The sequence below is a fragment of the Solanum dulcamara genome, chromosome 2, assembly GCF_947179165.1.
Source record: "Solanum dulcamara chromosome 2, daSolDulc1.2, whole genome shotgun sequence".
Taxonomy (NCBI): domain Eukaryota; kingdom Viridiplantae; phylum Streptophyta; class Magnoliopsida; order Solanales; family Solanaceae; genus Solanum; species Solanum dulcamara.
Window position 1 is genome coordinate 20,973,620 of NC_077238.1, and position 72,089 is coordinate 21,045,708.

The 72,089-nt window shown below is 35.8% G+C and overlaps 1 protein-coding gene across 1 annotated transcript; it reads left to right on the top strand.

Annotated features, from left to right (window-relative positions):
- Positions 1 to 7,505: 7,505 nt before the first annotated feature.
- LOC129880431 (E3 ubiquitin-protein ligase AIRP2-like) lies at positions 7,506 to 11,138 on the top strand. The gene is made up of 5 exons (XM_055954465.1): positions 7,506 to 7,731; positions 8,723 to 8,885; positions 9,022 to 9,088; positions 9,652 to 9,886; positions 10,175 to 11,138. The coding sequence occupies exons 1-5, from the start codon at positions 7,649 to 7,651 to the stop codon at positions 10,380 to 10,382; spliced, it is 756 nt and encodes a 251-aa protein (XP_055810440.1). The 5' UTR covers positions 7,506 to 7,648; the 3' UTR covers positions 10,383 to 11,138.
- The last annotated feature ends 60,951 nt before the right edge of the window (positions 11,139 to 72,089 follow it).

A 72,089-nucleotide genomic window follows, 5' to 3' on the forward strand; every position in this document is an offset into this window, starting at 1 on the left:
AAAAATCTAAGATTGATTGATAGACACTTTATCTGAAAGTATTTTTAAATATGTGGAACTAAAAGATTGAATGTAAAACTAATCATGACAATATATGTATTCTAAATGAAACATGAAATTTAAACATCACAAGTCCACGGGCATGATTTTTTTGTAATTTAAGGGTTCATAAAATATACCTATGTATATTTATTGAATTATATGAAGAAAACAATACATGTATTCATAGACTACCCATGAGGGGAACTGAAATATAATGAAATTCATGCTTTTCATAAGAACTCTAAATTCTATAAAAGTAAATAATTGAGGAATAGAGTTCACTTTGAGGCTCAATGGGTGAAAGGATACCCATTATTAAAATCCCACATACCTGAAAGGAAAAACCTTGGTAGAATTTCTGAATTTGAAGCTTGAAGATGAAGAACCTTAGTTTTCTTGCTTTGAAGAGGAAGGGTAGCTTGTTCTCTAGTTTTGCTAGTATCGATGTCTTTTTTTAGGGAATGAGGAATTAAGAGTAGGTTAGGGTTAATATTCCCCTTTGGAATAGCCAAAATGACATAGATTAGGAGGTTGAATGATGGATAAAGACAAAAAAAAATCCTGACTAAAGAGCCGTTGAAACTTTTCATGAGGCTAATTACGGTTCGTGGTTTGATCCATGGCCCGTGGATCCCATCCATGGAATTCAGGACATGATTTAAGTCTTTGAAGTTTATTTCACGAGTCCAATCTATGGTCCATGGTTCCATGATCAGTAGATTGAATTTGTGAAAATCAGGCCGAAAAATAAGGTGCAAATTTTCAATTTTCAAGCTCAAACTATGGACCGTAGTTTGATTCTCGACCAATCATTTGGACCGTAAAACTTAGGTCCTGAAATCTCTGTTGGGAGTTTCTCTTGTAAATTGCTCATAAATTTTTACTATGGATTCGGATTAACGAATGGTCGATGGCGTTGGAAGGAAGACTCATAGATTTTTAATTTGGTAGGTGGACCTAACTCTTCATGTTCTGACAGATATGGTTATTTAAAGTTGACCTTTGCATGCAATAATGATACTAATACTTTTTTCTATACATATACAACAATGATACATACTTTATACAATAATGATATAGTTATATGTTTTCATACAGTAGTGAATATTTTCTTATACATGCATTTTATACAGCAGTGATACGTTTCCATACATTTACCGACATAAAAAGTTTCATTGATAAGAATCTGTGGAAAAATTTAATCCTTAGTTGTAGGTTTAAGGGGTGTTGACATTGGCGACGGAAAACAAATTGAGGTTGGATTTTAGATTTGTGCATTTATTGATATTGGATCGTGAATCGTTGTTGTGGGTTTAACGGGTGTTGACATTGGCGGGGGAAAAAGAATTGAGGTTGGATTTTAGATTTGTGCATCGATTGATATTGGATTGTGAATCTTTGTTGTGGGTTTAAGGGGTGTTGACATTGGCTGTAATGACTTTGAGGGTCATTTTTGAAAAGTTTAGCAAAATTATCATTTTACCCCTATCGTTAGTACCCCCGAGTGTTATTGGTTGAATGTGTTAAAGTCTTACTAGTTGCTGAAGTGGGCAAGTTCTTGAGTTTTATAGAGTTAAGATGTTAAAAAGTGATTTTCAGTACCAATCAGAGCTACCTGTATCGGAATGGATTCCGTTAGTTCCATCAGCTCCAAAATATGAAAATTGGTTTAGGAGAGTCATCGAAAATAGATTTGGGGTTGACATGTGAATTTGAGGTCTTAAGTTGAAAGGTGAGGTTTTATATGAGTTGGTTTGACTTTGGACAACGTTTTGAGATTCGAGCGTCGGATGAGAATTCTATCAGTTCCATTGCATCTGAAATGCCGAGTTTGGTCTAGTTGAACCTTGACTTAGAGCTTTGGGTCCATAGTCATCGTTTTGAGCTTTTAGGCCAAAAGTTGAGTTTTAGGCCAATAAAGGATCTGGGAGGGTACTTTGATCAAAATAACTTCTTTTCTAAAATTTGGTGATTCCATTGAGTCCGAAATATCAAATTTAGTGTAGTAGCATATTCAATTTATTTTTATCGGACCCCGAATGATTTTTGAGAGTCCAACCGAGAGTATTTTGGACTGTGTTTCAGCTGCAAATTCTGTTTCTGGTGCAACTTAAGCTTCTCCTCGCGATCGTGACCTAAGGTTACGCTATCACAAAGTGTGAGTTCATTTTTCCTCGCGATCGCGATGAGTCATTTTCCAGTGCTTCGCGGTCGTGAGAGTTAGTGGCTCGCAATTGCAATGCACAATTCTTGCCTGAACAGTGTTCAACTTTAGGAGAAAACTCCATTTTCACCATTTTTGAGTTTCTTGAGCTTCTTGGGGCGATTTTGAGAAGAGGTTTTCGAGTAAAATCGTGGAGTAAGTGATTTTTAACCTAAGACCTTTTTTTTTTTATTAATTATTTGATGATTTTAACTCCTAAATATTAGTTTCAAACTCCAAACTTCTTATTTCTTTCCTAATCCGAATTTAAGGAATTTGATGATTTTAAACTCATTTTGTACTCTATTTTTATGAGTTTTCAATCACGAGTTTCTTATTATTAGTAGAACGTGATTTTGCAATAAAATTTCAAATTTGACCATTTTCAAAATTAATCAATTTTTGGATTGTTTTATCCCTCAGTTCCGAAACCTATTAATATGGGTGTCATTGGACTCCTTGTGACGCGTATGTTTCATTCTTGATAGTAAGTTGTCATTTCGGGTGTTGATCATCTGGTGGAGGTGTTCGAGTGCGGTTTCGACTATCAAGGTAGGTTTGGATATTCTTCTTGAAGCTGAGTTGGGCTGATTAGTCAAATTCTATGTTGTAGATTTTGGAATGGGGTAGTAGTGTAGTTTGGTACTGATAATTTATATTATGATATCCGTGTGGGGGCTTATATGTGTTCTGTAGCCCGTGTGGAGGACTTATTGATATTTTATTTGTGATTGAGACTGTGTAATCCATGACTTAACTGAGTTAGAGATGTGAAGAGATTATTTGACTTGTAATGCCCGCTTGAGGGGTTGAGTTGGGGTTTTGAGCATGCCTGTGTATTGAAATATTATTGAAAAAATAATGAACACTTAATTTGAGGTATTTCCTTCCCATTATTATCTATTGAGGGTGAATATCATGTTTAGGTTAAGTTTTGATAACTTTGAACCTTGTATTACATGTTGAGTTATAAATTACCTCCATGCCTTATATGATGTGTAACACCCCCCCAAAATTTTTCCCTAAGATTCGGACCTTTCTTGTATACGTGTAGGATCGAACTCATTTATTGTGAAGTATATGCTTGGGTTAAGATGAGTTCCTGAGAAATTAAAGAAGGTTGGAGGTGATGTGGGGTCACAAGGGGCCCTAGGACCAAATTAAATCCAAAAGATTCGCCGTGGCTAAGTCTTGGGATGAGTTCATATAAGGGATCGACTTTTAACGACCCTATCTTTTGAAAGACAATAATCTGGGTAGACCATGACCTATCAAATTAAAGGTTGTCGAGTCTTCTTTCCAATGCCACCAAGAATGTAAATTTTGAAGTTCGGAGTCGAAAGATATGACGATCCTAAGACGAACTAGCACGGCAGGAATTTTATTTTAGGCCTGGGTTGCAACTGCTGGGGAAATGGCCTTGGCACTATAAGGGCGCGACGCGCCACTATCGCGCCAAAAACATGCCTCAGTAGTTTGGTCCTTGGCGCGGCGTGCCACTAAAAGTTGTACAGGGTTTTTCAAGCCAAATTTCCAGAACCCAGAAATTTTGGCCTTAGCGCTGTAAGGGTGTGACGCACCACTATCGCGCCAGAAACATGCCTCAGTAGTTTGGTCCCTAGCGCGGAGCGCCACTACGAGGTGTGCAGGTTTTAGGCGTAATCGGCCTGGCGCTGCAATGGCGTGACGCGCCACTATCGCGCCAAGAGCATTTTTGCCTATTTTTCAGAACTTTTGAGAAGGGGCAATTTAGGAATTGTCCCAAATTATATATGTATCATCCTTGGGCATTTTGGGATCATAATTTGCAGCCTCTCTTTCTCTCTAAAAAGCCCTAGGAGTTTCTCTCTCTCTCTCTTCTTCTTCTTCTCCATTTCCAATAAGAAGTGTTCCAAGAGTTTCAAGATCCGAGTTTCCATTGAAGACCCATCATCAAAGTTTTTTTCAAGTCTTCACTAAGGTATGTAAGGCTATTTAAAACATGGGATGAGTCCACCCATGTGCCCTACTTTTGCTTTGGGGTTAGAGGTCCATGCGAATGGAGTTTCTTGGTATGGTTTGTGTTTGAATGAGTTTTGTCTCCTATTAATTTGATCCTATTTGTGTTGATGTTGTTGAGCTAAGAGTTCCTAAAATCTTCATGTTAGTGTGAGTTGAGGGAGATGACTTGTTAATATGTTGTGTTGATATCTTTAACCATGTGATTATGTTGCATAAGTCAATTTTCTTAAATGTGTTATTCTACTTGAATTGTTGGGCTAAAGCCATAGAGTTGTGATGAGTCTTGAGGAGATGTCATAAATGCTTATCTAAATGAGGCTTGATTGAGTTGATTGGAGGATAGAATTGACGAGTGGACGAGGTCCTAAATGAGACTTGCCATTATGACTTAATTGAGTTGAAATGAGAATAAAGTTGATGAATTGGCAAGGTTCTACATGAAACTAGCCGTGAGGGCTTGTTTGAGATGATTGGAGGGAGTTTTATGAGCATGGAGTCATGGGAGGAGTATCGAGCACCGAAGCGGGTGAGAGTACAGTCCATGCTCAAACTCCAGAAACTACGCCGCCAATGTAGATGGGGATGGAACCGTTAAAGTCGGATGCTTCCCGTGGGATCGAACCGTTAAAGTCGGATGTTTCCCATTTTATTGTCCTAAAATGATAGGACTTGACTAATCGATGGTATCCATGATTAGGGAGGCATTCATGCCCTGGCAAGGTATGGACGTACGTGGCAACAACGTCTGATTGTTGTACTATCACTGGCTCATAGGTGATGGTTGTCGGATAAGAGAAACTCCTATTTAGGTCTTAATAGTGCTCCGAGTCAGTTGAGTTGAATGGCGTATGAGTTAGTCCCGTCTAAACCATTTCTTGTTAGACTTAGGACACTTGAGTGAATTCTCATTTATTTATGAGTTGAGATCCCGAGTTGATATTGATGTTTTCTTGATGTTTGTTTCATCCGACTATTTTACATACTTGTACATTTCATGTACTGACGCCATTTGGCCTGCATCGTTTCATGATGCAGAGACAGTTACTAGAGATCATCAACCGGCGCTCCGTTGAAGATCCACATACACTCCCAGCTAGTTGGTGAGTCCTCCTAGTTTCCGGAGGATGTTGAGCTTTCTTGTATAGTTTTGTTGTCGTTTCCTTTATTTTGATTGTTGGTAGCCATGGGCTTGTCATTGGCACCTCCTAGACTTTGATAGAGGCTTCATAGACTAGAGTGTGGGAAGGTTAGATTGTTATCTTGCATAATTATACTATGCTTGTCGTGTTGAGTTGATACTGTTTGGCCTTCGGCCCCATGATATGGATAGTATGCCTTTGATTGAGTCCTCCTCTTAGGGAATGTGATTGAATAATAGTGTGACTGAATCAGGTGATTCGCTTGAAGGCCAGAAATGACTTTCGAGTGCCGGTCACGTCTAGGGTACCCTCCCGGGGCGTGACATGATGTGAATGCATTCATCCTCATTCATATTATCATTGATCATTGAGAAGTTGAGATCTGTGAAAATTCTTTTTGAGAAAGAAAATGTGACATCTTTAAACCCTTGTATCTTGAGTCCCTGGCCGAGGTAGTTTTGCGCACGGTAGTGAATACATTGTGATTCCTTGACCACAAGTAGGTGGCGAGTGGAAGAGATATTAGTATGATGAGTCCTTGGCCACAAGTTAGGAGGTGAGGTAGTTGATACATTGAGATTGTGACAAGGTATATGATCTGCGAGATCCCATGGGTCCTGCTTGGTAGCACAACTCGGCAGGTGTATATGACAGGCTGTGCGATAGCCTTAATCTCACCGTACCATCACATCATTGCATCATCATAATTCATTGCATTGCATTGATACTTGTGATATTTGTTCTATCTGTTAATTGTGATATTGAACTTTATTTATGTGTTTACTTTATTTGTGGTGTTCTATATAAATTGACGGCAGCGTAGCCGGAGTGAGATTTTTCTGCATGCAGGTAGAAGTGTTCCTTAGTTTATTTCACAGTTTTTGATTAATTTCTTGTATTCATTCGATTAAACTTATTGAGTACATGTGAATTGTACTCACCCCTACTTCTGTGTCTCCTTTTTATGCAGATCTTAGTCAGGGTATCCCACGTGGCAGTTGATTCTACTCTCTTGAGGATATCTTATCATTCAGATTAGTGGTGAGGTCTTAGGATTTAGACTGTCATTATTTCTAGCTTTTATTTCTAGTATTTATTATAATTCGAAGACTTGTGATGTATATCAGATTCGATCATTTCATTAGATGTTCTTTACACTTATGACACCAGGTTTTGGGGATATTTTAGTTGTTGTCCTTTATTTTGTGTTTATTTGTGATAAGACTTTCCTTTGGGAGTCTCATGTGATTTTACTTTTCGGCTTACACATCGGGATAAAGTTTGATTTGTGTGCCATCATGACCTCGATTTTTGGATCGTGATAATGACGGCGGAAAAACATTGAGGTTGTATTTTAGATTTGTGCATCAATTGAAATTGGATCAAGACTATAGTTTATACTTGAAAGAACCTGTATTTGCATTTTGGAATCTTGGAAACTTAAGTGCATAACTTAAACCTCCATGAGTAGCTATTAACAAGCTTGGAGCTTCAAGTTTGAAAAATTGAGATGCTGCAAATAAGCTTCGTTTTGAGTAGATAATATACCAGAAGATGTGTGAAAATTAAACAAAACAAACTTTTTTCTAGCAAATTCATCCATTCTCTTGTATTAAAAGTCCTTTTTCTGTGTATCTAATATTGATTTCACATCTTAATCCTACAATGCACATTCAACTATACACATATTTAAAGAAAAATATTATTATGTGTCATAATTGATACTATTTCTGTTTTTTTATTTATTTTTAATCTCATAGGTTGGCAAATCCAAATCTTACATTTTTTTTTGATCTACATACTCTGGGTCAACTTTTTTTGCAAGACAAAAAGAAGTCTCAAACTCATATAAAATAAAACAAAATAAATATATTTTATAAGTTCAATTGTCTACTTTCTTTTGGATATGCAATTTAGTACATGCCTAAGTCATTTAGTTGAGAAATTTAAGAATCCATTGTGTCGGAAAAAAAATTAAAACTAAAAAAAGGTTATGTAGGAAGTTGATAATTTGAAAAAGAAAAGAAGAGTAATTAGGAAAACCACATAAGAGATGACACATATTGAAGATATCCTTTTCTTTACTTTGAGGCTTGAAGAAGGCAAGTTAAAACCATTAAGCTATCCTAACCAACCACTCCTTATTTTCTTCTCCTTATTAGTAGCTAGTTGGAAAGCATCATCCTAAAAGACCCTCTTTTTATTTCTTGTGATTCTCTTTAGCCTTCAAGAAAAAACTGAAGTGAAAAAAAGTTGAGAATAAATGTGGCAGAATCATAGCCAGAATTCTTCTTTTAGAGAATCCATCAAAGCCCTTGAAGCTGATGTTCAACATGCCAATACTATGTAACTCTTTCTTCCTTTCTTTCTTTTCTCTCTGCTTTTGTTATTTCTAATCACTTTTTCTATTGTACATCTTATGAGTTGGTTGCACATCATTATTCTCCTTATTGGGCAGTTTCTTTCATCAATAACATAAATTTTGTAATTTTGATGTTGAAATTTGTGCAAATTTATTTAATAGTAAAGTAGCTCAAGCCTAAAATATTTCCTTTTAACAACAATTTCCTATTTCCATTTGCCTGATGTTTAAATTTGGATTTGGATATTGTTCTGTATCGATGGTTAACTGGCTCAGATTTATGGCCACAATTGCCATAATCTTGAAATGTTAAGTAATTAACTCATGTGTACTCTCTCCAATAGCTTAAACCTTTAGATAAATGGCCACACCCATTAAGATTGTATCGTATTAGACAAAGGTCCTAATTGTACCAACATTCATTGTGGTGCACTATTGGAACTGCTCCACCCTTAATCAGACGTCTCGAAATTGATATGAAAAAAATCCTATTGAGAGCGCCATCCCCTAAAATGGGTCATACAGTGTGCAATCGGAATTTTATTCGGAGCTTCAATGCGGACATCGGATACCAGGTGGGGAACCAAAAAAAATGTCCTAATTGTAAGTCTTGCCGCAACTAAAGAAAATGAGCAAGAAAAATATTTTCACGTGTTTGACCTATGAAAAATAAGTCAGGCCAACATGTGAGGAGAGGCACGTTGAGATATAATATGATTAAATAATCAAAAGTATGCTCTCTCTAATAGTTTAAAGCTTTTAGAATATATGGTGCACACTTACAATAATTATTAAAGAAGAAATAAAAGGAAGCATATGATATTATGTAAGCTTATAAAGAATTTGCTCTTGAGGTGGTCTGTTTCCTTCCAATAAGTGCTTGTTTTGTTATGTATTTGTTCTTGTTAGATATACAATAATTGTTTGAAGAATAGCTAGTTTACAATTATTTTGTTCATGGGGTTTGTTTTACAGGGCAGCGGCAATTCCCCGGGATCTCGATGGGGATTGTGTTCAGATGAAAGTTTCCTATGGTTTTCTTGCCCCCTTCTTGCTATTTCTAATAGAATGGATGGACTATAGTTGTTTAGATACTCTGGCTAGTTGCTTAGGGCTCCTTCACATTCTTGTTTACAAGGTGAGTTTTCACTTTTTTTCTTCTTTTGCAAAGTAAAGGCTAATATTACCTAGAGTTGAGTTCTTGGTTGTCTTTGTCCATTTGTTTCACACTTTCACAGCTGAAGTTTTAGAATCTAAACTAGCCATCTTTGTAGGTTTATATTGATGGAATGCCAACAATGTCCCCACAAGAAAGGAAAGCCACTATTAGAGAATTCTACGGTTTGTATTCTTTCCTTGTTTGTTCTTCTTTGGTTTAGAGTACAAAAATGGGGAGGAGACAGAAAAGCAAAAGAAAGTTCTCAAATAGGAAGTAAATTTGATGCATGAAAGTGAAATTTTGCTGCAATTTAAGTTGAAGGCAAATACGACTTGGATTAAAAACAAGGAAGAGGCAAGAAATTGAATTTGGTAGTTGGAACTTGGTTAATCAATTTCATGAGACTACTCCCTCAGTCCTAATTTATTTGAAACTCTTTCTTTTTTAGTTTGTCCTGTAAAGAATGACACCTTCTACTGTGTAGTAACAATTTAATTTTAAATTTCTCATTCTAACCTTAATGAGATGATTTACAACAACACAAATATTTATGGTTTGTTTTAGACCAAAAATTTCGAAAGTCTTTGGTTCATTCTTCAACTGTGCTCACTCTAACACCATCACATAACTTGTGATGGAGGGAGTACTACTTTTCTTCTTTTCCCATTGTAACTAACGATTAAATGATATCAAAGGGTGTGCCAGGATTTCATCAATGCTCAACAGTTGTTGTAAAATCTTGCAGCCATTATATATCCTTCACTAAAGCAGCTGGAGGGCAATCTAGTGGAATTAGTGAAGGATAATAATAAAGTAAGTCAACTCTCTAACACTTCAAATGGAGGAGTGGAAGAGAAAAGACAGTCATGTAAAAGTATACAGGAGAAAGAAGAAGAATGTGGTATATGCATGGAGATTGGCTCCAAGGTGGTTTTGCCTAATTGTAGCCATTCCATGTGTGTTGGCTGTTTTCACGACTGGTACGAAAGAGACCCCCCTTTGCATATTTAGTTTCATAAATGTTAACAAAATTGTCCTGTTTTGGCATCAAATATTACTTGAGTATTTCAAATACTAAACTTCATTATTTGTAAATACTGATTTGACTATCAATATTTGCAAATACTAAATATCAGTATTTGAAATGCTGGTTTTAGGAGTCTTTGAAGTGAAACAGTACGTGATTTCCGCTCACAAATCTTTTCAACCAAATAGCTGTTGCATAATTTGAAATGAAGACATTAAAATCCATAAGTATTATCTGTCAGGTACATCCGGTCTCAATCATGCCCTTTTTGCCGAGGTAGTCTAACGAGAGTAAACTCCAGAGACTTGTGGGTTCTAACTAGTGACTGTGATGTGGTTGATAGCACCATAATTGCGCAGGAGAACTTAAGGCGCTTCTACCTTTATATTGATAAGTTGCCACTTGCCGTCCCTGAGACCAATGTAACGCTTTACGATTTTATGATATAGACTTGGAAGTGGAAGCACTGTATCATGCATACTGACCAACTTCAGCTGAATAAAGGGTCTAACTCGTATTGTACATAGTTAACGAAACTACTAGCTATCCATACTGCAAACTCAAAGCTACAAAGCCGAGGTTTTTGTGGAATATGACTAGTCTTTGCACATGTTTGCTTGGTGCAATTATGTGATGAGTTTATTAAGTGGAGAGGTAAATTATGTATAGAATCATGAAAGTAGAAAGCATAGAGATAGGCCTGACATTCGACTCAGCTTTTTTTGGAACCTGAGTGTTGAAATGAGAAGGCAAAAGACTAAAATGTCTTTTGGCAAGTGCTGCTTGTTATGCTTGTACAGTATTTTACCTTAAAATAAAGGATGTATGATGGACCAAAGCCATATGCTTTTGCCATTTATTATATCCCAATGTTCATGAGGAGAAGAACCAAATTGTCTAGTTGCAGAAGCAAAAGGTAAAGCGGAAAACTTGTGGTTTTAACTTCTTTTGTTTAGTCAGAAAGGTAAGGGTAAAGTGTGCATACTGCAGACTCCACTTGTGGATTATACTGTTATGTTGTTGTTGTTGTATACATAACAGATTTGTTACTGTATTCCTATTTGTATGTGTGCGTGTGAACATGTGTATATACATAAATATATACACATAGTATATATATAAATGCTCTTTTTTCCTTTTTATTTCATAATAAGGTGAGCATGTATTCAACTCTAAAATCAGAGGTACAGTAATTTTTTCAAGAATCAACACAGCCCAGAAATTAAGGTTGTCCTAACCAAAAAATTACTAGTGAATAATGTGCTGTAAGGAATTCCTCCCTCAATCATTTGATAGAATCTTCCTTCCAGCTATGGCTATACCTATGAAGATATTCATAGCAATATAATCGGGTGCCTGGTGAGTTTTTTTTCAATCAGTAACCTATACATGAACTATCACTACAACAAAAATAACTTTTTGCGGTAATAGATATTCACATTAACAAAAAGTTTTATAAAGTTTTTAACAACATTAATTAATTATTATAGGTTTTAGCGGCATTTACAAAGAGCGTTAAATATTAATGTCACTAGTAATTGCCTCAAAAAAAATAATATTTAGTGACAATTAAACTATTATCGTTAATTAATTACCTTTAAAAACATATGTAGTAGCAATTAAGCTATTGGAATTAATTAATTACCGCTAAAGATCATTTTTTGTAGTGTATTTATTTGTTTTAGGGGGTGTTCGTGGTGCAGTTTGATTCATGTTTAGCTTAAAAGAAAATCAAACCAACTAAGTCGATTTCCTTAATATTAAAACCAAACAAACCAATATAACATATATTTTTCCAAAGTTCAGTTTTGTTGGTTTTACCAGTTTGGTTCAATTTTATGGTTTATTTTTTATTTTACCAAATAATCGAAATAAATGATTGAACTTTACATACATCTTATCAATTTATAAGCATTTTGAATGAAATTGAGTAAAACATACAGAAATTTGATGATGATGATGATTTATTAAGTCGGATTTATTTTCTGATTTGAGTCGATTTATTAGTTTGGTCCGATTTTTTGGTTTCGTTTAAACACTCCTAATTGATATTTAATTATAGCAATATAATTGGGTGGCCAGAGGAATTTTTTTAATAAGTAATTATAGCTCCCAGAAAAATATCATTTTGTAAAATTTGTCTACCTTTAGTTTCAAGGTAAGTTAAAAGAACGAAGAGTTCTGCCCACAGGGTTTCAGTTAATTAGAGGTAAGAATGCAATGCATGATTGGTAGATTAAGCACACATTACTAGTATATAAATTCTCAATATTCAAGTGGAGAAGGAGATGCAAGAGTCCACGCTCATTAAGATATTATCTATTAAATTTGTATTATGTGTGCGTGTTTGGTAGGGAGGAAAATATTTTTTTAATTTTTTTTATATTTTGGTGGTCAAAATGTTTTTCTCAAAATGACGTTTCTATTGAAAGTAGGGAAAACAAGTTACATAAGTGACATTTCAAATTTATTTTCTCCTCTCTACCTACCCAATCCCCCAACTCCCACCCCTTGACTATCCTATCCCATACTACCCCGAACCCCCACTTCCCATCTCATCCCGTCTTCATAGTATATTGCTAGATAACATATAAAGCTTTTGGGATAATATTTTTATGTTTACTTATCAAATAATACAACAACAACAACCCAGTGAAATCCCACATCGTGGGGTCTGGGGAGGGTAGAGTGTACGCAGACCTGACTCCTACCAATGTAGGACGGCTGTTTCCGAAAGACCCTCGGCTCGATAAAAGCATAGAAAAAGGTCAGACAAGAATATCAAATAATAGAAAATAAAATTTAAAACCTGCTTATTTTCCAAGACATGATTTATTCGATCTAAAAAAAAAATAGGAATAATCTTTAAAATTCTTTTTATCTATTAGTAAAGTTGGTCAAAAGAATTAATCATATATTATTGCCCTATATTATATTAAGCTTAATGAAAGTATTTTTCAAATGTTACCAACGGTTGTTTTTGTTTAAATATGGCAGTGGGTTAATTGCCTTTTATGACATTTATCAAACATTGAGTGTGCATTATTTGCACAGATTTAAAGAAAAATATGGCAATTACTAAGTTAATAGCCTTTATGACATTTATTACACATTGAATTTGCAATATGTGCACGGATGTGAAGCTCTCAATTTGTTCTCTCTCTCTCTCTCTGTAGTAAAATTTTGTTTTACAACTTATACTACCTCTGTTCAATTTTACTTTTTCACTATACTAAAAATAAATATTTAATAATATTTGTTCAATTTATGAAATTAACAGATAATTTTAGAAAAAATTATCTATTTGTGCATCCTTATTTGTCATAATTTCTATTATTTCCTACCATTTTAAAATATTTCAAAAATCCCTATTTTCCCTCCAAAATCCCACTCATCCGAATACATTACTTCCTATTTTCATTCCTCTAATCTCTCCTATTTTAACTCCCTCAATCAATAGTTTCTTTATTCATTACAATTTTGAATTTCAAATTTATTCTCAATCGATTTCAACTTTCTCAATAGGTAGTTTTTCATCTTCTCCATTTGAAAATTCATCCATTTGTGTTCTCTTTTTTCTTTTTCTTTTTTTGATTTTGCATATTCAAAGTCCTGATACATATGGATGATGCTCCTTCTTTTAGCATTGGGAGTACCCAATTAAACTTACTTAATATTGATCGTGTTGATGGTTCTGACTACGAAGATTGGCTGAAAACAGATCAAGCGATTGCACGATCCATTATCATTAACGAATCAGAAAGTTGAGAAGGCGAAGCCGAACAAGGATGTACCTTCATCTTTTAAAGTGACTGTGGAAAAAACCCCCTCAAAAAAGGGGTAGAAATGTTGATTTTTTTTTTGCTTTCAGCAGATCATATTGTTTTTTTTTTCCTGATTTTTGTTGTCCATCTTTTTATGATACATATAGATTCAGATTTTTAATGTATCTAGTTATTTTTTTCTTAAATTAATGTATAATGCCTTCGTAAATATTACATTTGACTTGGGTTTTTGAGATGAATAGTTTTATCATGATACATTACTATTTATGTATCTTGTTTAAATTATAAGTACTGTATTTCTACTAGATATATTAAATAAGTAATTATTGCCTATAAGAAGTTAGATTTGAGATAGATACATTACCGTGTGGTAGTCGCTATGTATCAAATACATTTATTATAAATTTGAATTTACGTATCATGCCCAAAAAATAGTGCATGATACATTACTATCTACGTGTATTATTTTGTTTGAGAAATACTGTATTTTATAAAAGATATATTACAAATGTAATTGGTGTCAATCACATTTCTTTGTGTGTGATACACAACACAGTTGTGAGTTGATATGTATATGATACATGTAATAAAGTTTGAAAAGTGTTGAATTTTGATATGTATATTATGTATCATGTACATATCAATTAATTTGATACACAATGTTTTAGCTATAGAACATTAGAGTTTATGTATCAAGTGTATTTAGTGGATAATGTGCACGGACACCTAATTTTTTAATTTGAATAAATCTTAACAAAATTAAAGATTGTAGATACATAACAATAATTGATACATGGTAGATTATATATTTTTAATAATTATGTATTAGATAAATAATTAAAGGCATGAGCACACAAGTTTAGATATGAAAATAGACCAGAACTCATGTATCAGAAAAAGATTAACAACAAAAAATAACAAAAAAAAAATCAATCAGTTGCTCTATCAATGTTGTATCATATACATAACTATGAATATGATACCAACTGATATTGTTATAAAAATATTAGTGTTTATGTATCAACAATTATATTTGCTGATGTCTACAGATACATAACCTTCAAGTTGGATAAGTTTGAGTGTATGTATTGATTAGTAAAATATAATGAAATTTTTAATAATTACGTATCAAATACATAACTATGAACATGATACATGTTAATTTGTGTTTCAATAAATTAAGGTTATGTATTAAAACTAATATTTGAACACGATACATTGTGCATGATAAAAATGCAATGTATCATAGTGTTGAAACGAATGCATTATACATTAATTTTTAAAAAAACAATTAGATACATTAAAAATTTAAACCTATATCTATCACAAAAAGATGAACAACAAAATGTTTTTTAAAAAAATAATCAACAATCTAATCTGATGAAAGCAAAAAAAATGATGACGAAATCAGTCTCCACTTTCTTCTTGTTCTGTATCAACTCCTGTAGGTTATTTTTCACTTTCAACAATGGCGTCATCCATTGATCTCGATCCAAAATTCTTATCGGAGGCACCAACGATAAAATTTTTTACAGATAAATTTTTGTTATCATAAGATATAATTAAGTTTCTAGGTTAATTCAAAATATTATTTCTAGATACATAACCATAACTTATCCATTTTTCGTAGAATTGAAAAATGGGTATCGAGGAAAACAATGTAGAATTGAAAAATTTAGCCGATTTCATCATTTTTGAGCTCTGAAAAAGTTGAAAATCAAGATCTTAATCGGATTCAACAATATGGAAAAAGAAAAGGTATATTTTCATATTATCAAAAATTTGTAGATGAAAAGTTATAATTTTTTTAAAAAAATTAATAACTGATGACTAGAAAGAAAAAAATGGACGAAGAAGAAGATGAAGAAGAAAATTTGAAATTTTAGTTGTTTGAAGTTCCTAAAATTTTGGGCGAGATTGATATCAATTTTTTTTCCGTGATTTGTGGAATTGACATTTAATTTTACCTTTAATTTTTTTTAAAAACATAATAACCAAGTTGTCTAATGTATCAGAATTAATGTATCCGGATGACTCCTATGTATCCGAATGACACAAATTTGAAGGAATTTTTGTAAATTGAAAAAAAGTAGGGATAGAATGTAATTTTCTCCTTATACTATGGGATTTATGTAAGTTTTAAAGACTTAGTTTCTAATTTATCCTTATCATTAATTAGTAGTCATTTCTCTATCATATTTTTTAAAATATTGTATTTATTATATTCAAATGGTGATATTATAAAATTACCCTTCTATTTGTAGTTTCTTAAAAATTGTGCAAAGTCAATAGTGAATAAGTATTGTTGGACGAAGGGAGTAAGTGTGAAAAAGGACAAAAACTAGTATATCTTTCCTTCTTATTTTTTTGTAGGCTAGGTTTTCTTTAAGATAAATATTTTTTTACTACTCGCTCTGTTTCCTTTTACTTGTTAAATTTTGACTTGACACCACTATTAAGAAAACATTCATTAGTATATGAGTTTACTATTTTACCCCTATTAATTGATAGAGACTTAAATATATTTACTCACTACATTTTTCAAACACATTAACTCCATGTTAATAAATTGAGGGTATAATAAGAAGACAAATAATTCTCCGTCTTTGATTTGTCAAAAATGACAACTTTGATTTGTTAAAAATGACAAGTAAAAAGGGAAATCAAATTAGAAAATATTTGACAAGTAAATAGGAACAGATGGAGTATTAGTTTTTGGCTTCTAGTTTTAATACTAGAGTTTATTGAATTCTGAGAGATACACTTTATTCGGTAAAATATCATTAAGGACAACACTTTAAGTTACGAGATTTTTTGTGATTTCCAACTATTTTCCAACATATGTTAGCAGATTTTCTAAAAATTTTCAATTATTACAATAAAAAAAAGGGAAAGAGGTAGAGTACTAGCCAAATAGTATAGAATCGATTTTTTTTAGTTTTTGTCTCACACAATTGACCATACTTGAGTGAGATTTCATTTTTTACAACTATATATATAAACCCCATAATATATGAATGCAAAAGTTTTGAGATGTCGTTTGCTAGTTGATCAGGACTAAAGAGAAATATTATACATGTATTAGATCATTAATACTAAGTTTGGTAGTTGGTTGGACTTAGGACTATGTATAAAATCAATAGGGTGTTTGATTTTTAATTTGTAAACTTTAATAATTATAATTTATGAGGAAATCTATTTATAATATTGTGTAGGATAGAAAATAAAATAATTAATAATACTTGCAAAACTAATACCTACATATAATAAATATATAATTTTTAAAAATAACTAATCGATATATTATTGATATTTGTATAACTCTAATTAGCTACCAAACGACATGTATAGAACTCCTAAGCTTGTGTTGGCCACCAGCCCACCACTTTTTTCATTTTTGTTATTGCTGAGGATTGAGAAAAAACTCAAAGAAAAAGATGAAAGAAATAGAGAAAGGCCATTGACAAATTCCACATAAAAACTCAGTGAAAGGCCAAAACTTGAGAAGCCCACAACATTTAATGGTCTGTCACATAGTGCACACTTGGCAGCACTTGTCTGCTAGTCAAGTATGCACTTCCCTTGCCAATACCAGCCAAAAATGAAAAAAAAAATTCTCCCGTTATGTTATCTTTTATAAAAAGGGTGTAGATTATTTATTGGGTTGCTAGGAAAGGTAAACAAAATGTGCTACAAGTTTGTTCTCTACAAGTAAGTTCAACCCTCGAATAACTATTGCTACAAATTTTATTTTTGTGTTATATATATATATATATATATATATATATATATATATATATATATATATATATATATATATATATATATGTGTGTGTGTAAGACAGTTGGAAAAGAATTGAATATCCTTCTTAGAAACTGCCAACCGTCGAACCAATAATGATCAATTAATATTATTTTTACTCTTTTTTCTTCAAAACAAACTAATTAACTTTGACTTGCATGAATTGTCACGCCCCGGGAGGGTACCCTAGATGTGGCCGACACTCGAAAGCCATTTCTGGCCTTCAAGCAAACCACCTGGTCCAGTCACACTTTCATTCATTCACATTCTATCAGCGGAAGACTCAATACTAAGGATACTATTCATAATTTAGGGCCAAAGGCCAAACAAATACCAAATCAATAACTAGTTAGAATAAAACTAGGCAAAACGAACAATTCAACACTTTCACACTCTAGTCTATGAAGCCTCTATCAACAATCCAAGAGGTGACAATGAAAAGTCCATGGCTACCAACAATCAAAATAAAGGAAACAAAACAAAGCTATAAAGATAATCTCGATATCCTCCGGAAACTGGGAGGACTCACCAACTAGCTGGAAGTGAATAGATCTTTAATAGTGCGTCGGTTGATGATCTCTAGTACCTGTCTCTGCATCATGAAATGATGCAGGCCAAATGACGTCAGCACATGAAATGTACGAGTATGTAAAATGGCCGAATGAAACAAACATCAAGGAAGAATCAAATCAACTCGAAATCTCAACTCAGGAGAAAGAACAACTCAATCAAGTGTCCTAAGTCTAAAAAAGGATATGGTTTAGACGGGACCAATCACATACAATTCAACACAATCCGACTCAGAGTACTATCAAGACCTACATGGGAGTTTCTCTTATCCGACAACCATCACTTATGAGACAGTGACAGTACAATAAACCGACGTTGTTGCCACGTCCGTTCATACCTTGCTAGGGTATGAACGAATCAACCAATCATGGATCCATATCCAACCAAGTGCTATCATGTCAGGACAATAATTTGGGAAGCATCCGACTTTAACGGTTTAATCCCCTCCTATGTTTGGCGACGTAGTTATTGAATTTGAGTTATTACTTACTCTTACCCAATTCGGTGCTCGATACTCCTCCCAAGACTCAATGCTCATAAAACTCCATCTAATCAACTCAATCAAATCATATCGACAAGTCTCATTTGGATTCTTGTCAAATCATCAATTCTATCACAATCAAACCTCTTCCAATCATACTATTCGATCAATCTCAATCGTATTTTTCAAGTGTAATTTAAAAATACATTTATAACATCATACAATCCTATCCAATCATTTCTCTATTCATTTAGCAAATCTTTCCAGGACTCATCAAGACTCTAAGGTTCTAAATCAACAATTTAGGGTAATCAACATATTTAAGAAAATTAACATATTTAAAGTAATCAACATAGTTAAGAAAATCAACAAAATATGTTTAACCACTCATATCAATCAACTCATACCAACATGTAGAACACCACTTTCTTAACTCCACAACATCAACATAATAAACAAATTAGGTTAATACATGAAAAAGACCCATTTGGACATAAGCCTATCAAGAAACTCCATTCTTATGAACATTTAATCTCAAAGAAGGTGTAGGGCACATGGGTGGACTCAACCCATGCTTTGAGTAGCCTTACATACGTTGGTGAAGATGTTTAAGGAACCTCGATGTTAGGTCTTCAATGGAAGGCTTGAATCCTTAAAATTTTTAAAGGCAATTCTTGTTGGAGATGGATTGAGGAAGAGAGGATGAGGATTAGGGATTTTTGGAGAGGCAATAGACTGAAAAAAATGGTCCAAAACATGACCAAGTCAGTGTATATATAATTAGAGAAAATGTCCAATTTGCCCTTCCTCAAAAATCTGGAAAAATGGGCTAAAATCCTCCTGGCGCTATAGTGGCACGCCGCGCCACTTCAGCGCCAAGTCAAAATAGGCTCAGAACCCTGTACATCTAATAGTGGAGCATCGCACCAAGGGCCAAACTACCGAGGCTTGTTCCTGGCGCTATAGTGGCGCGTCGCGCCCTTGCAGTGCCAAGCCTAAATTTTTTGGGTTCTGGAAAATGGGCTTAAAAACTCTGCACATCTAATAGTGGCGCATCGCACCAAGGACCAAACTACTGAGGCTTGTTCCTAGAGCTATAGTGTCGCGTCGCGCCACTGCGGCGCCAAGCCCAGTTTTTTCCCAGTTATGGTCCAGGCCTGAAATTTCCTACAACACTAGTCCGTCGTAAGATAGTCATAACTTTTGACTCCAAACTCCAAAAAATGCAATCTTAGTGGAGTTGGAAAGAAGACTCAAAGATCTTTAATTTAATAGGTCATGGGCCACCCAGTTCGTTATATTCAAAAAGATAAGGTCATTAGAAGTCGACCCTTATACAAACTCATTCGGAAACTTAGCCAAGACGAGTTCTTTGGACTTGGCTTGGTTCTAGGGGTCCCTCATGACCCCAAATCACATCCAACACTCTCCAATTCCTTAGGAATTGGTCCTAACTCATGCATGCACTTTACAATTGTCTAGTACGATCCTATACGTACGCGAAGAATGGTCCGAATCTTAGTGAAAATTTTTGGGGGTGTTACATGAATTTTATTAAATAATTAATTAGTTGACATTTCCATCCGTTTAGTACTATCTTGATTTTTTCAAAAGATTTGGTTGATCGATCTAACGCAAACTTGGGAATTGATTCAAGAGTCCTCTTATATGAGATAAGCATTAAACTATCATAGTGTCACGATCCAAATCCGGGTTTGATGACACTCATCTTAACCCACTGAGACAAGTCAACTCAAATTCCATATAAAGAGGAAATTAAGTGGAAACAGTAGAAATAGATAGATAAATACAAAAATGTGGAAGACGTAATCATCTATAACACCCCAAATGATTAGTTATCACATGTACAAGCCTCTGTTACAGTAGAAATGAAATAAATATAAGTCTAAAATATGTACAATTGTCTCTCAAATGGAACAAAGATGAAAAATAAGCGAGCGAGATTGCCGGCGTCAATAACTACCTCTCAAGTAACTCTAAAAGCCGTGGATGAAGAAAGGAGAAATCTGGATCACTGTCTGAGCTAAGACCTACAACAAGGGTGAGTACCAAACAACACAGTACTCACTAAGTAATACTATAAACACATTTAAAGCTAAATAAAACAAATACTTCTGACATACCATCCGAACCTCCATAACTACAACCTGTACGTAAAACAACCCAATCTAACAGTCTCTATATGCAAATATAGCTCATGTAACACGTAAGTCAAATATGTTATACAACTCAAATATATAGTATTAATGTCGTACGTATTTCAATCTCAACTGCTCACATAGTAAGGGCAAGTACTCAGATAGTCAAGTCAATGTAATACAATGCAATGCGATGAATGCCCAATGTGATGATAAAATAACAACCACAGCGCATGACACGTCCCACGTATGCAAAAATATAAAAACCTCAATGTATGAAAGTCCCTAGATACAATAATATAATAACCATGGTGCATGACACGTCCCTCGATGCAATAATGTAGCAACCACGATGCGTGACACGTACCTTAAATTCTTTTTATTTTCCTCTTTCATTATCACTTAACCGGAACCATTTCACATCGGCGTAAACATCCATTTTGACCTCAATGATATGTTTCAACCCAAATGCATATGAGAATATTCATGCAATCAATGGAAATGAAATGAAGTCCAATACAATATGCAATTCGTATCGCAAGTATCATAATTAATGTTCACGACTAGTTGATAAATTCAAATAGCTCGATTCATTGGATTAATTCCCTTTTTATAACTCTGAATAATCAATCTTAAGTATTTTCATGGTTCATGATCAATCCAATACCAAATTCAATCAAATCACATAGCACGTAACAAGAATACACATTTTACAAAGCCTACGAAGGTTTAAAGTTTCAGTTGCCTCTATATCGCCCTCGACTACTCTAGAACTTGAACTTTTACCTTCTGTTGACTCTCCGAATCTAATCAAATATGAATTCTCAATTAAATTATGGAACTAATGATACCCAGTTCATAGTTTTTGAAATCCGAGCTGAAACCGACCCAAAAACCCAATTCCGAAAATGAAGTCCAAATCTGAAATTTTTTATATGAAAATGTTCCTTAAAGTATTAGGAATCTATTGTCAAAAACTATTTTTAAAATGGGGTTGAAACTAATTCACAAACTCTAATTTTGTATAAATCTTGGTTCAAGTAAAATCCCCCAAAATTGAAGTCCCAAAACCATGAATTCAAGGTTCAAATCACGAAATAATAGTTGGGTATTAAAGGATTTAAGTCAAAAATACTTACCCAATGAATTTCCAAGAATATTCTTGTTCAAATCGCCTTTCTCTGAGCTCCCAATGTCCAAACAATGTGAAAATGGCTTATTTCCCGTCTTTGGGAATTAACTACTATTCGGGGATTTATAACCCTTCATGATCGCAACTCATTAAGCATGCAGAAGTGATGAAGAAAGGTCACATGAGAGTCGTCTGGAACATGCTTCCGGAGCATGGATACATGAAACACCAGATGCACAACTGAAAAACTAGGTGGCAAGTCGCCCCAAAATCTCAAATGTGCTAATGAATTGAGGGCTAAGCTTGCCCTTCTTCCCGAACCATATTACCCCTACATGGGCAACACTCGAAGGCTAACGTGATCACCCTCCATGAACTCCAATGGATGAACTGTCCAGTCTACATAGCTCTTTTGCCTACTCTTGGCTGTCAAAAGCCTACCCTGAATCATGCGAACATGCTCCATGGAATCTCTAAGCAAGTCCGTTTCTAAAGAGTCTATCTTAGTTGAATCAAACTATCTAATAGGAGATCGGTCTCTCCTAACATATAATGCCTCGAATATGGCCATCTAAATGCTGGAGTGATAATTGTTGTAGTAAGCAAACTCCGCTAAGGGCAAATATTGTCTGTCACGAACTGGGATCGCTTGCTAGCTAGGTCAGATTGGAGTAAGATTTTTTGAGAACATATTCCCCATCCCACCTAGCACCAAAATCAATAACACAGGCTCGTAACTTATCCTTCAACACCTAAATTATCTGCTCGGACTGACCATCAGTCTGTGGATGAAAAGCTGTACTCATATCAAGCCTAGTACCCAAACCATGCTGTAATGCCTACCAAAAGTGTAAAGTAAGATATGAACCCTGATCTGAAATGATGGATACCGAGACACCATGAAACTGAACGATCTAACTGATATACAACTCAGCTAGTTTCTCCACTATGTACTTCACCCGAACTAGAATGAAAAGAAAAGACTTGGTCAGTCTTTCACAACCACCCATGTAGAATCATAACCACCACGCTGGGAGGTAAACCCACAATAAAGTCCATGGTGATCCACTCCTACTTTCAAGTAGAAATGGGTATCCTCTGACTCGTATCCCTAGGCCGCTGGTGCTCACACTTGATCTGTTGATAGGTCAAACACTTGGATACAAACTTAGCTATATCCTTATTCATCCTACACCACTAATAGTGTTGGCTAAGATCATGGTACATCTTTGCTGCACCCGGGTGAATAGAATATCTGGAACTATGAGCCTCTTCTAGAATCAACTTGATCAAATCACCCATCTTAGGCACACAAATCCTACCTTCAATCATCAAGACACCATCTGAATCAAGTTTAGCCTTCTTGGCTTCACCCCTCAACACCTTGTCTCGAATAAGACACAACTTCACATTATCAAACTGACTTTCCTTAATCTGCTCAACTAATAAAGAACGAGCCTCAATAAAATCAATAAATCCCCCACTCTCCTTAGAAACCTACAGCTAGATGAGGTTGTTGGCTAACCTATGAACATCCCTAGCCAGGGGCTTCATGTCAATACTAATTGCTACGAGATTCCCCATACTAGGAGCCTTCCTACTCAAAGCATCGGCCACCACATTAGCGTTCCCCAAGTGATTTAAGATAGTAATGTCGTAGTTCTTCAGTAGCTCAACTAGTTGCGCTGTCTCAAGTTCAGGTCTCTCTGGCTGAAGATGTACTGCAGACTCTGATGATCGGTGAATACCTCACAGTGCACACTATACAAATAATGACACCATGGATTCAACAGAAACACCACTACCACTAATTCCAAGTTATGGGTCAGGTAGTTCTTCTCATGAGGCTTCAACTATCTAGAAGCATAGGAAACCACCTTCCCTTTCTGCATTAAGACTCCACCTAAACCTACACCGAAAGTATCATAATATATGGTGAAGTCCATACCCTCTTCAGGTAAGGTAAAAATAAGAGTTGAAGTCAATAAGGTCTTGAGCTTTTGAAAGCTCGCCTCAAACTCATCGGACCAATGGAAATCTACTACCTTTCGAGTTAGCCTAGTTAATAAAGCCACAATGGTAGAGAATCCCTGCACAAAGAGACTGTAATACCCAATCAAACCCACAAAACTCTAAATCTCGATAGGTGAAATAGGCCTGGTTTAACCTCTAAATGCCTCAATCTTGGCCGGATCCACCCTAATATCCTCCTTGGACACCATGTGTCCTAAGAATGCCAAAGAATCAAGCCAAAACTCACATTTGGAGAACTTTATGTATAACTTTTGTTCTCTCAAATTCTGAAGCATCGATCTCAAATGACAAGCATGATCCTCCTCTTTCTTGGAGTACACCAAGATGTCATCAATGAAAAAAATCATAAAAGAGTCTAAATATGGATGAAACACCTCATTCATCAACTCCATGAACTCTGCAGTGGTGTTAGTAAGCCCAAAAGACATAACCAGAAACTCATAATGACCATAATGGGTTCGAAAAGCTATCTTAGGAATATCCAATGGCCTAATCCTCAACTGATGGTAGCCAGATCTCAAGTCAACATTAGAGAATAAAGCTCCCTGAAGCTGATCAAATAAGTCATCAATGCGAGAAAGAGGATATTTGTTCTTGACTGTCACCTTGTTAAACTGTTTATAATCGATGCACATCCTCTTAGATCCATCCTTCTTCACTAACAAAATCGGTGCACCCCAAGGTAAAAAAACTAGGGTAAATAAATCCCTTACTTAACAAATCCCGCAATTAGTCCTTCAACTTCTTCAACTCTGCCGAAGCCATACGATAAGGTGCAATAGAAATAGGCTTAATGCCCGAATCCAAGTCAATGGAAAAGTCAATATACCTATCCAGAGGAACTCCCAGAAGATCCGTAGGGAACACATTGACAAACTCCTTAACCTCGGGGATAGACTCCATAGGAGGTGACTCGATGCTAGTATCTCAAATAAAGGACAAATATGACATATACCCCCTGTCAATCAATGTTTGAGCACGTAGATAGGATATGACCTTACTAGGATAAGAACTACTAGTTCCTCTTTACTCGATCCTCGATACACCAGGTATCGCTAGAGTCACAGTTTTGGCACAACAATTGAGAATATCACGATAAGGAGAAAGACAATCCATACCCAATATCACATCAAAGTCTATTATCCTATAATAATCATGTGTACCCAAGCATCATACTAGAATAAAGAAATAAGACAGGATTAATACACTCGATCCACCAATAAGGGCTCACCTATGGGTGTAAAAACATGAACAGGCACGGGTATGCAATTACAAGTCAAATCAAATCTAAATGCAAAATAGGTAGACACATAGAAGAAAGTAGACCCAGGATAAAAATAACACGGATACAGGTCGATGGCAAACTAGGACGATACCTATGATAACTACATTGAAAGACTTGGCCTCAAGCCTCCATTAAAAAACATAACAATGTGCTCCCTTGCCACCTCTGCCCTGTATAACACCTCGGCCTCCTCCTTGTGGAACTATAGCACTTCCAACACCTAGATTGAAAGTACGACCACCCTTACTAGGCTGATATCTGCCTCGACCTCTAGTCGCTGGGGCTGGTCCTTTTATTGGAGCTGATGGACTAGGGTGGGGTCCACCTCAGCCCTGAGTAGGAGACCTCCACATGAGATGATCGGGATTCCCACAGATGTAGCAATGACTCTAAGTCAAAGCCTAATATGACGAACCCAAAAAAGTACCATAAATACCTCTGTTAGAACTATAGGACACTCAAACTACGTGGAAACCCTTGACTGCTGGCTTAGAAGCATGGACAGGTCTCTGTCGCTAAAACAAGCCACCAGCTTTGTGCGACCCTCTACCTCCTAACGAGGTGCCTGAGAACTGACCACTAGAGTGGCCCTCTTGGGGGTCCCCAAACTCCTCTCTAACAATCAATTATGCCTCTTTGGAGATGCTCACAAACGACTAGAAGGAAGCCCCCTCACGGGCTGATATGAACACATATGATCAAACAAAAAAAGTCAACCCCTTCATAAATCTGCGGACCCTCTTTGCTTCATCTGGATCAACACCGTAGTATGCCTCGATTACTAACAGAACCATGAATCATACTCAGCAACATACATACCACCCTAATTCAAACTCTAAAATCTTAACCATCTCTCCTTGCGTATGATCCACGAGATAAAGTGATCCTCGAATGCCCTAGCAAAAGCATCCCACTCCACTGAAGGTGATCTAACTATTCTGGAATGCATGAACATCCTCCACCACTCTCTATTTGACTCACGAAGCTGAAGTCCAACAAATCAAATGCCCCGTGCATTAACCATACTCACTGCCTCCAACATATTATGACACAGTATTAAGAACTCGTAAGATTTCTCTCTCCTACCACCCTAAAATTGGGGTGGTTTCATTTTTTGAAATTTCTCATAAAACTGCTAATCTGTAATAGTAATGAATATATTTGGAGTAACTTCCACACCAGCAGTTGGTATGGGAACCAAGAGTGGCTGACCCACCTGATCTTGGACAATTGGGACCTGATGCTGCTATGGGGTTTGTGCCCCATCTCTAGTTTGTGAACCCTGTGGCATGCCTGCAGCACCTTGAGTAAAACTCTCCAACATACCTACCATCCTCAATAAGGTCTCTTGAAGCAATGGTGCTGCGAGTCCTGGAGGAACTTGGTCCTCAGTAACCTCAATATGTGGCTCTGGGAGGACTCTCTAGCACGACATCGGGAGGTACCACTCCTCGGGTACGATATTTACCAACTCAACAGCTGCCTCAAAGACTACTTTCTCTTTACACATAATTATAGCTCGAGTCCTTGACATCGTCCAAAATAACACGCTACACTCAACACTAGCGATAAAACCTCAGCATAATAAGAAAGAATGAATAAAGGAAGTTTCATAACAGTATTCATAGTGTCGCGACCCAACCTAGGCCCTAGTCGTAACACATCGATTGGAATGCGAGGGACCCCAACCATAAGCCATCTTAGCATTCATTGTATATATAAGGTAAAGAACAATATAAAGATAAGCGAAGGTAATCATAAATGGGGTAAGAGACTAAGAAAAAGACAAATCTATAAACGTCCAAACCATACTACACCAATACACCATCTAAATGTGCCTTTAGTTTAACCTTCGATGGGGGCTTAGAATAAGATCCTATCTGAACCTAGCAATAAAAAAAATGTTTAGGCAAAAGAAATATGAAATAAAGTCTTATCCTCGATAGAATGAGGACTCACCAATTCTTAGAACTCTAAAGCAAACTCTAGCCACGATCAGGGTAATCACAAGGCTCATTCATCTTTATATTATGAGACAATATAGGCAAAAAATGCGTTAGTACATTTGAATATACTAAGTATGTGAGATATGCATGAAGAATGAAATAAGGCATAAACAATATGAATATAGGATGCATGACCAATGTAAGGAAAAACATGAAATAAGACTTGAAAATCATTTGAAATCATATGAAGAACTTGTGATCAATGCATCATAAACATCATAGTAAAACTTAGTTTATATCATATAACTTGTGAGATAGGAACTTTAACCTTATAAGAGATCATGGACATGTGGAAGATATTAGTAGTCATAGTAAGAAATACCTTAAACGTCGAGAGAAGGACCTTGTAACTTAGTGAGAGCGATCGTTAATTGACATAAACCATATGAGCTATAATATGGAGTCCCAATGTTTACCCATATATCATAAGAAAGGGGGAGACTACTTACCAAGGTAGACTCCTATATGCCTAAGTGGATCCACTAAGCTACATGAAGCATCGAGCCTCAACTACGGGCGACCCTCTAAGGAATCAAACCTCTTCTATGGGTAGTCCTCTAAGGAATCAAGCCTCTTTTACGGGTGATCCTTTATCCTATGATGGCACGTAGTTATGGGATAATGAGATCTTTCTACGGGTCTCTTGCCTTTGCTACAGGAGGGAATGCCTATCCCAAGGTTCACTCGGTGCTAGGTAAACTCTAAATAGAATAGACAATCCATAAAACACAAACTCAATCATCATGTGGGAGGGGCCATATCTACTAACCGTCCACTCTTTATAAGAACATAATCATAGAATAGGTCCTTAACTTTATCTCATTTCATCATCACATATCTTTATTCATAAAACATCTTTAGAGCCTTAACTCACCCTATCATTAACTTGCTTGAACATTATAGAATTATCATTCACAAAACTTCTTTGCTAAATCACCTTTAAACTCATTTTTAGACCTTGTCAAACATTCATAAAGATTTCGTTGAATATACCTTAAAACTCAAGATCATAGCTTATACTTGCAACTTGGGGTAAAATATGCATACATGATAGATGGACTTATCACTCCATAATAACTTTTTTGATCTTAAATTTGATCATCATTATAACTTTCATCATAAAAATCATAATATCAACTTTAAATCATGAAACTTCACTTGAAGATCATTGAACTCGTAATCAATTCATGAAAATCATCTTTAAATTCATAATCTAAACTTGGAAATAGCTTCATGCACGGGCATTCATAATTCGACTTAAAATCATGCAATTCATTGGAAAACATGCATATAATGATCAGTGATAACATTTAAAAATATAATTAAATCATGCCAATGCAATTCATCAAAACTAGGGTTCATAATCAATTGAAATTGAAAGAAACTTTGAGAAAACCTTAGAACTTCATAGGTGAAAGGAACCCATGATTCAATCCAAACATACCTTGGTTGAATCCACTAATAAATTGAAGGAAACCTTGTTGAGTTTGAGACCCTACCTTGAGTGTGGGAGAAGATCTTTGAGAGGAGCCCTTGGGAGAGAAGTCTTGTGATTTTTGAAAGTTAATAAAAGAATGAGAGTTTAGGAATACTTAGGGTAGTCAATAGTTGAGAACCTAGTCCCAAAAATGTCCAAATACATTAAGGAACTTATAGGGAATAAACCAAATAATCCTTTATAAAAATCTATACGTAGGACCTTATGAAGAAGCTATACAGGTCTCGAAAACAATATGGTAATATTTACGGGTTGTAACTATTTCTATGGCTCGTAACTTGTTTCCACGGGTCGTAACTCAAGGTCATAATATTTCTTACGGGTCGTAACTTGATAGTTTTTAGTAAAACGGTCATAATATTTTTATCCGAACTCCAAATGAGACAAAATTGGTTGCGTTGGAAAGAAGATTCAAAGAAATTTAATTGGACAGGTAATGGTCCACCTCATTCCATATATTCTAGGAGATATAATTGTTTGAAGGTGAACCAAGTAAAATCTTTCACCAAAACTAAATCGATAAGAAAGCTTTCAACTCGACTTTGTGCTGGAGGATTCTTGTGACCTTAAAACATCTCTAAATATATTCCCAAACTTAGTAATTGATCTTAAAATATATTCACAATTAAGAATCACACCTTTACGACACTATGAATGGCTTCTTCTACTCGTCATTTGGTCTATGGGTCGTTAACATGTGTTGTCAAAGTAGTGCTCCAAAATCAAAGGCTATTGTAATGAAACTTGGTCCTTACAACTCTTCCTTATGAGTCGTACAAATGACTCGTCAATTTCCCCCTTTACTTAGTCAAAATTTAGAATTCAGGACCCAATTCTACAAGTCCATTCTACGACTCATAACTCATCCTACGACTCATCCTGTTGAGTTTTTTCGAAAGTACTGAGGCTTGTTAATTTTACAAAATCAAAGATCAAATCTACAATTCAATCTACGAGTCGTCACCATTTCTAAAAGTTGTCAACTTGACTCGTAAACTCCAATCCAAACTTAGTCGATTTTCCAACCCCAATATCATTCCTACGAGCCACTTCTATGATCCGTAGGAGTCCGTACGACTCGTAGGCCAAGTCGTAAACTCTAGGACAGACCCTTTTCTTGGAATTTTCTTTCATTTCGACTTTTCTACTTTTGGGGTCTTACAATATCTCCCCCTTTGGAACATTCATCTTCGAATGAGATTCGACTGGCATAGAAAGGACGCAAAAAGAGGACTAGCAACTCAACATGAAATACACCAACAAATTAAAATGCACAAACCTTGGGAACTTCAAATTCATCATAAAACATGACCTTCAAAAGCAGCTTCATAAACATGCACACATACGAAAAGACATGAGATTAACTACAACTTGGGAATTTGTCAGGATAGACATTGGAAGCTAACACTTCAACTAGCATGGAAACTCAAACACTCGAGTTATCAAATTAATCATGGCATAATGAATACAAAACTAATCCATACCAAGCATTATCATAATCAAAGGAAACATGTAACATATGGAATAAAGCAGCCCGAGCCATCTCCCTTCCTCTTCTAGTAGCTACCGAGCAATCTCTCATCATATTCCCTATATAACCATACTTGTAGAAACCTTTTTTACCAGCCATGCATTCTCTTTGGTGAGTCTTATCAAATATTTCACAAAGGGGCAAAAGACATCTTTTATTGTTAGCCCTAGACGCCGGGGCATCAACAAAAGATTGACCATTATTGGTTCGTACCCTCTTGGAGTCCCTAAATTGCTTCCTTAACTTCTCATCTTCTATTTGTTCTGCATATATCATTAGTCGGGATATGTCCATCTCCCTTACAAGCATCGCCATCTTACACTCTTTGGACACCAAGTTCGTAACTCTAGAAATAAACTTGATCATCCTAGCCCTAGGGTCGGCAACCATAAATGGGGCATACTTGGACAATTGGGTGAACTTAAGGGCATACTCCCTCACACTCATATTCCCTTGCTTGAGGTTGATGAACTCTTGTATCTTGGCCTCCATCAACTCCAATGGGAAAAAGAGATCAAGGAACACCCCTTTGAACTCATCCCAAGTAACAGGCTCCGCCTTTCTAGGCCTCACACTTTTCAATTGATCAAACCAAATTTGTGCAATACCCGTCAATTGGTACGTAGCCAACTCCGCCCTTTCAAGAAGGCTAATCCCCATGATCTCAATAATATTATGGATACCTTTAATAAACTCTTGGGTATCCTCATCAACTTTAAAACCCCAAAGCTCTAGAGGATTTATCCTTATGAAATCACGAACTCTTATTACCGCCATACTAATATTCGATTAATGAGAGCAACCACCTGATGGTTTACTTGAGCCGTAACTTCTTGAGCAAGTACTTAGAAGGTAGCTAGAAACTTGACATTAGAAACTTGATCATTCATAGGGTTATTCAGAGTTTGTTGCTTTTCTTCAACCACGTTCCTTTTAATGGGGTATCTTGGTGGAGGCATAATCTAAAAATTGCAAAGAACAAGCGTCTGAGAGAAAAGACTTAACCACTCTACCACACGACATAGATCATGAAAGAAGTGAGACCTTTCCTAAAATGTTTCATAGCCTCCTATCCATGGATGTGGTGCACTACACACTGATGAGTAAGACTCTACTTACCACGGCATGTTAGATACCTAATGAAACTTAAATCTTATGCTCTGATACCAAGTTTGTCACGACTCGACCTAGGACCTAGTCATAATATGATGATTGGGATGCGAGGTACCCCAACCATAAGACATCTTAGCATTTATTGCATACATAAGATAAAGAACAATATAAAGATAAGTGGAAGTAATCATAAGTGAGGTAAGAGACTTAGGAAAGCCCATCTCTATAAACATCCAAACCAGACTACACCAATACATCGTCTAAACATGCCTTTAGTTTAACCTTCGACGGGGGCTTAGGATAAGCTTCTAGATGACCCTAGAATTAAAAGAAATATCTAGGCAAAAGAAACATGAAATAAAGCTTGTCCTAGGTAGAATGAGTACACACCAACTCTTAAAACTCTAAAGCAAACTCTAGCCACGATCGGGGAATCGCGAGTGTCGTCCGTCCCTATATTATGTGACAATGTAGAAAAAATATGCGTTAGTACATTTGAATGTACTAAGTATGTGAGATATGTTTGAATAATTAAATAAGTCATAAACAATATGAATATAGTACGCAAGACCAATGTAAGGAAAAACATGAAATAAGACTTGAAAATCATTTGAAATCATATGAAGAACTTGTGGTCAATGCATCATAAACATCATAGTAAAGCTTACTTCATATCATATAACTTTTGAGATAGGAACTTTAACCTTATAAGAGATCATGGACATGTAAAAGATATTAGTATTTATAGTAATAAATACCTTAAATGTCGAGAGAAGGACCTTGTAACTTAGTGAGAGCGATCGTTAATTGACATAAACCATGTGAGCTATAACATGGAGTCCCAATGTTTACCCATACATCAGAGGAAAGGGGGAGACTACTTGCCATGGAAGAATCCTATATGCTTAAGTGGATCCACTAAGGTACATGAAGCATCGAGCCTCAACTACGGGCGACCCTTTAAGGAATCAACCCTCTTCTACGGGTGATCCTCTAAGGAATCAAGCCTCTTTTATGGGTGATCCTTTATCCTACAGTGGCAAGTAGTTATGGGACAATGGTATCTTTCTACGGGTCTCTTGCCTTTGCTACATGAGGGAATGCCTATCCCAAGGTCCACTCGGTGCTAGGTAAACTCTCACTAGAATAGACAATCCATAAAACACAAACTCAATCATCATGTGGGAGGGGCCATATCTACTAACCATCCACTCTTTATAAGAACATAATCATAGAATAGGTCCTTAACTTTATCTCATTTCATCATCACATATCTTTATTCATAAAATATCTTCAGAGCCTTAACTCACCCTATCATTAACTTGCTTGAACATTATAGAATTATCATTCACAAAACTTCTTTGCTAAAGCACCTTTAAACTCATTTTTAGACCTTGTCAAACATTCATAAAGATTTCGTTGAATATACCTTAAAACTCAAGATCATAGCTTATACTTGCAACTTGGGGTAAAATATGCATACATGATAGATGGACTTATCACACCATAATAACTTCTTTGATCTTAAATTTGATCATCATTATAACTTTCATCATAAAAATCATAATATCAACTTTAAATCATGAAACTACACTTGAAGATCATTGAACTCGTAATCAATTCATGAAAATCATCTTTAAATTCATAATCTAAACTTGGAAATAGCTTCATGCATGGGCATTCATAATTCGACTTAAAATCATGCAATTCATTGGAAAACATGCATATAATGATGATAATATTTAAAAATGGAATTAAATCATGCCAATACAATTCATCAAAACTAGGGTTCATAATCAATTGAAATTGAAAGAAACTTTGAGAAAACCTTGGAACTTCATGGGTGAAAGGAATCCATGATTCAATCCAAACATACCTTGATTGAATCAACTAATAAATTGAAGAGAAACCTTGTTGAGTTTGAGACCCTAACTTGAGTGTGGGAGAAGACCTTTGAGAGGATCCTTTGGGAGAGAAGACTTGTGATTTTTGAAAGTTAATAAAGGAATGAGAGTTTAGCAATACTTAGGGTAGTCAATAGTTGAGAACCTAGTTTGAAAAATGTCCAAATACATTAAGGAACTTATAGGGAAAAGACCAAACAACCCCTTATAAAAATCTATTAATTGGACCCTATGAAGCATCCGTACGGGTCATCGAAAACAATACGGGTCGTAGACCCCTTTCGTCCTGTCAAACCTTGAAAAAAAGGCTGAAAAAATGAGCCTCTGATTTTTATTACGACCAATATTTATGGGTTGTAACTATTTCTATAGCTCATCACTTGTTTCCACAGTTCATAACTCTAGGTCGTAATATTTCCTACGGGTCGTAACTTGATAGTTTTTAGTAAAACGGTCATAACATTTTCATCGGAACTCCAAATGAGACAAAATTGGTTGCATTGGAAAGAGTATTCAAAGATATTTAATTGGATAGGTAATGGGCCACCTCATTCCTTATATTCTATGATATATGATTATTTAAAATTTACCCAAGTAAAATCTTTCACCAAAACCCAATCGATAAGAAAGCTTTTGAACTCGACTTTGTGCTAAAGGATTCTTGTGACCTTAAAACATCTCCAAATATATTTCCACACTTAATAATTGATCTTAAAATCTATGCACAATTAATAATCACCCCTTTACGACACTACGGATGGCTTCTACGACTCATCATTTGGTCTATGGGTCGTTAACATGAGTCATTAAAGTAGTGCTCCAAAATCAAAGGCTATTGTAATTAAACTTGGTCCTTACAGCTATTCCTTATGAGTCATCGAATCTACTATGAGTGTACAAATGACTCATCAATTTCTCCCCTTCACTTAGTCAAAATTTAGAATCCAGGATCCAATTCTACGAGTCCATTCTACAACTCGTCTTGTTGATTCATTTCAAAAGTACTGAGGCTTATCAATTTTACAAAATCAAAGATCAATTCTATGTTCGCTCTACGAGTCATCACCATTCCTAAGAGTCATCAACTTGACTCGTAAACTCTAATCCAAACTTAGTCGATTTTCCAACCCCAATATCATTCCTACGAGCCACTTCTATGACCCATAGGAGTCCCTACGACTCATAGGCCAAGTCATAAACCCTGGGATAATCCATTTTATTGGAATTTTCTTCTGTTTCGATTTTTCTAATTTCAAGGTCATACAATATCTCCCACTTGGGAGCATTCTTCCTCGAATGAGATTCGACTGGCATAAAAAGGACACAGAAAGAGGACTACCAACCCAACATGAAATACACTAACAAATAAAAATGGAAAACCTTGGGAACTTCAAATTTATCATAAAACATGACCTTTAAAATCAAATTCATGAACATGCACACATCTGAAAAGACATGAGATTAACTTGAACTCGAGAATTTGTAAGGATAGACATGTGAAACTAACACTTTAACTAGTATGAAAACTCAAACACTCGGGTTATAAAATTAATCATGGCATAATGAATACAAAACTAATCCATACCTAGCATTATCATAATAAAAGAAAACTCATAACATGCCGAATGAAGCAGCCGGTGCCATCTCCTTTCCTCTTCTAGTAGCCACCGGGCAATCCCTTATCTTATGCCCTGTATCACCATACTTGTATCAACTTTTCTTACCTGACATGCATTCTCCTTGGTGAGTCCTACCACACATTTCATAAGGAGGAAAAGGACGTCCTTTCTTGTTAGCCCTAGACGCCGGGGCATTAACAAAAACATTGACCACTATTGGTTCTGCCTTCTTAGAGTCCCTAGATTTCTCCCTTAACTTCTCATCTTCTATTTTTTCCGCATATGTCATTAGTCGAGAGATATCCATCTCCCTTACTAGAATCGCCGTCTTACACTCTTTGGACACCAAGTTTGAAACTCCAGAAATAAACTTGCTCATCCTAGTCCTAGGGTTAGCAACCATAAATGGGGCATACTTGGAAAATTGGGTGAACTTGAGGGCATACTACATCACACTCATATTTCTTTGATTGAGGTTGATGAACTCTTGTATTTTGGCCTCCCTCAACTCCAATGGGAAAAAGCAATCAAGGAACACCCCTTTGAACTCATCCCAATTCACGGGCTCTGCTTCTCTAGGCCTTCACTTTTTGATTGATCAAACCAAATTTGTGCAACACCCCTAAATTGGTACATAGCCAACTCCTCCCTTTCAACCAGGATAATCCCTGTGATCTCAAAAATCTTATGGATACCCTCAACAAACTCTTGGGGATCCTCAGCAACTTTAGAACCCCAAAACTCAGGAGCATTCATCTTCATGAAATCACAAACTCTTGTTGCCGCCATACTAACATTCGGATTAACGGGAGCAACCACCTGACAATTTACTTGACCCGTAATGGCTTGAATAAGTACTTGAAAGGCAGATCGGAACTCGTCATTGGAAACTTGATCATTCATAGGGTCATTTGGAGCTTGTTGCTCCTCTTCAACCATGTTTCTTCTGAAGAGGTATCTTTATGGAGGTATATTCTGAAAATTGCAAAGACTAAGCATTAGAGGGAAAAGACTTAACCACTCTACAATATGACATAGATCATGAAAGAAGTGGGACCTTTCCTAAAATGTTTAATAGCCTCCTATCCATGGATATACTGTACTCCATACCGATGAATAAGACTCTACTTAATGTGGCATGTTAGAAACCCTAGGACACTTGAACCTTGTGCTCTAATACCAAGTATGTGATGAACCGACTTAGGGCCTAGTCATAACACAATGATTGGGATGTGAGGGGCCCCAACCATAAGCTATCTTAGCATTCATTTCATGGATAAGATAAAGAATAGTATAAAGATAAACAGAAGTAATTATATGTGGGGTAAGGGACTTAGGAAAGCCCAACTCTATAAACATCCAAACCGGATTACACCAATACACCGTCTAAATATGTCTTTAGTTTAACCTTCAATGGGGGATTAGGATAAGGTCTTAGCTGACCCTAGCAATAAAAGAAATATCTAGGCAAAAGAAACATGAAATAAAGCTTGAACTCGGAAGAATGAGGACTCACCAACTCTTAGAACTCTAAGCAAACTCTAGCCATGATTGGGGTAATCGCGAGTGTCGTCCGTCCCTATAATATAAGATAATGTAGGCAAAATATTCGTTAGTATATGAGATATGCATGAATAATGAAATAAGGCATAAAAAATATGAATATAGGATGAATGACTAATGTAAGGAAAAGCATGAAATAAGGCTTGAAAATTATTTGAAATCATATGAAGAACTTGTGGTCAATGCATCATAAACATTATAGTAAAAATTACTTCATGTCATATAACTTGTGAGGTAGGACCTTTAACCTTATAAGAGATCATGGACATGTGAAAGATATTAATAGTCATAGTAAGAAATACCTTAAACGTCTAGAGAAGGACCTTGCAACTTAGTGAGAGCGATCGTTAACTAACATAAACCTTGTGAGATATAACATAGAGTCCCAATATTTACCCATACATCAGAGGAAAGAGGGAGATTAATTTCCAAGATAAACTCCTATATGCCTAAGTGGATCCACTAAGCTACATGAAGCATCGAGCCTCAACTATGGATGACTCTCTAAGGAATCAAGCCTCTTCTATGGGTGATCCTCTAAGGAATCAAGCCTCTTTTACGGGTGATCTTTTATCCCACAGTGGCATGTAGTTATGGGATAATGGGATCTTTCTATGGGTATCATTCACAAAACTTCTTTGCTAAAGCACCTTTAAACTCATTTTTAGACTTTGTCAAACATTCATAAAACTTTTGTTAAATATAACTTGGAACTCAATATCATAGCTTATACTTGCAACTTGGGGTAAAACATGCATACATGATAGATGGACTTATCACACCATAATAACTTTTTTGATCTTGAATTTGATCATCATTATAACTTTCACCATAAAAATCATAATATCAACTTTAAATCATAAAACCTTCACTTGAAGATCATTGAACTCGTAATCAATTCATGAAAATCATCTTTAAATTCATAATCTAAACTTGAAAATAGCTTCATGCATGGGCATTCATAATTCGAAATAAAATCATGCAATTCACATAAAAACATGCATTTAATTATCATTGATAACATCTAAAAATGGAATTAAATCAGGCTATTGCAATTCATTAAAACTAGGGTTCTTAATCAATTGAAATTGAAAGAAACTTTGAGAAAACCTTGGAACTTCATGGGTGACAGGAACCCATAATTCAATCCAAACATACCTTGATTGAATCTACTAAGAAATTAAAGAGAAACCTTGTTGAGTTTGAGACCCTAGCTTGAGTGTGGGAGAAGACCTTTGAGAGGAGCCCTTTTGAGAGAAGACTTGTGATTTTTGAAAGTTAATAAAAGAATGAGAGTTTAGGAATATTTGGGGTAGTCAATAGTTGAGAACCTATTCCGAAAAATGTCCAAATACATTTAGGAACTTATAGGGAAAAGACCAAAAAACCCCTTATAAAAATCTATTTGTAGGACCCTATGAAGAAGCCATACGGGTCATCAAAAACAATATGGGTCGTAGACCCCTTTCGTCCTGTCAAACCTTGAAAAAAGGTTGAAAAAATAAGCCTCTAATTTTTTTTACGACCAATATTCATGGGTTATAACTATTTCTATGGCTCGTCACTTGTTTCCACGGGTCATAACTCTAGTTCGTAATATTTCCTACGGGTCATAACTTGATAGTTTTTAGTAAAATGGTCATAACATTTTCGTTGGAACTCCAAATGAGACAAAATTGATTGCGTTGGAAAGAGTATTCAAAGACATTTAATTGAATAGTAAATGGGCCACCTCATTTCTTATATTCTAGGATATATGATTATTTAAAATTTACCCAAGTAAAATCTTTCACCAAAACCCAATCGGTAAGGATGCTTTTGAACTCGACTTTGTGCTAGAGGATTCTTGTGACCTTAAAACGTCTCCAAATCTATTCCCACACTTAATAATTGATCTTAAAATCTATGCAAAATTAAGTATCACCCCTTTACGACATTATGGATGGCTTCTATGACTCGTCATTTAGTCTATGGGTCGTTAACATGAGTTGTAAAAGTAGTGTTCAAAAATTAAAGGCTATTATAATGAAACTTGGTCCTTACAAGTCGTCCTTACAAGTCATCGACTCTCCTAAGAGTCTTACAAATGACTCATCAATATCCCCCTTCACTTAGTCAAAATTTAGAATTCAGAATCCAATTCTACGAGTCCATTCTACGACTCGTAACTCATCCTACAACTCATCCTATTGAGTCATTTTGAAAGTACTGAGGCGTTTCAATTTTATAAAATGAAAGATCAACTCTACGACTCACTCTATGAGTCGTCACCATTCCTACGAGTCGTCAACTTGACTGATAAACTCCATTCCAAACTTATTCAATTTTCCATCCCCAATATCATTCCTATGAGCCACTTCTATGACCTGTAGGAGTACCTACGACTTGTAGGCCAAGTCGTAAACTCTGGAATAGTCCCTTTTCTTGGAATTTTCTTTTATTTTGACTTTTCTACTTTTGGGGTCTTATACATAACCTCTCAAAGATAAGCAAAAATATCTCCATACTAATTCTCGAGACTCTACTTAGCCTTGGCTTGTACACGTGAGACCTATGAACCTGAGGCTCTGATACCATTTTGTCACCATACGAATTCGAGTGTGATCACACTTATTTTAATATATTGAGACAATTCAGCCCAAAATCTAAATAAAGCAAAAATGAAGCTAAAACAATAGAAATAGATAGATAAATAGAAAAATATAAAAGACTTAATCATCTATAACACCCCAAAGGATTGGTTGTCACATGTACAAGTCTCTATTATAGTAGAGATGAAATAAATATAAGTCTCTAAAATGCAATCGTCTCTCAAATGGAATAAACCATGAAAAGGAGTAAGAGAGATTGCTAGCAACAGCTACCTCTCAAGTAACTCCAAAAGCCGCGGATGAAGAAAGGAGAAATCTGGATCTCTATCCGGGCTCAGAACCTACACAGGTGTAGATATCATGGGTGAGTACCAAACAACATGGTACTCAGCAAGTAATACAATAAATACATATAAAGCTAAATACAACAAGTACTCCTGACACACCATCCGAACCTCCATAACTATAACTTGCACGCAGAATAGCCCAATCTAACAATCTCTTATGCAGATATAACTCATGTAACACATGAGTGAAGTATGTTTCCATAACTCAAATAGATAGTATCAATATCGCATGTATTTCAGTCTCAACTGCTCACATAGTAAGGCCAAGTACTTAGAAAGTCAAGTCAATGCAATATAATGCAATGCGATGAATGTCCAATGTGATGTTAAAATAACAACCACGGCGCATGGCACATCCACGTATGCAAAAATACAACCAAGGTGTATGGAATGTCCCTCGATGCAATAATATAACAACCATGGTGCGTGGCACATACCTCAATGCAATAATGTAGCAACCACGATGTGTGACACATTCCTCGAATCTCTTTATTTTCCTCTTTCATTATCACTTAGCTGGAAGAATTTCACGTCAGCGTAAACATCAACTTGGACCCCAATGATAAGTTTCAACCCAAATGCATATGAGATTTTCATGCAATTGATGGGAATGAAATGAAGGCCAATACCATATGTAATTCATATCACAATTATCACAATGTAATCTTTACGATGAGTCGATAAGGTAAAATAGTTCAAATAGCTCAATTCATTGGATTAATTCCCTTTTTATAACTCCGAATAATCAATCTTAAGTATTTTTATGATTCATGATCAACCCAATACCAAATTCAATCAAATCACATAGCATATAACAAAAATACGCATTCTACAAAGGTTACCAAAGTTTAGGGTTTTACTTGCCTCAATATCACTCTCAACTACCCAAAACTTGAACATTTCCTATCTATCGATGCTCTGAATCATAAGAATCTAATCAAATATGAATTTCCAATAAAATTACAGAACTAACGATACCAAATTTATAATTTTGAAATACGGGCCGAAACTGACCCAAAAACTCAATTCTGAAAACGAACGCTAAACTTGGAAATTTTTACTGTAAAAATTTTGGTTCAAGTAAAAAACCCCAGATTTCAAGTCCCAAAACTATGAATTAAAGGTTAAAAGCATGAACTAATCGTTGGGTATTGAAGGAGTTAAGTCAAAACACTTACCCAATGAATTCTCAAGAAAATTCTCGTTCAAATTGCCTTCCCCTGAGCTCCCAAAGTCCAAAAATGATAAAAATGGCCTATTTACCATCTTTGGGAATTAATGACTATTTAGAGGTTTTTAACCCTTCGCAATCATGACTCATTAAGCCCGCTGACGTGATAAAGGTAGGTCCGCGAATGCGGTAAGGAGGGTCTGTGAATGCGGTAAGGAGGGTCCGTGAACCCGAAGCACAATAGGGCACCAAATATCAACAATTTCAAACAAGTCTCAAAGTCATAGAATCGACCCTCGGAATTCATTCAGAATCCCATGCACACAAAATTTATATGCTACCCTACTAATTTCGACATTCCGGACTTAATGGAACCATCGACATTCAAATTTGAGGTCTTCTTAATCAAAAATTTGATAAGTCGCAACCAAACTAACTTCAAACCTCAAAACACTAAAACAAACTCGGGACCTCCAAAAATTCAACCAAGAGCACCCTTAGACCTAAATTCATTCTCGAATCCAATGGAGTTGCTGGAATTCAATTACGAGTATCGAATCTTCAAATGTTGATCAAAGTCAACCCTATGATCAAAATTTCTAGAATTTTCAAAGACCTACACTATATAATAGTTTCAAGTATGATTTCAATGAATTATGATCATGATTTTCATGTTATTTCAGTGAAAGCTTGATAAATGATTTATAAGTTATGAATGAATTATGAAAGATTATGAATGATGTTTTAAGAAAAAGTTATAGTGCAATAAGGACAATTCTTGCACAATCATTTTAAAGAGGTGAAAGGAGAATTCTCACCAACTCATGGATTCTTATGAATCAATCAAGTTAATGAGATATTCTTATTATTTTACTATGATGAAGATAATATATGATCTACACTTATTTTATTTTATAAAGATAGATTGGTATCTATTATAATCTCTTATAATTATGTTATTGATTATGTTTTCATGAAAGTTTCCATTGGGATAAGGACTTAGCACCGAGAGGACCTGAAGGTGGGGGTCGGTCTGATAGGCATTGTAGCTACCCACGGAAATCCTAATAGTAAACTTTAGTCCCTAACTACGTTTCCCACATAGGTTTGAAGCTGCCAATGTGTCAAAGCTAGTGGATCCACATATAAAACAGTTAAAGAAAGTACCATGACGGAGTCTACCCTAGAAAAATACCCTCCCACTTCTTGATGTGGGGATCATCGGATTCTATGTAATAGCTTACATTTTCCTAAGTGTAGGATAAGGTCCTATCCCGCACCAGGTAAAAAAAAGGTATAAAGTTCTTATGATGATGATGTTTTGATGCATTGATCACTAATTATGATAATTTAAGGTTTTCATGGTTTTACTCATGTTTTAAGATATTGGTCTTGCATCTCATTATTCATATTGATTATGTCCTATATTTTTTATTCATGCATACTTTTCACATACTTAATGTATTTCATGCACTAACGCATACTTTTTACCTATATTGTATCATAATGTAGGGATGGACGATCATCGCACACCTCCTATTCGTGAATAGATTGAGCTTGATTACTTCCATTGTTGGTGAGTCCTTACAATTCGAGGACATGACACTTTATTTTTGTTACATTCTTTGACTATTTCATTCTTATGTTTTCATGGGATGTTCATAGCTTAGCCCATTTGGGTGTTTGATTGGTTGATTCTGAGGATGGTGGTTTGATTGTTCTTAATGGTTCAAAATTCTTTCTTGTGGCTGATGTTAAGGAAAAGCAAGATCATTATCCTACATGGGTTGAATTGGAGAAACCGGTTTCCAAAAAAGCCATTGAGACTTTCTTCCATGGAGGAGATGGCATTTTGAGATATCAAGGCCGATTGTTTGTTTCCGATGTTGATGGATTGAGAGAAATGATATTGTCCGAGGTTCATAGTTAGCGGTATTTTATTCACCGAAGTTCCACTAAGATGTATCATGGTTTGAAGGAAGTGTATTGGTGGAATGGCATTAAAAGGGATATTGAGGAGTTTGTGGCTAAATGTCCTAATTGCCAATAAGTAAAGGTTGAGCACCAAAATTTGGAAAGTTTGGATCAAGACATTGAGATCCCTAATTGGAAGTGAGAATCCTTGAATATGGACTTCATTTCGGGTTTGCCTTGAAATCGAAGGAAACAAGATTTGATTTGGGTGGGGTTTGACCGAATGACTAAGTCGGCTCATTTTCTTCCTGTTAAGACTTCATATTCAACCGAGGACTAAGAGTTATTTAATCTTCATACTGTCCCATTGTCTATCATTTCAGATCGAGGCACTCAGTTTACGTCTTAATTTTTGAGATTTTTCTAAAAGGGTCTTGGTACTCAAGTGAAGCTTAGTACAACTTTTCACCCTCAGACAAATGGTCAGGCAGAGTGTACCATTCAAACCTTATAGGACATGTTGAGAGCCCGTGTTATTAGTTTTAAAGGAAATTGGGATGATTATTTTTCCATTGACAGATTTTGCCTATAATAACAGTTATCATTCCAATATTCAGATGGATTCATTTGAGGCCTTATATGGTAGGAGGTGTAGATCTCATATTGTTTGGTTTGAGGTTGGTGAACTTGCCTTGATAGGACCTGAGTTGGTATATGAATCTATAAAGAAAGTAAGACTGATTAGAGAAAGATTGAAGACAACTTAGAGTCGATAAAAGCCTTAGTCAGTTATGAGGAGAAGAGACCTCAAATTTGAGTTTAATGATTGGGTTTACTTAAAAATTTCACCCATGAAGGGTGTGATATATTTTTGTAAGAAAGGAAAGCTTAGTCTTCACTATATAGGTCTATATCAGATTTTGAGATGGATTGGCAAGGTGGCATATGAGTTGGATTTGCCTTCAGTTTTGGCATCAGGGCACCCGATGTTTCATGTGTCTTTGTTGAGGAAGTTTGTTAGTGATCCTAGCACTATTTTGCCTTTGGAAAACATTGGTGTGAAAGAGAGTCGCTCATATGAGGAGGTTCTAATTAAGATCCTAGACCGGTAAGTTAGAAAGTTGAGAAATAAGGAAGTAGCTTCAATTAAAGTGTTATCGAGGAACCAAGAGGATGAGGGTGCTACATGAGAAGCCGAAGCCGATATGATGTCACAATACCATATCTTTCCTTCCATTCCTAGTTGAGGTATTGAGTTTCTTCATAATCTATTCATCCCAAACTATGTATTTCAGTCATTATCATGTTTTCATATGCATTCATATTCATGAAATGAGTTTTAAAGACATGTTTTAGCTTGAGATTGAGTATTTCATGATTTATGCATTTCTGAGATGTTTTGCATTCATGTTGGGATGCTATGTCTCCTTTCTATTCCATTCATGTTAGTTTGAGTCCCATTCGAGTACGATTGTTCCCAAAAGGAAGATATTGTAAGACCTAGAAGTTGAAAAGTTAGAAATTGAGCTTCAAAAGAAGTTTTTTAGGAAAATCTCAGCTTTTGGCATCAAGTGGTCCTTCATGGAACCCTTCACTGGTCATAGTGCACTCCACGAGCCGTGTAGAGAAATCGTGAAGGTGCACTGGTGATATGAAGTTTTGTAAGAGGGACCATGGATGGCTCCATGTCCTGTGGTGTGAACCACGAGCCGTATTAAGGCATGTGGAATCAAACTCCTCAGACCCCTCTTGAAGGTTCCTACCACGGAAGGTACCATGGGACATGGTGAGCACCACGTGCCATGGTGGATTCCGTGGAGCTCACCCCGAACCCCATTTCCCTAGAGCTCAAGTCTAGCACCAAGACTAACATCATGGGTCGTGGTGAGCTTCACAGATTGTGGTGGGTCTCCAGTCTAGGTGTAATTCCAATTTTTAGTTGAGGGTATTTGGTTCTTTCCCTAGTTATAATAAATGAATGCAGATGGTTTTGGGGGGTTTATTGTAACCTATTAACTACTGTAAGCCCTCTTAACCGTCTCATTCTCACCCAAACACTCTAAATCAAAATTTTCTCTCTAAAAGTATTCTTTCAAGAGTCTTCTTTTTCTTCAAGTAATTCAAGAGATTTCTTCAAGGACAAGACTTTAATTCCTTTAAGGTAGGACTTCTAAAGGTCAAGGTATATGAGAATTATTCCTCTGACCCTTTCACCCATAGAATCCCAAATTTTCTCTCAAATTCTCTTACGATTTCTTCTCCTAATAGTCCTAATTTTATGATGTCGCATGAGGTCTTCTTACTCTTGATATATTTTATGATTGTTGATTAAATTATGCATAATTCACATTAAATTTCATTATTTCAAGATGAATTTCAAATACCTGAGCTATATGCTAGTTTCAAGTATGATTTCAATGAATTATGATCATGATTTTCAAGTTATTTCAATGAAAATTTTATGAATGATTTCCAAAGTTATGAATGAATCATGAAAGATTATGAACGATGTTTTAATGATGCTTTAAGAAATATTTATGGTGAAATAAGGACAATTCTTGCACAATCATGTTAAAGAGGTGAAAGGAAAATTTTCACCAACGCATGGATTCTTATGAATCAATCAAGTTAATGAGCTATTCTTATTATTTTACTATGATGAAGATGATATGTGAGATACTCTTATGTTATTTTATAAATATGGATTGGTATCTATTATAAACCTTTCTAATAATGTTAATGATTATGTTTTCATGAAAGTTTCTATTAGGATGATGACTTAGCATCGAGAGGACTTGAAGGTGGGGGTCGGTCTGATAGCTATTGTTGGTACCCAAGGAAATCCTAACAATAAACTTTAGTCCCTAACTATATTTCCCATATAGGTTTAAAGATTTCAATATGGCGAAGCTAATGGATCCACATATAACACAGTTAAAGAAAGTACCATGACAGAGTCTACCCTGGCAAAATATCCTCCCCCTTCTCGATGTGGGGATCATCAAATTTTATATAATAACTCACATTGTCTTACGTGTCGATTAAGGTCAAATTTTATATAATAGCTCACATTTTCTTACGTGTCGATTAAGGTCCTATCCCACACTAGGAAAAAGAAAAGGTATAAAGTTCTTCTTCTAATGATGTTTTGATGCACTGACCAATAATTACGATGATTTAAGGTTTTCATGGTTTTACTCATGTTTTAATATATTGGTCTTACATCTCCTGATTCATATTGATTATGTCCTATATTTCTTGTTCATGCATAATTCTCACATACTTAGTGCATTCTATGTACTAACACATACTTTATGCCTACATTGTCTCATAATATTGGGATGGACGATCATCACGCACCTCCTATTCATGAATAGATTGAGCTTCATTACTTCTATTGTTGGTGAGTCCTCCCCATTCGAGGATAGGACACTTTATTTTCATAACGGCATTTGACTATTTCATTCTCTTATGTTTTCATGGGTGAGCTAGGAGCTTTTCTTATACCCCCATCAAGTAAGTAGAGGCCTATTGGATATTACGGAGTCTATGTTATCATTTATTTCGAGTTGAGACTTATGTCCTTTGATGTTGTGACTTTATTTCTGCATCTATGTCTTTCTTTATTGCTTTACTTACCTTATGTATGCTCATGAATGATATGCTAAGAGACTTGGTTGGGGTCCTTTTGGATTCTAATCATCGTGTCGCACCTAGGGTCTTGCTTGGGTCGTGACTGTTTGAATACCCGATTCATGAGGTCCATAAATGCTGAAGGAGCATTAGTAAGACTGAAGGATATAACTAGAAACTCATAGAGACAACCTTGCTATTTAGTGACAGTTGCTTTAGCGACCAAAGGTGGTTTTAGTGACAGCACTAGGTACAACTGATGCAAAGGAGTTTTGAAAGTGCCAAGGTCTCTGATGGAGTGCTCGGGATTCGTTCGTAACCTCATGTATGCAAAGTAAATATGCTACCCCACCAAATATGATGTTGTAGACTCAATGACACAGTCATAATTTCCATATAATATTATTTTGACAAAAAATGAGTCCCACACACAAGTGTCATTCTAGACAAAACTCAATATTCTGGAACTAACCGTGCTAACAAAATTTTCATCTGAGTGCATTTTCTAAGAATGTTGACCAAAGTGAAACTTCGGCCAAATTTCAAAGGCTAAAATGTCTAATGGTTAAAACTCACACTGAAGGCCTCGATACCCACACCGACCATGCTACTAGCCTAATTCTGCTATTTTAGAGCTGATGAAACTGTTTTAATTCCATTTTGATCTAATTTTCCTGAATTTATGACCAATCAACTTTTCAAGTTTTGATAGCTCAAAAATAGGTAAATGAACCTAAAACCCAAATAAATGACCAAGCGACCGAATAATTAGTTCCAATAAGTCATAAATAACTTGGTGTCTCTATAGGAACACTCTAAATGTCGAATGAATCAATTAACACAAAAAAGACCTAGAGGATCATTAGAATATCCACTACTAAAAGAACTTTCATCTGTAAAAGTAAAAGTTAAGAAGTACCTGAAGGCTCAAATAAGTCGAGGAACTGCACCTGCATCTCTTGCTCGGTCTCCCAAGTAGCCTCTTCTAATTAATGATATCTACAAGGGACCTTAACCACAAGAATAGCTCTTGATCATAACCGCCTCACATCTCTGGCTAATATGGAAACTGGTTCCTCAATAAAGATCAAATGGTCATCTAACTCAACTGAATCATGCTGAAGCACATGTGACTAATCTGAAACATAGCAGTGCAACATTGAAACATAGAAAACTAGATGAATATAAGGTTGGAGGCAAAGCTAACTCATAGGCCACATTACCAACTGGCCTCAAGATCTCAAAAGGCCCAATATACCTAGGGTTAAGCTTGTTCCGCCTCTCAAATCTCATCACGCGCTTCATGGGCGATACTTGGTGGAACACTCTATCACCAACAACAAATCTCAAAGGCTGACACCTACAATCCGCATAACTCTGATGTCTACTCTAAGCTATCCTGATCCTATCTTGAATCACCCTCATATTATCTAAGGCCTCCTATATCAAATCTGTACCACACGACCTCGACTTAGTAGACTCAAACCAACCAAATAGAGAAAGACAACGCCTACCATATAAGACCTCGAATGGGGGCATCTGAATACTGGAGTGGTAGTTGTTGTACACAAACTCCACCAAAGGAAAGAATTGATCCCACTGATCTCCAAAATCTAAAACATAGAACCACAACATGTCCTTAAGGACCTAACTAGTGCGCTCTGACTAGCCATCAATCTGTGGGTGAAAATCTATGCTAAGATCAACACGGGTGCCCAATTTCTCCTGAAAAGTCCTCTAAAAGTTAGATGTGAACTATGAACTCTAGTCTGATATGATAGAAATAAGCATCCCATAGAGACGAACCTCCTTCCAAATGTAGATATGGGCCAACCTCTCATCACTATAGAGAATATGAATTGAAAAGAAGTTTGCTGATTTGGTCAATCGAGCAATAATTACCCAATGCTTTTAGTACCTTTATAAGTTTGAGGCAACCCCATAATGAAATCCATAGTGATATGATCCCATTTCCACTTAGGAATGGTTAATCCTGAAACTCACCACCAGGCCTCAAATTCTCGGCCTTCGCCTACTGACAACTCAAGCAATGTAACACATAGTATGCAATATCTCTTTGTATACCATTCCACCAGTTATGCTGCTATAAGTCATGATACATCTTAGAGGTGCCCAGATGAATATAATATCTGTAATCATAGGCCTCACTAAGCATTAACTAAATCAAACCCCCAACTCTTAGAATACACAAGAGGATAGAAACCCTCAAAACCCTATATAAATCTAGCAGCTTAATCAGTGTTACCTCTCGGAACTCAATCTCGAAGTGCTACCAACTCCCCATTCTCAAACTGTCAACCACGAATCTAATCAAATAAAGATAAATAAACTCCCACATAAGCTAGCACATACTTGAAATTAGAAATATCAAGTCAAATCTACTATTTACTAAGGACTAGAGGTCTAAAGACAAAGGTCATTCCACAGTTGAAAGGAAGGTTAGACTATCATACTCACTACCTTCCGACTCAAGGCTTCCACTACTATATTCACCTTACCCAAATGATACAGAATAGAAAGGTCGTAGTCCTTCAGGATCTCAATACAATGGCACTGCCTCAAATTAAGATCCTGATGGATCATAATATACTGAACGCTCATGTTCTCAGTGTAGATCTCACAATGAACTCCATACAGGTAGTATCGCCAACTCTTAAGCGCAAAACCTACCACCGCTAGATCTAAGTAATAGGTGGGGTAGTTGCACTCATACAACTTAAGCTGCCTTGATACATAAGCAATAACCTACCCCTGCTGCATCAGTAGACATCCTAGCCAACACTGAATGCATCACTATACAGATTAAATCCCTCTCTCTCAACTAGAAGAGTCAATATGGGAGTGGTGGTAAGTAACTCCTGGAGCTTCTGAAAGCTCAACTCATACTCCTCAGACCATTCAAATGGAACATCTTGGCAATTCAACCGAGTCAATAGCGTTACAATCATAAAGAAGCCCTCACAAAATTGATGATAGCAATCCACTAGTCCGACGAAGCTACAAATCTCAGAAATAGAGGTGGGTCTGGCCCAATCAGGAATAGCCTCAATCTTCACCAGATCTACCATGATGTCATTCTTGGAAACCATATGCCCCAAGAATACTATGGAATCAAGCCAAAACTGACACTTTGAGAACTTGGCATAAAGTCACTCATCTCTAGTCTGGAGAATTAATCTAAAATGATGCTCATGCTTACTCCAGCTCTGCGAGTATACAAAAATATCATCTATGAAGACTATGAAAAAATAGTCCATATATGTCCTGAATATATGGGTCATCAAGTCCGTGAAGGCGCCAGGGGCATAGGTCAAGCAAAAGATATCACTACAAACTCATAGTTATCATATCGAGTCCTAAATACGGTCTTAGGTATGTCCGTTTCCCTAATCCTCAGCTGATGGTAAATGGATCTCAAGACTATCTTAGAAAACACTACGGTACCTTGAATGTGATCAAATAAGTAATCAATATGAGGCACATGTTAATGGTTCTTCACTATTACCTTGGTCAACTGCATGTAATCAATACACATACGAATGGTACCATCCTTGTTCTTCACAAATAGGATTGGAAAACCCCAAGGAAAAACACTAGGACAAATATACCCCTTACCCAAGAGGTCCTCAAGCTGAACACTGAGCTTTTTGAGCTCTGCGGGGGCCATCCAATAAGTTGGAATAGAAATTGAACGGGTGCCTAGATCTAAGTCTAAAGCAAAATCAATATTGCGCTCTGTCGTAGGCCAGGTAGGATGATAGGAAACACATACACAAACTCCCAGACTATAAGCACCAAGTCAACTAAAGGGCCCTCCCAACTAACATCACCTACATAGGAAAAATAAGCTAAACACCCAAAAGAAACCAACCACTAAGCCTGCATTAAAGAGATAATCCCCATCGGTGTCCGACTATAAGAACCTATCCATAACACTTGAGGAATGCCAGGCATGGCATAGGTAACAATAATAGCATAACAATCTAAGTCCGCATGGTAGGGATATAACCAATCCATGCTCAGAATCAAGTTAAAATCAACCATATCTAGCAGAATCAAATTAATTCTAGTATCATAACCCTAAATAGTCACTAAGAAAGATCACAATAACTATCCACTACTAAGGACTCACCCATCAGGGTTGAAACATTAATCGACTCTGCCAAGGATTCTAAACTCATAACCGATCAGGGAGCATAATAAAAAGAAACATGTAAAAATGTAAAGCCGAGATCAAATAACATTATGGTAGACTGATGGCATAGTAGAAGCATACCTGTGATGACATCATCAAATGACTCAGCATCCGCCCTCACCAAGATTGCATAGAAATGGCCTTGAGCACTTCTACTTGGTACTTCTAATCTACCGCATGTCCTGCCTCCTCAAGGCCCCACTAGAACCTTTTCATTTGCCTAGTTATCTTGATCCTTACCACTACCTTTAGCTAGAGAGGGTAATACCAAAATCAACCTAGCCATAGTAGGAGCTGTAACAACTATCCTATGATGTAGGCAATCTCAAGACTAGTGGTCTAACTAGCCATAATCATAGCAATCATGGGAGGAATGATCCACATAAAATCAACCACAATGTGCTATAGAAATCAAATCTAATCCTCTCGATCTTTGGCTCATGTTAAGATCACCCATATGCTGTTGACTATCCTTTAAAGAAGGTACTGCTTCCTGAACAGGCCGGCTAGACTTTCTCTGCTGAAACTATGGGGGAGACCTATCATAGGAATCTCTAGGCCTAGATGGGACTTGTAGTTTCCCTTGTGGAGAGCCCTCTTGGGCCTCACGACAAATGTGCTCCATCATGTAGGCATGATATATAATATTCAGGAATAACTGCCTTGCTAAATCCATAGGCTCTGTCTCAATGATCCTTAACTAAAATCGGAGTCCACAATCAAAATAACTGACTCGCTCCTCCTCGACAGGCAAGATCATGGTGGCATAGCGAGACAACTCATGGAACCTCGCATCGTACTTTGAGAAGGTTATGAATTTCTTTTACTACCTGTATATCTAATCATGAAGTCTGCCTCTGATACTCCTTGGTATGTACCTGGCCAATAAGGCCTATGAAAACTCTTCCTAAGATACCGATAATGACCAAGTGGGCCTGGTCTATAGCTAAAAGCGCCACCACTGCCATGTAGGCCCACAGAACTAGTAAGCATTGAAGTCGGCTCCTATCAACTCCATGATACCTAGGGACCAGAGTTGCTCCTAGCATGTCATAAGGAACTCCAAGGCATCCTCCTCTATATCTCAAAAAAACCTAGGAGGGGAAAATCTCTGGAACACCCCAAGTAGCTCCTGCTGACATAAAGACATGGCATCGTCGGCTATAATACGCTGATTAGTGGTGGAGGCTTGTGGACATTGAACCTCAAGATTAGTAGTGATATAGTGGCCTTACTAAATAGGTACGACTGCGTCTGAGCTAGGGTCTATTGCTACATAACCCCTAGGAGTGTAAGAAGTTGTATAATAGGTGACTGCATCTCAAGAACCATAACTGGTGCGGGTGGTGGTTGCATTGGCCCTAGCCCCACTGGCTAGTGAAGAATGGGACCTACCTGAGGCTCTGTCTCTTACTTTGAAGTCATCTTCCTTTCATAAGCTAGTGTTGTATCCTTGTCACAACCTTGGGGTCGGCCTCTACCCCTAGCTAGGGCTCTATTAGCAAGCTCAGGTGAGATTGATGAGACAAATAAGACACACATTGCAAGAAAGTGAAACAAAGGCGATAAAATTCCTAATGGGATCTTATAGCCTTTAGAAATAAGTTACATACATCTCCGCACCGATCTACAGGACTCTACTAGATATTAGCTCTGTACAACTAAGACTGGTGAACCAGGGACTCTGATACCAACTTATCACAACTCGATGCCACGAGTTATGATGGCACCTACTATAACTGGCTAGTAGGCAAGCTAACCCATATCCCGAAACTATCAGTAATTTAATTGAGGGTAGAAACTAATCAATACCAAATAATAACAGTAACAACATGAAATAAATGGAAGCACAATGAATATCAATACACAAGAAAATATAAGATCTCTCCCAAAACCTGAAAGTTACAAGTATAGAGCTACTACATAACACTAATACAAGTCCCAAAAGTGGACCATAGAAATAAAGACTATCTAAAAAATATAAAAGACAAGTCAAATATATAAAGGTGGAGATAGGAAGATCCCAAAATGCCAAGTGCTCACTCTCGTCTTTGGTGCAGACTACAACTGGCCCGAATCAGTGCTGTACCTAATGCTCAAACCGATATCACAATAAAAGATACAGAGTTAGAATGAGTACAAAAATAAGTAGTTCCTAGTAGGAATCATATGCTGACTGAGCTTGAAAAGGTAAACGCAATAAGATAAGATAGAATATAAGATAAATAACTGAAACGGATAGATAATAAAAAAATGCACATGAGTGTGAGGAACTAAAGCAATATCTAACTAAACATAACTAAACCCCATAAGCCCAGAAGGTACACTCGTGCGCAAGTTAAATAAAAACTCGAGGAGACCCCATAAGACCGACGGGTACACAAAATTTCTTTAGCTACTAAGAATGAGAAACAGTGAGTCCAGAGCTGAAAGAGCGTAGCCCAAACCTTGAACCACAATTAGCCTCCAAGTAACTAATAATATTCAATAGTAACAACCCAATTAAGAAGTCCACTGCCCGGACCTCAAATCGCAAATGAGTCTCAAATGGGTAAATAAGTAGTAATCTCCAAATAGTCTATATGGATAACCAACTAAGAAGTATAACACTCGTACCTAGAACTACGGATGAATCTAAAAGAGGCAAAGAGTCTGAGATCAAATAAGTCATCTCCAAAGAGGATAAGCGAACAACATTACTAGACCTTGAATCTACGATGATAGAGGCGGTCAAATAATGTAATGTTATCTCGTCACTGTGAAACCCTCGTGGATCATCGTCCATTCTAAGATAATCAATTCATCACTCCAAGCTTAACCTAACCCTGATCCTGAATCATCATATGAGGCCCAAAAGCTCAGATCATCTACGAACGAGCCATAAGAAGAGGGAGAGAGTTAGAATTTTGTCCAAACTGAGGCAACACCTAATATAAGGCTCAATCTACCAGACCCAAGTTTGCTATTCAAGTTTACATGGATCTAAGTTGTCCGAATCGATGTCAGAGTAAAAAAAAATCCTAAAGACTCCATCTATCGCAAGTCTATGGCAACACAAGTCTAAGCCTATGCTAAGGACAAGATGCTCATAATCAATATAAAATAGTAATTATCAAGACCACAAGGTATGGATGATCGCATTTAAAACAACACCATGCTCACAAGTACTTGGTACTACCTACAAAAGCGTAAAACATGATTTTTATACTAATAGGCATGCTAAATCACCTAACCAACCCAAATCCTACATAAATTTCATGCTATCACAGAATCAAGCTCAATCTAGGAAGAGGGTATACAATGTCAATACGGTTGTAGAAACTTAATTTACTAAAAATAGAGACAGACTAATTTTGGAGTAAGAAAAGGGAATGTTGGACTCGCTTCAGTAATTCCAGGATTGAATCCATGAAGAGGGCCCATTTACCACCTTGAACTTGTGTTCCAAAATGGAACACAATTTGGGGCTCGGATCAGCAAGAATCACAGCATGAAAGAATTTCACAACTTTAAGTTCAATTCAACAAAGGCAACAGGTTTACAAGCGAATTCACTTCAAACAAAGCCTCCACATAAAGTCCCAAACACTCCTATGTGATCTCCCACCAATTACCCATACTTTAGCCTTTTAATCACCTAAATTTGCCAAGGAATGAGAGAGATATGTGAGTTTGAACTTTGGAATTATAACTGAAAAACAGACTTAAAATAAATCCACAGACATTGCAAAAGCAACCCCAAAGGTAGATTTAGCTACCACCTCAAAGAGGCGGGCCTCGCTAAAGCGAGGACCCTGTCTCTTTAGCGATAGATGGCTTTAGTGACAACCTTATACAACTGATGCAGCTGGTGCAAAGGAGTTTTGAAAGTGCCCAAGACTCCGGTGGGGTGTTCGAATTCGTTCGAAACTTCGCACGTGCAAATGAGATATACTACCCCACTAAACTTGATGATCCAGACTAAGTGGAACAGTCAAAATTTCCATACAGAGTGATTTTTTACAAAAAGTGTGTCACCGAAGTGCCATTTTTGGCCAAATTCCACAATGGGCCTCACAATTAGATCAAAAGCCTCAGAATGTGCACGAAGAATCATTCTAGACCAAAATAGATATTTTGGAACTAACCGTGCTGATGAAATTTTTATCCGAGTGAGTTTTCCTGAAATATTAACCAAAGTCAAACTTAGACCAAATTTTAAAGGCTAAAATGCCTAATGGTCCAAACTCATACAGAAGGCCTCGATACCTGCGCTGATCATGCTACTAGCCTAATGTAATCACTACAAAACTGATGGAACCGTCAGAATTTCATTCTGAGGTCATTTACCTGAAGTTATGACATAAATTAAACTTTTCAATTTTCAAAAGCTCCAAAATAAGGAAACGAGCCTAAAACCCAAATGAACGATCAAACGACTGAACAATTAGTGCAAACAAGTAATAAATGACTTGGGGTCACTATAGTAATGCTCTAAACAACTTAATGAATGCTTTAACTTAAAAATGACCTGGAGGGTCATTACACTGTTGTCTTACCATGGTACCCAATCAATTATAAATTTTATATTTTCACACAATAGTATTATTTTAGTCATGTCCACAACCTTTATAGGAAAGATTCTTTTTGGTAATAATAATATATATCATAATATTTGTGATGTACTAAAATTACACAACCAATGATCATTTATGCAAAAGTAAAATTTATTTATTTCTCTCAAACCTCTCATAGAGGTGAATTGTGGCATTTAGCCGACCATATAATATTTCTCTCAAATCTCATGTAGAGGTGAGTTATGAAATTTATTCAACCATACATGAGCACATATTTATCCATACTTTTATCATATTTTGACATGTTCACTTTTAAGAATGAGCATGCTTTCACAATGCATATTACAAGTCACAATCTCTTCAAGTAGTTGACTATAACCATTTATAGGTGCTCCATAAGTTTTCATGAGAAGCTCATTGTCATACCTTGATATTTGACATATTTACATGATCCACCTACATCACTTTGAAGGTCAAGTATATCACCACTTTATCTTTCTTTCTTCTGATAGAGGATTTATAAACTTATCCAATTATTAGGTCCTACAATAACCATATGTCGAATAACCTTTATATCATTTTATGACAAAAATTACCTTCACATTTAAAGGACTATTTGGTGAACCCGTAGTGTTCTTCATTTTTCCAAAACGATGATTATTATTATTTTGTCTTTTGTCGTGCCCATGAACATTTGCACAACCACAATAATTATTGTCATCTTTCAAACTTATCATCTACTGCTACCACATTCACTTAAGAGAATGGAGCAAACCAAGTGGCACATGCTTTCATGATTTTTCAACAAATAAATTATTTATCATTAGTCATTGTTATATCATTAATAAAGTATGTTGGGACTTGAACCCAACGTCTTACCCATAAGAAGGCTTGTTAGGCCATAATTTGGTGGGACTTAGGACCCAACATTATATTATCATAGTGCATCAAAACATAAATATGAAGTTTTACCCTCTTGGCGTAATGAGATTTAAATCCACCGTTTTATGTCAATCAATAACATTACCATCCAAAGTTTAATAAGACTCACCTATGAGACTTTAAAAATATTACGAATTACGGTGGTCAAGTATTTCTTAATTATAATACATAATTTAAAGGAACGTGATTATATTCAACTGATGAGAACATGTGTTAATTAATCAAGGAAAACATAGTTATCAAAAATTAATTTTGTTGCAAGTAAAAAAAAATGTAAATTTATTTCAGTTGTTGACAACCTATTCATTTGAGTATGCGCAAACTTTACAATTAACTAGTAGAAGATTTTCATTTCCCTATATATGTCAATTAATTATAATGAACTAATACATACCTCTACAATGATTTTAAAAAAAATATGTAGAACATGGTCTACATTTTAATAAAGCAAGACCATAAAGAACATTTTCTTTACAGATTATCTTACAAAACTATCTTTACTTTTTAAATATATAAGTAATCAAATTAAAAGTCTGCTCAAAGTATGAGAACTTATTGGACTCATCTGATTTTGAGATGGTCAGCAAACTGAAGATGAAAAATCACAAGTAAAATATAAAATAGACTACATAGTAATTTGCCTTGTTCCCGAGAGAAAAATAAACATAATTACTTTTACCTTTTTTGTGTTTACTTTGCCTCACTCCTGCAAAGGTAGAACTATCGTGTTGATAATGTTTTGTAAAATTAAAGTAAATAAGACAAAAATACTATAAGAAGAGAGCAATAGAAATAGAGATAAAAGTTTTCTTATTCTTCTATTTGTTCAAGTGTATACAATATGAACTTTAATGCCTCTATTTATAGGGCGACATAAAGGAATACAAAAGGTTAGTCATAAAAATGACATTAACCATTAAAGTTATGGAGGTATTAACCACAGAAGTTATGGAGGAGGATCAAGGGGGAGGTTATAGAGGTGTGAGAGTTACTTCATATAATAATTTAGTTAAGTTATGGACATCCAAGTGAATATAATATATTTACAACAACTAACTTATAATAGTGATTGTAAACAACAAATTTTTGAGCCGAGAAAAATAAATAATCAAGACCGAAAAATTGGAGTAACAAAGTGTAATATTTGATTTCAAAATGTAGTGCGGGTTACAATCTCTATGATAATCCTCTGATTCTTTAAATAATATGAAATACGTTGAACTTGAATTTGATTTAGAGTCAAGGGCTTGAATAACTTCATCTGGAATCTTCGTCTTCAAATTTGGATTTGAATTATTCATCACGAACACTTGTATGGTTATGACGAACAGTAAATATGAACAAGTAACTTGATCTTGATCTTCTTGATATTCTTCTTCGTTCTTGATCTTGAACTTGAACTTGCATTTGATTACTTGAACTTTGTAGCTTTGTAGAGAATTTGTGGTCTTTGATCCACGATCTCTCTTCTTGCTTCTTGTTCTTGAAAAAAAAAACCTTTCAGAATAATGAAGACCCCTATTTATAGTTGTAGGGAGTGGTATGAGGGTGTGATTTGATTGATGGGTTCGAACTGACCAATCAAATTTCTTTGTTGAAGAGTTTTAATTTGATTGGTCAGAACATGTCACATAGACACGTGGCATTGTTCTAGTGACCCATTTAATTTGGCTTAGATTGCCACATAACTTTGACATGTGGCATGATTTTAGTGGCTTATCTAATTTGACTTGGATTGCCACCTAACTTTGACATGTGACATGATTTTACTGGCTTATTTAATTTGACTTGGATTGCCACCTAACTTTGACACATGGCATAATTCTAGTGGCTTATTTAATTTGACTTGGATTGCCACATAACTTTGACATGTGGCATGAAAATGAGCTTCTAGGATGAGATGATATTGGGCTTAACAAAGTGGGGTCATCTTTATAGCCCAAATCAATGGATTTAGATTTTTAATTAAATCCACATTTATTGGGCTTAAATAATTGACCCAATTTTATTAATCCAAAATATTTATTTGGACTAATATATCTTGAATTTAATATAAATTGAACCATTCTACAAATTATATTTAATAAATTGTAAATGATTACAAATGCCCCCTGCTTCAAGTCTTGTCGAGATATTTTATCTTTTGAAGACTAGGCTTGAAGTATTACTTGTAGGATAATGACATGCCATGTAGTTTGAGATGCACCGTGAATTCATACTATATTGATGCACCCCTTCATCATTGTTGGAGTAGAAATGTAGCAAATTAGTTATATCCAATGAGGATTAGGAAAGAGAAAAAGAAAAAAATGATTTTGATTTTTTTTTCCACATTTTTTTAAGGTGTTTACTTGTCATGCAAGATTTCACCACTAATTGGAATCCGCTTAGGAGTTAATTTTGTGGAAGTCTAATTCAAGTTTGAGTCTAGTTATAATAGATGCTAATAAACTTCTATAAATAGATGCTTGACCTGCATTGTTTTGCAGCAATGTGGCTTGACGATCAGCGTCGTGGTACTTTCTTCTTCTCTTTTCTTTGATTTTCAACAACCTTTTCCACATCTTGACATGTCTGTCATAGAAAATTCATATCTTATTGTATATACGTAGGAATCACGAACGGTTTGATTTTCTAGAAACTAGACTTCTCGATCTACAACATATCCAAAATTGAGAATTTAATATCTTCATGACCGTTCTAGATAATTTTTTAAAGTTAGCTCTAGATTTTTTCATGCTGAAGGTTTCAGATTTGCGTAATTTTATTAAAACTATATCTTCATGTAGGAACTTCAAAATCACAAGCCGCTTGATTATTTTGAATGTAGACACAAAGTTATACAATAAATCCAAAATTTAGATTTAAACTCCTTCAATATCGTTCTAGATAAAAAAAAAATTTGAAGTTTAACTTTAAATTTTGTCATGCTGAAAGTTTTAGATTTTTGTTGCCTCACAAAATATTTTATATCTTGATGTAGGAATATCGTTACCGAAAAGGGTTGGAATTGCTAGAAACTAGACTTCAAGGGCATTATTATGACCAAGAAAATCTTGTCTCAAGTCTAGCCTGGTTAGTCCAGTGTGGCTTCCTCGACTTGACAGGTAATAGTTTTTTTTGTGTGTGTTATCTACTTGCATATTTGGAGGATTTAAAGACTTCAAGCATACTGTTGAAGAAGCTCATTTTGTTGACTTTGTAGCCATGCATTATTATTATTATTATTATTATTATTTCTTTGTTTTTTAATCATTTTAACCAAAGGTGTTGCATTGTTGGAAATAATTTCACATCATTCTTGGCAAAGACTTTACACCGTTTGACTCGAAGGTGCCGCATTGTTCGAGCCAAAGTCTTTACACTGTCTGAGACAAATACTTTACATGATTTGTGGCAAAAACTTTACACTGTCTGAAGCAAAGACTTTACATGATTTGTGGCAAAGACTTTACATCGTCTGAGTCAAAGGCATCCCATAGTCCAAGCCAGAGACTTTACACCGTCTGAGGCAAAGACTTTACATGATTTGTGGCAAAGACTTTACACCGTCTGAGTCAAAGGCATTCCATAGTCCAAGCTAAAGACTTTACACCGTCTAAGGCAAAGACTTTACATGATTTGTGGCAAAAACTTTACACTATCTGAGTCAAAGGCATTTCATAGTCCAAGCTAAAGACTTTACACCGTCTGAGGCAAAGACTTTACATGATTTGTGGCAAATACTTTACACTGTCTGATTCAAAGGCATTCCATAGTCCAAGCTAAAGACTTTACACCGTCTAAGTCAAAGACTTTACATGATTTGTGGCAAAGACTTTACACCGTCTTAGTCAAAGGCATTCCATAGTCCGAGCTAAAGACTTTACACCGTCTGAGGCAAAAACTTTACATAATTTATGGCAAAGACTTTACATCGCCTGAGTCAAAGGCATTCCATAGTCCAAGCTAAATACTTTACACCGTCTAAGACAAATATTTTACATGATTTATGGCAAAGACTTTACACTATCTGAGTCAAAGGTATTCCATAGTCCGAGCTAAAGACTTTACACCATCTAAGGTGAAGACTTTACATGATTTGTGGCAAAGATTTTACACCATCTGAGTCAAAGGCTTTCCATAGTCCAAGCTAAAGACTTTACACCGTCTAAGGCAAAGACTTTACATGATTTGTGGCAAAGACTTTACACCGTCTGAATCAAAGACTTTACATTATTTATGGCAAAGGCTTTACATCGTCTGAGTCAAAGGCATGCCATAGTTCAAGCCAAAGACTTTACACCGTCTGAGGCAAAGACTTTACATGATTTGTAGCGAAGATTTTACACTGTTTGAGGAAAAGATTTTATATGATTTGTGGAAAAGACTTTACACTGTCTGAGTCAAAGGCATTCCATAGTCCAATCTAAAGACTTTACACCATCTAAGGCAAAAACTTTACATAATTTGTGGCAAAGACTTTACACCGTCTAGATCAGACATAGGTTTTTCTCAAAGAATATAATCGTTCATTATTGAGATTCATCACCATGATTATTGAATTACTGATTTAAGCGCTAACACTTTTTTTTTACAGATTGAATCATGGTTTACTTTAGAGATTTGACTTCCTCTTCTTTAGAGTTGCGATACCTTTTGTGTTTCGATAGTACAAGATATATATCATTGTATGAGACCACCAAGCCAGAAGAGACTTAATTTATCAGAAACCAACCTTCTTAATCTAAAACATATCCAAAATGTATAGCTCAAGTCCCTCAGGATCGTTCTAAACAAACTTTAAAAAATGAACTTCATATGCAGGAAAGCTGACATATTCATATTCTCATGATCTTATTAAAAACACTCATATCTCAGCGTAGAAAAGCCAAAAAGAAGGTTCATAGAACTATACTATGTACAATAATCACAGCAAATAGATGGATTTGTATAAATACTTCTTTAAAGTCAATTAAAATTCTATCTTGATTGGCCTTCTCTAATTCACATGTTATATGACAATCTACGAGAACATTGTGATGCTCAAATAATGGCGTGCCCCATTTCTTTTGAACTTATGAGACTAAACTTAGGATGTAACTCACTAATTACGGTGAAGAGGGTCAAGAAAGACTATGAGTTCTTTGAATACTCATGCGACTGAACTCAGAATGTAATTCTAAGCGCTTACGTACCTCAGTGAAGAGGATCAAGTCATAACGTAGTTCTGAGAGAATGATTTTTTATTTTTTATTTTTTTTGTCCTAAATTTTGCCTAGGCCGCCTCTTTTGAGATTTTCAACCTAGCGGACATTTTTTTGGGGGGGTGCCATGCACAGTTTATACTCTTGTGGGCCAGGAGTAACATGCAATTTATACTCTTACCTTAAGGAGTGTGTTTCTTTTCTTTAGGGATAGTATATCTTTATGAACTTTCCGTTAATAGGGCCAATGCGCAATCCTTCTGAGTCAACCAGTTTGTAAACGCCACTTGCGTATACGTTTTGTACCACATATGGTCCATCCCATTTAGCGGAAAACTTGCTTACAGACCGACGAGAAGTAATAATGGGACTTCTTACAACAAGAACTTGATCACCCACTTGGAAGCATCTAAGACGAACCTTCTTATTAAAAGATCGAGCTAGACGAGCTTGATAACATTCCAGACTTTGTTGGGCCTAGTCGTTTTTCATCAAGAGCCTCCAATTCTTCAAGGCGTAACCGAGCATTTTCTTCATCAGTGAGCCCTTCTTGAATGGCAAGGCGCAATGACGGAATTTGACGTTCAAGTGGGAGTACTGCTTCAACTCCATAAACAAGAGAATAGGGAGTCACTTGTATTGGCGTGCAATACGTAGTCCTATATGCCCAAAAACCCTCTTCCATTCTTTCATGCCAATCTCTCTTAGACTTGGAAATAACTTTTTTCAACAAGTTGCAGAGTGTCTTGTTAAATGCTTCAGCGAGACCATTAGCAGCCGTATAATACATAGAGGAATTGCGTTGCTTGAAGCCAAAAAGATCACATATCTTCATCATTAACTTGTTATCAAATGGCTTGCCATTATCTGTCAATATGTATCAAGGAATACCAAAACGGTAGATAATATTGACTCGAATGAAGTTGGCAACATTCTCTTTCTTTACTTCTCTAAGAGAAATAACTTCTGCCTATTTTGAGAAGTAGTCAGTTGCAGCTAGGATGTACAAATGTCCACCATAGGACTTAGGCAATGGTCCAACAACATCCAAACCCCAAGATTCAAATGGCCATGAGGCAATAGTTGGGTGCAATACTTTTGGGGGTTAATGTATAAAATTCGCATGGAATTGTCAAGCTTTACATCTTTGAACGTAATCCAAGCAATCTTTCACTATGGTTTGCCAGTAATATCCCATGCTTTTTATGTGAAAATGAAGTTTTGGCCCAGACTGATGCGCTCCACATACTCCAGAATGTGCTTCTTGCATAGCTTGAGTAGATTCATCTGCCCCCAAAAATTATAAGAGAACTCCATCGAACGACCGCCTGTAAAGTGTATTTTTATAATAAAGAAAATGAGGGGCTCGTCGTCGGATTTCTATTTTTCTTCGAAGGTTTTATGGCAATATTCCATAACACAAATAATCTATTATTGGTTGTCGCCAATCGTCAATTTCAGCTTCCAAAGTGATGATAACTTGTTGAAATTCTTCTTCATACTCATCTGGAGGCAGAGTTATCCATCTTTGGCAAACCACAACTTGCATTTCATCAAGAGATACTAATGCAGAAGCTAAAGCTGCCAATGCATCAACCTTTTTATTTTCCTTTCTTGGGACATGTTAAATAGTCACCTCTCCAAGACACCCTATTATCTTTTGAGCATAATTGCAGTATGGGATTAACTCAGGCTTCTTTACTTCATAATTACCCAAGACTTGATTGATCACCAACTTGGAATCCCCAAAAACTTGTAGTTGCAATTATTTCATATCAATGGCCATCTCAAGCCCAAGTAAGAGTGCTTGATATTCAGCAACATTATTGGAGCAGTTTTGTGTTAGAGTGAAGAAGTATGGCAAAACTTCTCCATGGGAAGTGAAAAATACCACTCCATCACTGGCTCCTTCATGATGTACAACACCATCAAAAATACATCTTCCAAGGTGGCTGAATTTCCACTAGCATTGTGTCTTTATCAGGTAATTCATCAGATAACTCCCAATCATTTGGAATTGGATGATTGGCCAAGAAATCTGCTAGCACTTGTCCTTTTACTTCCTTCTGAGATATATAAACAATTTCAAATTGTTGAAACTGGAGGTACCACCTTGCTAGTCTATCACTTAAGACAGGCTTGGACATGACAAACTTGATAGGATTCGCTTTAGAGACAAGTTGCACAATATGAGCTTGGAAGTAATGCTGCATCTTTTGAATCGAAAATACGAGTGCCAGACATAACTTCTCAATAGGTGAATACTTGATCTCATTTTGTGTCATCATCCTACTCAAGTAATATATGGCATTTTCTTTCCCTTCATTATTTTCTTGTGCGAGAAGTGCTCCTACTGACCTTTCTTGTGCTGCAATGTATAAAATCAATGGTTTTCCAGGTATAGGAGCTACAAGTACTAGAGGTTTCATCAGATAAGACTTTATATTCTCAAAATCATTGGTACAAGCTTTGTCCCATTCAAAAGGAACATCTTTCTTCATAAGGCGATTGAATGGTTGACATCTCCCAGCCAGATTTGAGATAAACCTCCTAAGATATGCTAATTTTCCTTGTAAGCTTTTTAACTCATGAATATTTTTTGGCTCAAGCATCTTCAAAATAACATCTATCTTATCTTGGTCAATCTCGATTCCTCATTGTCGAACAATAAAACCGAGAAACTTTCCCGAAGTAACTCCAAAGGCACATTTTAAAGGGTTTATTTTGAGTTAATATCTTTGAAGTCGTTCAAACACCATTCTTAAATCTTGCAAGTGGTCATAAATCTTCTTTGATTTCACCACTAAGTCATCGACATAACACTCAATATTTTTATGAAGCATGTCATAAAAAATATTCTGCATGGCTCATTGATCTCCAGCATTTTTTAAACCAAAAGGCATTACTTTGTAGCAATATATACCTTTAGGAGAGCAAAATGTAGTAAGTGCTTCATCCCTTGGTGCCATGCAAATTTGATTGTATCTAGATGAACCATCCATGAAAGATATTGCCTCGTATCCAGTTGTAGCATCAATCATAATTTGGAAGAGGAAATTCATTCTTAGGACATGCATTATTAAGATCTCTAAAGTCAATACAAACTCGTATTTGGCCATTTGGCCATTCTTCTTTCTTACAGGTACAATTCTTGAAATCTATGTAGGATATTTGACTTCACGAATGAAACCTGCTTCAATAATCTTGTTAACTTCAGTTTCGATCAAAGGAACCAGTTCAGGTCTAAAGAGATGTTGCACTTGTTTAATAGGATGAGTGCCTCGTTTCACAGCAAGACGATGAACTGCAACTTTAGGGACTAATCCTGGCATTTCTTTGTAACTCCAAGCAAATACATCCCTAAATTCCATAAGCAGCTCAATATATTTCTTCTCTTCATCATCATCCAGTGAAGCACTTACATATGTAGGCCTTATATCATCATCAACCCCAAAATTTACTTCCTTCAATGCATCAACAGTATTCTTTATCCCTTCTTCGAGTTCAGGTGGCGCATCTTCAGCATCCTTATCTTCTTGAGGATCATCATCATTAAAAGATATGTGATTTGATGATCCCACACTTTATTCATCTTCATCTCTCTCCCTAGTGTGAATATGGTATGAGTTCTTGCTCTCAGGATATCTCCACATGAAACTATAAGTTTTGTCTCTCGCATCATTCTAGAAGGGATCAAACTGGGCCAATTCTTGGGTGAATTATGCTCCCGAGCATGTACCCATTCTTCCATTGTTCTATAATTTCCTTGGCTCTTGTATTTCTTCTACATTAGTCCCAATCGATCAAACACTGAAGTTTTTGGAGTTGATTTTATTAGCCGACCAGATGCAGAAATAATAGCAGTCATGATACTAAGTCGATCAAACACAGAAGGCTTCTTATTGAACATCATTGGTTCTTCCATAGGGGTAATGTAGTTGATTCTCATCCTTTTTATAGAGATTCGGACTGGTGATGGTTTTTTATAACCCAAGCCTTCGCTCGATTGCTTGACATCATACCCTCTCTCTATCATCATCCTTTGAGTTGGATTTAGGCCATGATTTGCTCTTTCAATAACTTCATTTGGAAGCTTCCCTACTTTAGCAACTTCATTTGGATTGTATCCCACTTTCACCAATAACTTATATGTATTCGGGTCAAAATCCTCATTTGTACGCTTTTTAGGAAGTGATTCATATGAATCATGATTCGATGGTCTGACAAATCCTTATATCATTTTTAAAGGTGATTTGATTGTATCAATTTGCTTGATAGGGAATGTCAAATTGCTACTCTGCAACTCAGAGGGTGGGATCTTGACTTTGTTTGTCTTTGGGACATAGTGAGAAATAGGAATCATTCTCTTACTTGAAGATGCCTCACTTATCTTAAGTACTTTACTCATGTCTGAAAGCGTTTTACTCTTTTCAATCATGATCCTCGCATTATCAGGTGCTACATCAACCTTTTTTGTAATGTTAGCAGGTATCGCATTATCAACTTTGACTTATTTTGCAGCATGGTCCTTTAAGTAGAATTTTTCATCAGCAAAGTGCGCTTCTGTCTCAGTGAAAAGTTCATCATCAGCAACTACCTTCTTTTGAACCCCATCTTCAAAGTATTTGAAATATTGATGGTAGGTGGACGACACCACTTTGTTCTCATGTATCCATAGCCTTCCTAACAAGATATTATACGAGGTCTTTGAGTCAATAACATGCATCCATGCACTCGAACGCATATCTATCATGGTTATATCTAATTTGACAGCACCAATGGCTCTCTGCCCCCCTTGGTTAAATCCTTGAATCATTAGACGACTTTCAGATAGTTCATTTATCAGGATTCCAAGTTCCTTCACAGTACGAATATGAAGAATATTGACCCCAGATCCATCATCCACCATGATCCTATTTACTTTATGTACAAGCACAAAACCTACCATATATAAAGGACGATTATGCAACACTTCACCCAATAAAAGATCATCATTAGTGAATGTAAACTTCGCATCACAAGTGTCCACTTCTTTAGAGTAAGGCTTTATAGGGCCTTCATGTGATGGAGGTAATGATGGTGATGAGCTTTCTACCATTGTCTCTTCTCTATCAATGTTACAACACGAGGCCTTGGTATCACGATGAGAAATCTTTTCATGAAACCAACTTGGCAAGAATTCCTCTAATGTCACCGGAGGACGTTGCTTTTGATAGTAATTTCCCCCAACTCTTGACTTCTTCATATTCTTCTTTACCCTTTGAGTTTTAGGTAGTTTCTTCGTCTTTGCTCTAGTCACTTGCTTACTTGGTTCTCTTTGCAAGCTCGTTTTACAACGTCTTCGTCGTATCACTAAAATCCATCCTTCATCATCAGTATAAGCACCGCAAGATTGGTTTTCCTCTAGAGGTTCATCTTCCCTTATTACTTCATTCATCAAGGGAACACGCGATGATACGTTAACATCTATTGGTTTGAAGTCACCAAATTTAATCCTCTTTGGTGGTGATATGGCTAGGTCATCACCACTATCATGTATTTCGACAAAGTTGCAAAGAACTATGGGGTCGAGTGAACCAAAAGTGACAGAGACTTGATTTGAACTCTCCTTCTTATCTTCAAGCAATATCTTTCCTTCACGGGCCAATTCCATGATCTTTTCCTTAAAGATAAAACACTTTTCGATAGAATGGCCCATCAAATGGTGATATTTACAGTAATTTGGATCATTAGTCCTCCCAGCCTCATCTGGACGCTTCATTTCAGGTAGCTCAAAAAGTTTTAACGCCAGAAGCTCTTCAAAAATTGTTGGAACATTTGAGTCCAAGAAAGGATACTCTTTTGCCTACATTTCCTTCAAAGTCAGCTTTCTACCAACATTATTCTGAAAAGTCGTGGTCTTCACCCTTTGATTCTTGCTTAGATTTGTAGCCACTTTCAAAGGTACGGCATTAACATTCATCGACTCCTTATTTCCAAACATAGGTGCTGATTTTCCTCTTTTCTTTACCTCTATTTTGTCTTTTCCCTTGCGAGACCCATAAATAAGTGGTCCTTCAATCCCGCTTGCAGACATGCTCAACTCTATATCATGAGCATGTGTGGCTAGTTCCTCAAATGATTTGGGTTTAATACCTTGTAGGATATAACAAAATCCCCAATGCATTCCTTGAATCACATTTCTATTCCGGAAGTTTCACTAAGCCTATCCTTACAATTGAGGCTTGCATTTCTCCATCGGTTGATGAACTCAATGATGGGTTCATCTTCCCATTGACGTGTATTTTTGAGTTCAACCATGCTCATAGTACGCCTTGTGCTATAGAAATGATTGAGAAATTCATGCTCAAGTTATTCCCAACTATCAATAGAGCCTGCCTCGAGATCCGTATACCAGTCAAAGGCATTCCTTTGTAAGGAGCGCATAAATTGCTTGACCAGATGATCTCCATATGTTCAAGCATTATTGCAAGTTTCGATAAAATGGGCAATGTGTTGCTTTGGATTTTCCTTTCTGTCAAATTATTGAAAATTTGGAGGTTGATAACCTGCAGGCATCTTCAAAACATCGATTCTTGAAGTGTATGGATTTGCATACGTAAATGATGACTTTGAAGACACGTCATACTTATTTTTGATGGTTCCCATAATGAAGTCCTTCAGTTGATGAATGAGAATTCCTCCTTCAGCAGATACTTGCAGCTCATCTCCCACATTTATTTGCTTTGTAACTGAATCTCCCTTTTCTTGTATTATTGGACATTTTCCAGGTGCATGACTTGAGTCCTCCTCCATAACATTCTCAACTCTGTTTGTCAACTTGACAATTCGATTATCTTGATCTTGCACATATTTTGTTAGACCTTCAATTGCCTTTGTCAAACTTGCCAGTTGTTCTTCAACAGTTGAGGTGTTAGTCATCATCGCTTGGATGACCGTTATGGATGATGGAGAAAAGCATGGATTTTCCCTCAAACTGAAATTTGTCTGAAATAAGTTACGTGAAGTGACTAGGAAAGATCTAGTGATCAGGACATCATCTTCATCTTGAATAGTGCAATTCTTTGTGTTAAAAGGACTAAGTCGAGCCAACGTCCTTTCAACAATATCAGCTATATTCTCTCCTTCTTTTAATTCATTCGGAAAGAATCTTGCCCCCTTTGAAGATAAAGGATCAAAAATAGGAACCGATGCGGACTATACTTGGAGTTCTTGTTGTCCTAGCAAGTTTGCTCTGTTCCTAGTGATGGGTCCCAAACTTCCCATAGTCTCATCCAGTATGTTCTCCACCTCAGAGGAGAATTTGGAATCAGTAGCCTTAGCAATAATAGCCCTGGAGTCAAACTTCTTAGATGCCATTTTAAGTATTCTTGAAGTTTGATGATCGATGTAAAGAGATGAGAGGTAGAGATTGTCCCACTAGGCGTGCCAAAATTTGTAAACAACAAATTTTTGAACCGAGAAAAATAAATAATCAAGACCGGAAAATTGTAGTAACAAAGTGAAATATTTGATTTCAAAATGTAGTGCGGGTTACAATCTCTATTATAATCCTCTGATTCTTCAAATAATATGAAACACGTTGAACTTGAATTTGATTTAGAGTCAAGGGCTTGAATATCTTGATCTTGAATCTTCGTCTTCAAATTTAGATTTGAATTATTCGTCACGAACACTTGTATGGTTATGACGAACAGTAAATATGAACAAGTAACTTGATCTTGATCTTCTTGATATTCTTCTTCGTTCTTGATCTTGAACTTGAACTTGAATTTGATTATTTGAACTTTGTAGCTTTGTAGAGAATTTGTGGTCTTTGATCCACGAGCTCTCTTCTTGCTTCTTGTTCTTGAAAAAAACCTCCTTTCAGAATAATGAGGACCCCTATTTATAGTTGTAGGGAGTGGTATGAGGGTGTGATTTGATTGGTTGGTTCGAACTGACCAATCAAATTTCTTTGTTGAAGAGTTTTAATTTGATTGGTCAGAACATGTCACATAGACACGTGACATTGTTCTAGTGGCCCATTTAATTTGACTTAGATTGCCACATAACTTTGACATGTGGCATAATTTTAGTGGCTTATCTAATTTGACTTGGATTGCCACCTAACTTTGACATGTGATATGATTTTAGTAGCTTATTTAATTTGACTTGGATTGCCACATAACTTTGGCACATGGCATAATTCTAGTGGCTTATTTAATTTGACTTGGATTGCCACATAACTTTGACATGTGGCATGAAAATGGGCCTCTAGGATGAGATGATATTGAGTTTAACAAAGTGGGGTCATCTTTATAGCCCAAATCAATGGATTTAAATTTTTAATTAAATCCACATTTATTGGGCTTAAATAATTGACCCAATTTTATTAATCCAAAATATTTATTTGTACTAATATATCTTGAATTTAATATAAATTGAACTATTCTATAAATTTATATTTAATAAATTGTAAATGATTAGAGTGATATTTGAGTTTTTTTCCCAAATAGTAAATCAATGGTCATATCTCATATCTGTCTCCTATAATTTCGACAGTTTTCTTCTTCTTGGCTATTATTACATAGAATCATATATTATGACCATTCAACTTTATCAAATGAATCAGATGGTGAGGTTCAAATTAGCATGATTGCAGTTTGATATAATAAATTTTAAATATATATTTTCAGAGTATTGGACGAATTCTAATACTAATAAATAAAAATTAAATTCAATTAATGTATAGGTTGATAACATGAAAATCGGGTAAATAACCTGGACCTAGTCAAATTTTAAATTATTTAGGGGAAATAATCGTAACTGAACCATTTTATTACGCGCAATAGATAACTACTTGATCCGAAAATGGAGATAGTTTCTCTTTTATCTGCTTCTCTCAACTTTAATTAGCTCATTTGTATTTCTGTTTGATTCAGCGTTTTCAGAGTGAGGTATTTTTTTCCATTTCCATCTTCTTTACATATTTCAAGTCGGTGGCATGCAATATTTTTTTTATTTGTTTACCTTTTTACTTATAAGCATATATATATATACACACCTTGTTATTCGTATACATGCTGGTATTCGGAGGCTTGATATTTACGGGTTTCTATACAACGATGTCAAGTTAATATATAATAATAATTAGTTTTTAATCAAATATTTAATAAATTATGAGATACATATACATGGAATAGACAAAAGCTACCTTGACGGATCTGATTACTATAGCATGGTCTTTTTAGTCTCCCTTTTTAGACTTTTTATGGGGTTTGATTCACTGAAATGATTTTGAAGTAGTTGCCATCAGGGCTTGATAAAATGTTTGGTTTATGAGGGAATTCGTTTTAGGTTTAGTGTTTGGAAAACAACGTGTTTATTTGGGTTTAAAATAATAGATGAATAGCAGAAAAATGCAGTAGACAGATTTTGGATTCACAGCTACTTTTGGTATATCAACAGTACACCTTAGACTTTTCTTTATAAATCCCTTAGACAATAAAGATACAGGATTATTGATGACCCTAAATTCACAGCATAGGCCATCTATTGCTTCTCACAAATCTAGGATTGCATATTCATTTCTTTTTCTAACATGTCAACCATTGGGAATATATCCATAATGAAACCCGAACATGGTCATTCTCCTAACATTGTTTGTTATGTCTTATCTATAAACCTAACATGTCATTAATTACTGTAATATTTTTTTCAAGTAGCTACTTGTAATATCCGAAGTAAATAATATTTTTTTTCAAGTAGCTACTTGTAATATCTGAAATAAATAAATTAACTGTAACATTTTCGCATTAGTATTTATTCAAGTAGCATCATATAAAATGAAATACTAATTACAATATATTATCCGGATAGTGGTGAAGCATTCCAAAATGGGAGGAAGAATTCAACACATCCAGCTGGGAGGTCCAATGATTATAAAGGAAATAGTTATCGCATCTGTGTTTGCATTTGCAGCAGGTGGTGCTTTTAAGATGTGGCATTGGAATATGCAGAAAAGAACTAAGAACTTCTATGAGCAACTTGACAGAGGTGAGGTCAATGTTGTCGCACAAGACTATTAGCCCCTAAGCCTCTCCCATGTCTCTCTCAATTACGTTATAAATAATCATTGAGACAATTGCTGGGATCTATGTGCTTACCTTCTTTTTTTTCTCTTCTTTTTCATTATTAAATTACATATACGAAATACCATTTAATTAGTATGTGCTTTGATGTTTCCTTATGTTTTTCATATGATCGCTTGATAATCCTTCTTCTAACTCGTGCTTTAAAACAAAACAACCTCACTTATACATGCATATGCTATCTTTTTAATTTTTCTTGGTTTCATCATCTGGTATCCATCAATTCAAATTCACTCTGCTAGGTTTCATTCAAAGGCAAAGCAATTCCTACTAAAAATTTTACTATTTACAATACTCACCTTTTATTAAGGCTCGACCGATTCCATCTATCCCACCATCCCTTGATTTGTCAAACAATGCATCTTGTTTTTAATGATTTCACATATATATTTATTCTTATTTAGTCACTAATCCTAGACACACCAAGATATGAGTATAAATAAAATGATGTAGTATAATCTTTAGTTGATCTTAATTTGTTGTATTTATAACGACGCATTTTTTACGGAGGAGAAGAAGAGGAACCAAAAATATAATGAAGATTATGACCAAAAACGACATAGATAATATGTTTAAGAAAATTGTTAGAAATCAATTACAAAATTTAGGGGAGAAATATATAGGCTTCGACAGTGTATTTACTATTATCAAGGAATTTGACAGTGCATTTACAATTAACTCGAATTCCTATAAAAATAACTTTCTGTGATTTGTATAAAGTACTAGATAAAAATGAATATAGAAATATGATATTGTGTGTTTCATTTGGAGAGAAAATAGGTATTTATAATACCTCTTCATATCTAATACAATTATTAGATAAACCTTTTGATCAAAGACATCTTTTTAAGCTCAATAGTCATCATATTTTAGATTCAAAATCTGTTAAAATTTATTTTCGTAAAATAAATATCTTTAGATTACAAATTTGATTAAAAAGATGACTAAAATTTTACTAGTTTGAGGCTATCCAAATTGTCCCAAGT

Excerpts from the sequence above, each read along its gene's own strand:
- LOC129880431 (XM_055954465.1), top strand. The coding sequence starts at position 7,649 with ATGTGGCAGAATCATAGCCAGAATTCTTCTTTTAGAGAATCCATCAAA. Across the intron at positions 7,732-8,722 it reads GTTCAACATGCCAATACTAT|GGCAGCGGCAATTCCCCGGG; the intron begins GTAACTCTTTCT and ends TTTGTTTTACAG. Across the intron at positions 9,089-9,651 it reads CACTATTAGAGAATTCTACG|CCATTATATATCCTTCACTA; the intron begins GTTTGTATTCTT and ends AAAATCTTGCAG.